A 72,089-nucleotide genomic window follows, 5' to 3' on the forward strand; every position below is an offset into this window, starting at 1 on the left:
CCACCGGCGCGGTGCATACAGAAGAATGACCTGGTAAGCGAGCCTCAGGGATCCGCAACGTCGGCCACCTTCAGGTACCGACGGATGCGCAGCCAGCAGTCGTGGTTCAGTTGGTCGAGCTGCGTGTTGCCGTCCCGCCGAATGTGGCATTGAACGCAATCCTCGACGACACCGATGAGCTTCATAAACTCGCGCATGTCGGTGAGGCACGGAAGCCGCAGGGCGCTTCTGATGATGGCCGCGGCTTCGTTTTCGGTCACGTTTGCCCTACGACGAACATTGTCGACGAGCTTCGGGTGCCACGAGACAAGCTCGACGACGCGCGCACAGTGCGGTTCGTAGTCTCCCATCACGAACCTGGTCGCTCAGTCGACGAGGCTGCAGTTGCGTCGAACGATGTCCTGCGCAGCGGCTATCTCAGCGCTACACTGTGGGCTGATGGGAAGCTCCAGGTGAAGGATGCTGTAGTTTTGCGCCAGGCCCGGATTGAGATGACCGAGGATCGATGCAGAGAAAGCGTCGTCAGCAACCCTGAGCGAGAGTTCGTAAAGCCGACGGTTGGTGAGCACTGCGTCGGCAAGCGCTCGCGCGTGCTCGTCGCCCAAATGCATGGTCCACTCCAGCGTAATCTTCGCGAGGCTTCGCGAGGACGACAATGCGCGTAACAAGTCCAACATGGCCGACCTAGTGACACTCTCGTCTTTTTCTCCACGGAAGCAGTCGACTTCGATGTTCAGATCAATTTCTGTCAAAGTGGTTGCGCCTTTTATGCAAGCAGTCAGTGACGCATAGAGGTCTTCCGTGAACCGATCACAACGCGCAGAAAGCGACGTTACGTGTTTACAAGAAGTCAGGACTTCGAAAGCGCGTCGTAGACAATTCACGTCTTGGAAAAAGTGTCGCGAACTGACCGTGACGGCTGTGAGTTCTTTGGAATCGGAAAGCGTTGGCACGTCATCGGGGCCGACGTGGTGGTCTTCGATGTCAACTCTGTGGCCAACGCCGCCGTCCCGAATGACTCGGCAAACTTCACGCAGACCGCCGTCATCGGGAAGACTACGCAAGATAAGTTTTTGGAGGCAGCTGTTACTCCGAAGCTCTTGCAGTAAGGCACAGCAATCCTCGGTTGAGGACCACGGAATGTCGAGGACTAGTTTCTTTAAAGCGTTGTTTTTCCTCAACGCCGAAAGCCAGGGCCGAACGTCGAACGCCTCGATCCCTCGAGCTCGGTACTGGGGAATTGGTTCGCTGCAACAGCCTGCGAGGCGCAAGCTCAAACTGCGAAGTGACCGGCTGGCGCTGACCACTGTCGAGAATATCGAGCAGTCTCTGCTTCTGGCGTGCCACTGCGCGACGAGGTCTTCCAAAGTCGTCATAGCGGAAATAGATTCGGTCAAGGTCCGCAGCCCGCACGGGTTACTAAAGTAACGCGCTCTCAGAATGAGCTTTCGGAGCGTCGCATTTTCCTTGGCCAGATACTGCGCGAACCATTCCGATGGCATGTTGATGGCGGGCCCGCAGGTGAAGACGCTGGCGCCGACGGCGAGTTCCGTGATGGTGCCGTTCGCGATGAGCGCTTCGATTAGCTTCCAGGCCATGCGCGGATTCATTTCCAAGTCAGCGACGTCAAGCTTTGTAACCCTGGCACTACGCCGTTCCAACAGACGAGTGGGAATCGCCATTTTCGCCTCGCACGGTTCGTAGCCGTCCAGAAACACCAACTCTGAGACTGAGTCCTGTGACCCGATGGCGTTGGCGAGATTCTGTAGGGCTTCCCGTTCGTCGCTCGGGATGCCAAAGATGCTGAGTCTTCTCACGCTCGACGAAGACACCAGGGATTCGAGCAGAGAACTGTTTTTCGCAAAGCAGTAATTCACCTGCACAGAAACAATGCATCGGTGTACAGTCAAGAGACGGTGCATGAGATGCACTGCCTCCTCCTCGTCGTGAAGCGCGGAACGGCAACACGGAAACCCGCGGCAAAGCACTGGCACCATCGCGATGCTGACGTCGCCAAGTTCATCTCGAGCGTCCTCTCGTAGCTGCAGGCCCGCATGCCATAAGATCTTGTTGCACTCTGTCAGGTGTCGCAGCAGTCGACATACGCGAGCCTTCTTATGGGTGCACGTCTTGGAAAGCTCGCTGCCGACGGCGCCTCTCTTCTGGGAAGCCGTCTCGGCTGTCGACGTTGTCGCCATGGGCCAGGACTTGCCCACTGCGGCGACTGTCCTTCTTTCGTACAAGTATTGGCTCTTGTCACTTCGTTGCGTGTAGCCTATTTACATGCGTAGCGCATCGAGCCCTCGCACAGATCAGAAGACGCAGCAATAATTTGTCGACATGTCGCCTCATTGATAAGGGTCACGATATCGGCCACCAAATTGAGAGCCGAAATATCATTGAGCTGTATGTTCACCGTAATCTAGCAGTTCGCTGTAGCCGTGAGAAGCCTAAAAGAAAACGGAACTGCTTCCACTGCGCATGCGATGTGTGACTTTTGCCCTTAAAGAAAATTCGCAATGAAATTGCTTGGAACACTGCATGCGGTTTCAACAGTCGATGAGGCCAACTAGGCCTTTTAGCCTGGCAAGTAGCCAGGCTAAAAGCACTATCTTATAAGTGTAATGAAAAAAAAGAAAAGGCGATAGGATAACAAGTCATGAGCCATTCCACTCTGTGGCGATGGATGAGCAGCGAAGCTGTGTAGCGTACGACAAAGATGTGACACAGAATTTTGAACGAAAGTACAGCGGTCATCGTGCCGTAAGGCGCAGGCGGAAAGTTTTCATTTTTCCGGGAGGGGGGCGGGGCTTCGGACCGACCAGCTTTCCGGAACTCCCCCTCCGCACACGCACGCACGCACACGCACACACACACGCACACAAACACGCACATATTTATTTATTTTATTTTCAATACTGCAACTTTCAGTTGAGAGCATAGCTGGTGGGCATTACAAAGACAGTCATGTTTAAACAGAAAAAAACTGAAAAAAAAGAATTGACAAGGAAATACCGAAGCACATCCGCCAGGGTAGCATTAAAGCAATAAATATAAACTATGCAGTTTTTCAAGCAAAAACATCCATATTACAATAAAGTTTAACAGTGCACAATGAAGCACACTGTAAGAAAATTAAAAAATACAATATTGTGCGAAAAAAGAAGAGAAGAAAGCACGCTTATATACAGAGCATTTAAGGCAAAGATCACCCACAAATTCAAATTACCATTTCAAAAACGTGCATGCTGTGCACACAAAATAATATTCAATATAAAAAACCGAAGCACAACCAGGCACAGGATTGCAATGTGTTACAAAAATGGGAATGGAATAAAAAAGCAAGCAAGTGATAGTACAAGAACAAAATTATGTGCAATGGCATCAGCAATCTCTTACACCAAAGGATATATATACATATATATATATATATATATATATATATATATATATATTTCTCACATTTCGATAAATTTTGTGTGCCCTCGAAGAATCGTTCACTGAGGTGACAGCCATAATGACAATTTGCAAGACCTCATAATAGGACACAGTTCAATTTCACAGCCCGAGTCCTACCGCACGACCAAGAATCTGGCGTCTATCAGTGGTGTAATCTTCCTTCGTGTAATTCTCGTATACTTCGCTATCACTAATACTGCTTCGCCTTTCCGGCGAAACTGCAGCCTCTGTATCTCGCTATTTTTCTTTCTTTTGCTGTGAGTGCGAGTATAAGCGCCGATGCGCATTACTGCTGTTGATTCTGATTTAGAGCGGATGCGGCATGCCCTCATTTCGGTTACTGAGTGAATCATACAGGGTGCCCCAAGTGACATGCGCCAAGACTAAAAAAAGAGCAGTAGCGTTTCTCGAAGAAAACCTAGTGCATGTTATTTCCAATACAGTGCGGTAGGCGCCAGTATTTCTTTCATTAGTGAGATTTAATTCGGTAATTGCAGTTCACAATCTAACTCGAGAAGTACTGTGTCAATTATCAAAGTGTGAATGAGGCATTTGTAGGAACCCCAAATTACATCTCACTGCGGTGTTTTCAGCGACTTAATAATTGCATACAATATTTTCCGAGTAGCAAATAAACCTCATGAAATATGAAAAATGCCACGTGACTCCACCAACAACCCTCATCATAAAGCAGCACCCTTAAATAAACGAACTGAAAGCAACTGCCTGGCCTGCGGCGAACCCGAAGAGATAGCGCATCGCCTTGATTATGGTATCGTAGGAGCACCAACGGCAGGTTTCCCGGCTTTTCAGCTATTCTTTCCTGTGTACGTCACACTTACTATCCGTCACTCAAGGCCGACTGATCCCATGGATAACAAAAGCCCCTTGATAACGCGGTCGAAGCGCCACTCTGACCACCCATGAAAAGCGAAAAGCAATGGAATAGGCATATAATGTTTGAAAGTCCCGCCTGTGCTCGCATTACAAGAAACAGTGTGGGCGCAGCTATATTTCGCGCCAGAAGCTTGCTTCGGAGCACAGCCAAATTAAAGCGACTGTGTTATATTTTTGAGAGCGTATACGTGCTGCAAAAACAGCTTCGTGGCAAAAAACTAAACCGAAATAAACAGACCCGGAAGCGACCCACGTGTACAAAAGAGGCAAAACCGATGCTTTCAAGAAAGTAGATACACCACTTCTAAATGAGCTGAATTAAAAATCAAACACTTCCAAATAAAGATAAGAAAAACATCAGATTTCAGTGTGCCCTTATTATCTATGAATTATTATCTATGAAACGCCATTGAACACCAGCGACTGCCTAGAGGACGTGTTCGAATAGCTCTCCTTCTGCAGCTACACTGTACTTATTCCGCCGACGCTGGAATTCTAGAGCAGACATTCATTTCCCTTGCCTTGAGCTAATCTGACGTCCGTCTCGAACATGTAGGCACGATCTTTAACATAACCCCAGAGAAAGAAGTCGAGTTTAGAGAGGTCACGTGACCTAGCCTGTCAATTTACAGGCCCATGCCTTCCAATCTATTGCGCATGAAAAGTCGCATCGAGTCACTTTCGTGTTCCGCTGCTGCTCTGTTGTGGTGCCTCATCTTGCTGATACCACGGAAGTGGAAGACGTGACAGCGGGACTTCGCTGAGAAATTCATTCACGACTCCTTCAGGAATTTGGTCCACGTAACCCTGTCCAGTCAATGTGTGTCAGCGAAGAAGATGGGGCCGCTTAAGTAAACCGAACTAGTAAATTCCGAACCAGGACCTGTAAACCAGGACCGAGTACATTCCGAACCACACATTGAACCACCACTGGTACTGGTACCGAGTGCGCTTCCCCCAATGTGGATTAGAGTCACTCCAATAGGGTACATAAGGCAAATTTACGTGGCCATTTCTTCATAAATTGGCTTCATCTGTGCCCTTGGTGTTCCTCAAAGAGTCTGGGGACTCATCGGCTTTTGGGAAGACGCGATTCCAGAAATCTCGAAAATTCTGCAAGTCCCTATCTTCCAAGTTCTGCTGCAGGTTAAGGTGGTAAACAACGGAGGAAGCCTAAAAGCAGTGAAGAAGAAACTAGGAATAGGCAGGAATCACATGTATGCCTTAAGAGACAAAGCCGCCAATATCATTACTAATATGGATGAGGTAGTTCAAGTGGCTCAGGAGTTCTATATAGATTTATACAGTACCAGTGGCACCCACGACGATAATGGAAGAGAGAATAGTCTAGAGGAACTTGAAATCCAACAAGTAACGCCGGAAGAAGTAATGGAAGCCTTGGGAGCTATGCAAAGGGGGAAGGCAGCTGGGGAGGATCAGGTAACAGCAGATTTGTTGAAGGATGGTGGGCAGATTGTTCTAAAAAAACTCGCCACCCCGTACACTGTCGGGATGCGCGACTTTCGCGCGTCCCCAGATATCTTGTTTTATCTGCAATCCCGCTTCGCCGCGTGGCCTGCGTGACACCCGCGGCGGTCGATGTGGTTGAAGCGCAGCGCGAGAGATGGCGCGAGTGTCGCGCCGCTGCGAGGTTACTTGGGCGCCGAAAGTAAGGCGCTTGCTCTCTTGGGGGTTCGGGAAGCAAGCGGGACGGACGTGCCGTGCCGCGCGTGCGCCGACCCTTGCTTCTGCGAGACCGTCTCGCGTGGCCGCCTTGGAATGCGCCACCATTCGCGTGACAGTACGCGCGAACGGCCAGGCGCTGGGATCCAGTATGGGGCGAACATATTCGCTCGCTATCAGGTAGCGGTAAGTCGGACCTCTAGATTTGTCGCGCGCCCATCGGCATGTTTTGTGGATAGCAACTCGGCTAGCAGGCATTGATCTATGAAAGGTGCAATAAGTGCCCTCGTGATTGTTTGCACTACTGTGCTGTCGTTCCTTTGTCCCAAGAGCACGGGAGGAGAGATCCCGCATCTGGCTGCCCAACGTGGGACTCTTGGGGCATCGGACGATAGTTTTAACAGTTTTGCTTCGTCCGAGACCTTTGTTTGAACCGAAGCGTAGGCCTAGCGTGAATTTTGATCGCTAGCGTCGGCGGCGTGCTTTCTTGAGCGGGGTGATGGTGGCTGTAGTGTGTTTGAACATGTCAACATGCTAAGCCTTTTCGCAAGTGTTTTTTTAATGACATTCGTCAGTACGAGAGCCACGTGGTCTGCATCCTGGGAGAGCGAGGCTGAGCGCCCGCGGAGCAGTGGCAAGCCTGAAGCGAGTGAGTAAGGAAGCCTCGTGGGTGGTCCGAATTTCTTATGTAAATAGCTTCTTCTATCTCTTTGACTCGGATGAAGTCGCGGCTCTGGGAGCCGGGTGGCCGCGGGCCACGGGTGCCACTACGGGCTGACTGGTATTGCGGCCTGGCACCGGGCGCTCCGACACCGTCTGGGACGGCGGGCGCCGTCAACTCGGATGCTGTGTGCACCGAGCGGAGTAGGACCACCTCACTGAACTGACGTCTCCTCGCGGCTGCCTGTTTTGCGCTCATTTTGGGTGTTGTTTTTGGATGCCGGTTGTTGTCTGGGTAGCGACGCTTTAGGCCTAAGGCTTTACGAAGCTGCCTGTCGCACGTGGAGGGACACAACCTGGTGGACCGTGGCGTTGAGGTGTTGCAATTTGCTTCCCTCATTCTATTTAGCCTCGCACGAATTGAAATTACTCGTTCGACTCAAGGAAGCGAGCTTCGTTCACGTGAACTTAGCATCTGAGTAGCTGCCCGATCTTTGCTAGCCGAATTGAACATCGTACCACGTGGGCGATGCGCATGCAGAATTCCTCTCCCTTGCACTACTTTAGTGTTTGCCGAGTCTGTTGAGTGTACGCAGCGTGATTGGAGTCACCCCTCGCTTGCTGTCACCTGCACATCGTCTGCGCTGCTGCTCCGGACTACGATCGAGCCACTCCGGGCGATGGTGTTGCTGTGGCCAGTTAGGCGCAGCGACTTCGGCGGCCTCCTGTATCCAGCTCACAACCCTCGGCGGCGGACAAAAGAGACGGCGGTCACCGACAGCTACGGCGGCTCTTGCCAGCAGGGCGCGTCGGTGCGAGTGACGCTTGCTTGTACCGACTACTGCGTCGTCGTCTCCGGAGTCCTGGCCTGGGATCGTGCCGTCGAGTCGCAAAGCTGCTGCTGTGACCGGCGGACGCCAGCGGTGTACCCGGGGACAATGTCGGTCCGCATACTATGGACAGCGTGTGGACATTTCTTCGGGGCGGCCTCTGTTGCATGTGCTACCTTGTTCGCGAAGCACGCATTGATGTTAGACCGAGTGACATGTTTCGCCGGAATATGTAGGATTTAAGGTTGGGGGGATGTGGGGATGCGCGACTCTCGCGCGTCCCCAGATATCTTGTTTCCCCCCATCTCCTGCAATCCCGCTTCGCCGCGTGGCCTGCGTGACGCCCGCGGCGGTCGATGTGGTTGAAGCGCAGCGCGAGAGATGGCGCGAGTGTCGCGCCGCTGCGAGGTTACTTGCGCGCCGAATGTAAGGCGCTTGCTCTCTTGGGGGTTCGGGAAGCAAGCGGGACGGACGTGCCGCGCCGCGCGTGCGCCGACCCTTGCTTCTGCGAGACCGTCTCGCGTGGCCGCCTCGGAATGCGCCACCATTCGCGTGACAGTACGCGCGAACGACCAGGCGTTGGGATCCAGCATGGGGCGAACATATTCGCTCGCTATCAGGTCGCGGTAAGTCGGACTTCTAGATTTGTCGCACGCCCATCGGCATGTTTTGTGGATAGCAACTCGGCTAGCAGGCATTGATCTATGAAAGGTGCAATAAATGCCCTTGTGATTGTTTGCACTACTGTGTTGTCGTTCCTTTGTCCCAAGAGCACGGGAGGAGAGATCCCATAAAACGCAATGCCTCATGACATGGAGCGTACGGGAATCTTGGAAGAACACTAACATAATCCTAATCCATAAGAAAGGGGGCGCCAAAGACTTGAAAAGTTATAGACCGATCAGCTTACTGTCCGTTACCTACATAGTATTTACTAAGATAATCGCAAACAGAATCAGGAACACCTTAGACTTCTGTCAACCAAAGGACCAGGCAGCATTGCGTAAAAAGCTACTCAACAATAGACCATATTCACACTACCAATCAGTCGATAGAGAAATGAGCGGAATATAACCAATCTTTATGTATAGCTTTCATTGATTACGAGAAAGCTTTTGATTCAGTTGAAACGGGCATCGCCAGGGGGGTGGGCTCTGCCCCCACACCGGTAAACTTTGGAGAGGCTCGGGTTCCGGAGCCCGCCAGCCCGTTGTTGGCGCCTATGCCAAAAGGTACGCACACACATCTATTTTTATACATCTGCGTTCATTCGTGTTATATATTCGTTATATAGATTCGTGTTTTGATTTCGCTATAAATTGAAGCAAAAAATTTGCGACCGAAATCACCGCACCGACTAGCAGTGGGCCAGTGCCGTCAGTGCCAACGCAGAGGGAGGGACAGTATGGGAACGCTAGTATGAGCGGCAATGGAGCCAGCCAGGGTAGAAGGCGACGGTGAACGCGCGAGTGATGGCACACGGCATTGCTGATGATTATAATTTAAGCTGACGGACATTTGTTGACGGACACGAAAGATGCTCGGAACCCTAGCCATGAACAGCTTAGCTGTAAAAATAAGAATGTCACACCGCGACAGCTTGCTTCAGGAGACGAAAGCGCGAAGTTCAAGAAATCGACGCTAAGCTGTGTGAAGGCTCCGCAGATAATGCTAATGTGCTTGATGTTGATTTGTTAAATGATTGCTCTGTTCCAGCCTCGGCGACCGCCATTTAGATGGAAGGGACATGCAAAAATGCCCATGTTCCGTGCAGCATTGGGGGCGGGGGAAGGGCACGTTAAAGATTCCGTGTAGGTCAGAATTAATCCGGAGTGCCGCACCCCACTCCCGGATATTGCGTGCCTCATAATCAAATCTTGGTTTTGGCATGTAACACTGCAGAATTCAATTCAATTGCAGTATGATGGGACCCTCTTTGCTTGAAAGCACATCGTCTTCTCGTCATCTGACGTCACAAGCTATCGGGAACGAAACGTATCATATCCGCGGTCCAGCATACTGGTGATGTCTGTTTATAAACCGACCTCTGAAGAGTGCGTTATGTGTAAGAAAATAAAATGGCTCAAGTGATTGTGGTCAAATCGCATGTGCTTGCGCGCAACCAAGACTGTGGAATACATTTACGGGGACGTTCAGGACGTCTCCCACTTGGACATCCTTGCAAGGTTCTATCACGTGTCTTGCATTAAAATTGATATCACTGATGCGTGCACGGAGCCTATGCGTATAATCTCGATTATAAGTCTCCAAATATCAATACTCGCGCTCGTAGGCGAGTGTAAGTAGCTTCGTTTACATGTACTAGAGGCGCGTGGGTTGACTCACAAGTATACAGCTCACCTAGGCCGACACGACCGCGTTCGCTGGAGTTTTTACAGCGACGCTGTTAAAGGCTAGTTCCCACAGGATCAGTGTGCAGGCATGATCAGTGTGTAGACAGATCAGTGTGTCGGTGTGTAGACATGAAACTATCATCATCAGGATTGGCTCCAGCATCGTCGTCTCCCACAGCTGGCTCGTTGGCGTCCCTCGGCGCTACCGCGCGAACGCGGTCGTCCTAATGCTCCTGCGTTCATCGTCGTCAATAATTAATTGAAGGACATAAAGACGCAGCCAATTTTACAGCGAACTACAGCGAAGTTGTTAAGGGGGTATAGTAGGGTAAATCGACCAAAAAACTGATTTTTTGATTTCATCAATAAAGATAATGCACACTGTGGGGAGTAAAACAGTGCAGCGGCGAGCGCGTAGGAACGCTCTAAGCCATTTAAAAATGGCGCCAAAAACCTCGCCTCCTGGTATTTAAAAATGACGACGCGAGGGTTTGTTTACATGTTGTTCTCCGTCATTTTTTCAGTGTTGACGTAATTTTTATAATAAATATGGCTAGATCTGTTAAGTATATTCACTGTTTGGCATTTTCTTTAAGTTGCGATTGCAAATTTGTCCACCAGACATGAAGCCTACTGGTTGTTTTTGTTGTGAGCACCTTCCGCGCGTGTTATTTGACATTGTATTGCCGGTTATTTTGCCTCATTATTGTAAGAACGGCTGGGAACTCGACGAGGAACAGGAAGTTTCGCGGCAACCAATTTACAAGGAAAGAAACGAACGAGGAGCCGGCACGTCGAAGTGCTAGTTTTTCAAAAATAGGGGTGAGTGCGCCATGTGACACATTCAGCGTGGAAGAGGCTACCACTTCAGGATTTCCTTTCGTTGACATTGAGATCCTTCGAGACTTTCTACGGGAGTCGGCATTATGCAAGAAATGCGGGAAAGGTGAGCTTCAGCTAAACGAACAAATTGACAAGAGGAGTGGACTGGCGTGCACCATGAATGTCTGTTGCGATGAATGCGGTGCGACAAGCTCATTCAAGACATCTAAGCGATCACAAAGAGTGTTTTTTGAGGTAAATGAACAGTTTGTTTTTGCGCTACGGACATGTGGAAAAGTACTTCTGGCTGGCCGTGTGATATGCGCTGTTATGAACATGCCTCCGCCGCCTACGAAATTTGCGTCGTACACTGCGCGCCTACTTCATGCAACAGCGACAGTTGCTTCACGAAGCAAAAAGAGAAAAGAAAGAGAAACATGAAGAAAGGCTTTGGAGAAGACACCAAAAAAGCCAGAAAGTGTGTGAACTCTGCTGGTGCATTTTGAACTGTTGTAGTGCAGGTGCAAAGATAAAGATGCGTTTTTCTCAAAAGCACCTTTTTTTCAAATTTTTCGGAACTTGATGTACCTTTTCTGGAAAACTATACAGCCGATTACGCTGAAATTTCCCCACATTATACTCACATATCTTGCAAGTAATCTGAACCTAAACATTTAAAGAAAAGGTTACTCAGTTTCAATTTAAAAAAATATTATTAGAAAGACCCTCCACGATACGAGACATGTCAGGGCAATATTTTTTTTTTTTTTTTTTGTGACGTGAATGCGAGAAAGCATTTTTGTAAAGGTTCCAGTTAAACCCACTATTATACGGAATTATTGTACAAAATTTCACGGTCATGCTGTCTTTTTTTCTGAGAAAAGGTACATATTATTTTCGGTCACAGCTTAAAATTTGGTTCTCAACTAAAAAAATAAAAAGGGCTGCAGCGAAAAAATTACGCCAATTAAGGCCAATGCTGTTCTTATTGAGCGTGCATAATTTCACCCTAATATATAGAACAGTTGTTGAGATATAAAGCTAAAACCAAGATGGCTCATGCACCCTACCATACCCCCTTAAGAGCTAGTTCCCTCAGGATTGTGTCCTTGCGCAGGCACAGAACTCCTCATACGTGGGCCGATCCAGAAGAGAGTACAATGCCGGGCCGACCCACGGCGGAGGTGCAGTTCACCAATCAGGGGCCCACATAGACAGTTTTGCTGGCCACTTCTTCACAGAGCGGAAGAGCGCTGATTTTTTTTCAAAGGGGCTGCCAATTAGGCGAGTCCACGCATCCCTTACAGCTACGTCTACTGCGATGCGTTACTTACTACGATTCGTCAGCGTTTAGGCGAATACGACGACCTGTTTCATTTTTCATTTTTGCTTGGTAATCAGACTCGACCCGACTTGAATGAATGAATGAATGTATGTGGTTTAGTGGCGCAAGGGCCAGATATGGCCAAAGAGCGCCAAGACAGTGTTAGTGATTTCGCGGTGGAATGATGAGTTCTGTGACGAAGATGTGACTTGGCTGTAAAGTGGCCTAAAAATAGTCGCTGTAAAGTGCGTAAAATCTATGTGCTATAAAATTATGGCGATGATTAATGACGAGTACTATGAACATTAAAATCCATCGTAGAAGGATGATGCAAAATATAAAATATATAAGATGGTAAAATTTCTTGGAGCACTGCTGCCTCGCCAGAGCCCTTGAACCACAAGGGCCTAGAGGCATGTGCTATTCAATATAATTATCACAGCGCCATCCTCTGAACAGAGGAGACGCTACGAACATGTGGGGCTAAAAACATGAAACACAACATCTTTCAGATAACTTAGGACCGCGTTGGTGTCAAATAGCGGTTCTGGGCCGAGTAACATTACTGGATGAAGGGGGATCTGCTGCCGGTATGCTATGGGAAAATGTTTCTTTCTTTCATATTCGGCTTTCCGACACTCCAGAAGGACGTGGAGGACGGTGAGCCTCTCCCCGCATCTACCGCAGGTTGGAGGCTCGTTTCCAGTGAGTAAAAAGTTATGTGTGCCAAATGTGTGTCCTATTCTTAGACGACAGAATAGGACATCTGTCCGGCGTGATTTTGTTACGGAAGGCCAGAATCCTAACTGTGGCTTTATCACGTGGAGCTTATTATTTGTTTCCGCGTCCCATAGGCGTTGCCAGTGATTTCGTAGTTTCCTCCGCAAGAAGGGCTTCAGATCTGTGACAGGAACTGCAGCGGTGGGATTAGCAGAATGGCATGCAACTGACATGGCCATCTGGTCCGCCACAACATTACCTTCGATGGCCCTATGTCCTGGCACCCAGCATATAATCACATGCTGGTTAGATATATATGCGTTACATAAGATGGAATAGAGTTCAATTATAACAGGATTTTTGTGCTTACAGAACGATATCAAAGCCTTCACAACACTTAGGGAGTCCGTATATATAACTGATCTTTTGAGTTTTGATTTCCTTATATGCTTCACGGTCGATAATATTGCGTAGGCTTCAGCCGTAAAGATACTAGTTTCCGGATGCAGTACGCCGGATTCCGAGAAGGATGGACCGACGGCTGCATAGGACACCCCGTCGTGCGACTTCGATGCGTCTGTGTAGAACTCCGTGCAGGAGTGTTTGTGTTGGAGTTCCCGGAAATGCATTTGGATTTCAATGTCTGAAGCATGCTTTGTAACTTGAACGAAAGATGTGTCGCATTGTATCAGCTGCCACTCCCAAGGAGGTAGCAGCTTGCCTGGATGCATTAGGCGAAGCTCGAGGAGTGGAACATGCATTTCTTCACTAAGCTCCCTCACACGCAGCGAGAAATGCTGTCTTACGGAGGGTCGATTGCGAAAGAGTGTAGCGTATGTCATCTCGTTAACGGTATTATAACAAGGATGTTGAGGATCAGAGTGGACTTTCAAAAAATATGTTTGGCTGATGTATGTTCGCTGGATATGAAGTGACCACTCATTCGATTCTGCATATAAACTTTGTATGGGACTCGTTCTGAAAGCGCTCGTGGCTAACCGGATTCCTAGATGGTGGACCGGATCTAGCATCTTTAGCGCGCTCGGGGCGGCAGACTGATAGATCACGGCACCATAATCTAATCGTGACTGAATCAGGCTCTTATAGAGATTCATTAGGCACGTCCTGTCACTACCCCACGTAGTCTGCGATAGAAGTTTCAACAGTTCATTGTTTTAAGACATTTTTCTTTAAGATGTTTTATGTGTGGGATGAAAGTGAGTCTATTGTCAAGTACAACACCTAGAAATTTGTGTTCTTTGTTTACAGGTATCTGTTGCCCACACAGTTGTAAGCAAGGATCCGGAACCAGGCCTCTCTTTCTTGAATACAGAACACAAGAACTCTTGTGAGGATTGATTTTAAATCCATTTTTCTCTGCCCACTGTGACACCTTGTTCAAACCGTGCTGTACTTGTCTCTCGCAGACTGTGAGGTTGCAGGATTTGAAACCTATTTGTATATCGTCTACGTAGACGGAATAGAAAATAGCTGGTGGTAAAGATGCACGAAGCGTGTTCATCTTTACGACAAAGAGCATGCAGCTGAGTACGCCACCCTGGGGTACCCCAGTTTCCTGTATAAATGTACGCGACAGTGCAGGACCTATTTTCACTCGAAATGTACGGTTCTCTAAGTAGCTCTCTATAGTATTTAGCATATTGCCGCGGATACCTAGCGCGGAAAGATCGCGCAGGATTCCGTACCGCCAGGTTGTGTCGTACGCTTTTTCCATATCCAGAAATACAGATAAGAAAGATTGCTTGTGCACGAAGGCATCGCGAATATTCGCTTCGATGCGCACAAGATGGTCGGTTGTAGATCGCCCTTCCCGAAAACCACATTGAAATGGGTCAAGCATTTTACTGGACTCTAGGAGATGCACGAGACGGCGATTGATCATTTTTTCAAATACCTTACAGAGGCAACTTGTCAGGGCTATCGGGCGGTAACTTGCCACTGAGGAAGGATCTTTGCCTTGTTTCAAAACCGGGATCACAATGGCTTCTTTCCATGTAGTCGGGAAGTATCCCGCAGCCCAAATCGTGTTGAAAATTGTGACTAGTGTAACTTGGGTGTCTTTATGTAAGTTTTTGATCATTTCATACACGATTCTGTCAGATCCCGGTGCAGAGCTCGTGCATGCGCTCAAGGCAGCTCTCAACTCGTCAATGCTAAAGGGACAGTTGTATGGTTCATTCTGTTGACATTTTCTCATGAGTGGCTTACATTCTTCTATTTGTTTATGTTTGAGAAAGGATTGCGAGTAATGGTTGGCACTTGACACGCTCTCACAGTGCTCCCCAAGTGAGTCCGCCTGATCTTGTAGGGTATCGCCTTCTGTGTTTACCAAAGGGAGTGCATGTGCTTGTCGCCCTCTTATCCTATTGACCCTGTTCCAGGCTTTCGCCTCATCTCTGAACGAGTTAATACTCGATAGAAACTTCTGCCAACTTTCTCGTCTGGCCTGTCGGCGGGTTCGCCTGCCTTCGGATTTTACTTTTTTAAAGTTAACTAGATTCTCTGCAGTGGGAGAAGCGCGTAGCAACCCCCACGCCCTGTTCTGTTTTTTACGAGCGATCCTACAATCGTCGTTCCACCATGGGACACGCCGTTTGCAGGCCAAGCCTTTTACTTCTGATATGCATTCAAATGCGACATCTATTATGAATGCTGTAAAAAACTCGACTGCAGCGTCAATTCCTAACGAAGACAGGTCAGCCCATGAGATACTAGTTAGAGATCGAAATTTCTCCCAATCAGCTGTCTCAATCTTCCACCTAGGAGGGTATGGTGGATATTCATTTTCTTTATATGATCTTAGCAGTATAGGGAAGTGGTCGCTACCGTAAGGGTTGTCGGTAACTTCCCATTCAAGTTCAGGCAGTACAGACGGGGAGACTATACTAAGATCTATTGACGAAAAGGATCGGTTTGCAAGAGAGTAATACGTGGGTTCTTTCTTGTTGAGAAGGCACGCTCCGGAAGAAAAAAGGAACTGTTCAATAAGGCGACCTCGCGCATCTATACGAGAGTCGCCCCACAGGGAGCTGTGCGCATTGAAATCGCCAAGAACAGCATAAGGTTCTGGCAATTGATCGATCAAGGAGTGAAATTCATGTTTGTTCAGTTGGTAATGCGGGAGTATGTAAAGGGAGCAAATGGTGATGAGTTTGTTTAGTAGGACAACTCGAACCGCCACTGCTTCAAGGGGCGTTTGTAGCTGTAAAGGTTGACACGCAATACTTCTATGAGTAAGAATCGCAACACCACCCGATGATGCGACGGCATCATCGCTATCTTTGCGAAACGTAACATAAGTACGGAGAAAGTTTGTGTGTTTAGATTTTAAGTGTGTTTCCTGTAAACACAGCACTTTTGGATTATGTTTGTGGATGAGTTCTTGCAAATCATCAAGGTTTCTAAGGAGACCTCTGATGTTCCATTGAATTATTTGTGTATCCATGTTTAAGGTAAGTTGGTGCTGTGTTTACGGAAACGGAGTGGATGCCTTATATTACAGAGCCCTTTCGAGGCCCTGTAATAGGTGTTTTGTTCTTTCTGAAGCGTTCGAGCGATTCTCGACGCTCCTTAGGCGTTTGGTGCGCCTTGGGGACAGGTGTAGTGTCCATTGCCTCGTGTGAGGCGCCGGACAAGCGCTCTTGCGAGCGAGAGGTTTTCAGAGGGAGTCCCGCCTTGGACGGCAAGACCCCTGCGCCCACCAGCCCGGAGGTCGATGGGGCTCCCTGAGGGATTTGGCTGCGCTGGCCGTTGCCAGCGCTGGAAGGGGCCTCGGAGGTTGGGGCAGCCTCGGCTGCACCCACCTTCGGGGTGGATGGTCCCTTCTCCTCGGTTGACGGAGCAGCGCTAGCTGCAACCGCCGCGGGGGCAGATGGCGTAACTGCCGACTCACTGCCTGTGGGTCGGACAGCCGCCGGAGGCCGTTGTGACGCTGCCCCCTTACGCGCCACATCGGCAAAGCTGCTCTTAGACAGGTATGACACCCGCCTACGTGCCTCCTTGAAAGATATATTTTCTTTGACTTTGATTGTGACAATCTCTTTTTCTCTTTTCCAGGACGGGCAGGACCGCGAGTATGCGGCATGCTCGCCCTCACAGTTGACACAATGTGGAGTGTTCTGGCACGTTTCGGAGGAATGTTCTTTGTCACTGCACTTGGCACATGTCAGCCGGCCTCGACAGTTCTGTGAACTGTGGCCGAACCTTTGGCACTTAAAGCATCTGAGAGGACTGGGCACATATGGCATAACACGAAGTTTGATATAACCGGCCTCGACGGACTCGGGGAGGACACTTGAACCGAAAGTGAGTATCAGGTGTTTCGTATTGATCTCTTTACCGTCTCGCCTGATCTTAATTCGCTTTACATTTATGACATTCTGTTCACTGAAACCCTCCAAGAGTTCAGCTTCAGTGAGCTCTAGCATGTCATCGTCCGAGACAACACCGCGTGTGGTGTTCATGGTTCGGTGCGGAGTAACTGTTATTTGGGTCTCCCCAAATGAGACAGGTTTCGGCAGTTTCTCGTACTGATTCTTATCGTGGAGCTCCAAGAGAAGATCACCACTTGTCATTCTCGACGCCTTATATCCTGTTCCAAAAACTTCAGTTAAAGACTTCGAAACAAGGAACGGTGAAATGTTACGCACTAGTTTGTCTGGGTTTTCTGAGTGGATTACATGATATCTAGGAAAGTTCTGGACTTGTCGCCCGAAAAACTGAAAGAGATCTTCGGTGCGCCCTCATTTGTGAGGGCGATCAGGGAGTTTAGGAAAAGCGTTTTCCATGAGTACAGTAGGGTTTTCGGCCGCGATGCCGACCACCCACCATGGAGCCCAACAGGGGGACGTGACAGGAGTTTCTGCTAGAGAAACCCTGCCAACGCCAGCCGTACATCGCTGCTGTAACCAAATACAGCATAACCAAGGCTGGCTAGCTACACAAGGTTAACCCTTGCCGCCGGGAGACTAGGAAGTTAGCAGAAGTGAAGAGACGACAGGAAAGGTGAAAAAGGCGAGAGAGAAAGACGAAGATTGGAGAGGAGGACAGGAAAAGGCGACTGCCGATTTCCCCCGGGTGGGTCAGTCCGGGGGTGCCGTCTATGTGAAGCCGAGGCCGAAGAGGTGTGTTGCCTCCGCCGGGGGGCCTTAAAGGTCCAAACACCCAGCTTCGGCTCAACCCCCAGGATCCCCTTTTCCCCAGACACGGCTAAGCCGCGCACGGCTACACGCGGGAGGGTCCAACCCTCGTGTGCTCGGGTACGTGGTGTCGCAACACACCAAACGCCTGCTGACGCAGACGCCCCTGCGGGGACGACCCGACTTGATTGGGCTGATGTTTGTGTAGGTGATGTATCGGTGATGTGTAGGTGATGAGTGAGGGTGGGGAGCGGTGCAAACAAGGTGTCGAAGATAAAAATAATAATGAAATAAAAAAAATGAGTGAAAACACCGGTTCGTTTCTGGTTCAACATGCACCGGTTTTGTCACGGTTCAGTTCTGGTTCGCAGAAATAAAGCTTCATAGCGGTTCGCGAACCAATTCGCAACACAGAAGCAGTTAGCGAACAGGTTCAACAGTGTAAAGTTTTACCTTGCCCCACAGCGATGCATGTAAAGTGCTATATCTACCTTAACGCACAGTGAAAGTGCAACTTCTGCCAGCAGACGTAAGAAATGGGCCCTCTAGCACATGGGAACCCAGCAATCCATGTTTTTTCAGGAATATCGACGAAGTTTATAGATACAACCATAGAATGTACATAAAAAATTGGAGGACATTTAAGCTTCGCCTCTAAGAGTGGAACGCGATAGCATTCAAAGGTCCCTCACTGCTTGCCACACTTCCCGGTAACCGCAGTTTCTTACGGATGCGCGGCGGCGAGAACTATCTCGATGGTGTTGTTTGAAGCAACCCAGTGGGCCGCGCCACTCTATAAACGGTAGATATGGTGGAAAGCGGTTTGTGTTTGAGTGTCTGCGTAAAAGAATTATGTTTTCCGGTATATTCAAATTACAATTCGATATTATCATGTGTGTAGGTTCTGTCTAGGTCATACCTTGCAATTTTTCTCGTGCACTTTACTTTGAGGAATTCAATTAGTTAAATAACGCCTCTGTGCCACGCAGAGGACCTGCGTGGTTGTGGTTCTGAATGAATTTTGCGCGAAATGTCGTCCGACGCCGACACCCGATTTTGTGCGACCAGGGGCCCCTAACGCTATGGCGGTAATATTGCGTTTATAGAGACGGCCCTTCTAGCCAGTGGTATGGCAAGAATGCGCTGCGCGCGGAGTGGCGTAAATATATATATATATATTGATTGATTGATTAGTGGGGTTTATTGGCGCAAGGGCCAGATGTGGCCAAAGAGCGCCAAGTCGATGATCCGTGTTTCTCAATGATAGATGGGTGTTAATTGCGGGGGTTAGTGAAACACGGCTGTATAGTGGCCTAAAATATTCACTAAAAAGTTCAAAATGTGCATGTGGTGCAATGTGGATGTAAAAGGACCTAAAATTTATTCGTTCTAAATTACGTAAAATACAAGTATCTGCGTATTAAAAAGCACAGTGATTGATCGTTCCTCCGATGACAATAGATATTTCATGAGATAGGGATGATCAGTAAAATATGTTGTATCTGTAGCACTAGTGCCTCAGCAAGGCCTTGAAAGCAAGGGCTGGGAGGCACGTGCTATAGAAAACGGTTTCATTGCAGCTACGACCTCCAGGTGGAGGTCGTGCTACAAGTAGCCTGGCCAAATTACATTTAAGGTGTCAGTTTCAGTTAAAAAGTTTATTACTGTTTGAAAAGTAAAAAGGGGTTCATTGCTCAGAAAGAATGCTGGGTGTAACGGTATGTGTTGCAGATAAGCGGAGGGGAAGTACTTTTTCCTTTCTGCCTCTATTTCAGTGCATTGGATGAGAACATGAATAACTGTAAGCCTGTTGCCACATTTGGTGCATGTCGGAGGTTCGCTTCCCGTCAAAAGGTAGGAGTGAGTGGCGTACGTATGTCCTATTCTTAATCTACACAGAAGCACTTCCTTATGTCTTGCTATTCTTTCAGTTATCCAGTTCCCTAATTTTGGTTTGATAACGTGTAGCTTATTCAATATTGCATTATCCCATTGATCTTGCCAGTACTTCCTCAGTTTATGGCGTAAGAAGGGCTTAAGTTCTGTTGCTGCTATGGGTCTATTCACATCCGTTTCATTAAAGACGACTGACGTTGCACTTTCGTCAGCAGCTACATTGCCTTTTATGCCCCTATGGCCAGGTACCCAACATAGGACGATGTTTTGGTTGTACATTAATGCTAGGCATAGTTGTGTGTACAGTTCATTAAAAACAGGGTTCTTATGTTTTCGAAAACTCATTAAGGCCCTTATTACGCTTAACGAATCTGTGAAAATGATGGCCTTATTCAGATTTGTTTGTCTGATGTGCTTTACAGCTGAGAGTATTGCGTACGCTTCAGCCGTAAAAATACTTGTGTTAGGATTTAGAGTACCGGAGGTGGAAAAAACTGGCCCAAGAGCTGCATATGCGACACCAGCAGATGACTTGGAAGCATCTGTGTAAAACTCGGCGCAGCAGTACTTCGCTTGGAGTTCGAGGAAGTGTGATAGTATGTGTGCCTCAGGTGCATATTTCGTTATTGCAACAAAAGAGATATCGCACTCCATGGTCTGCCATTCCCAAGGCGGTGGAAGGCGAGTGGGAGGCATTAGAATATTTTCTGGGAAGTGTATGTCTGTTTTTTCTGCCATTGCTTCCAAGCGCAGGCTCAAAGGAGTTCTAATAAGTGGGCGGTTACGGTAAAGTCTGGCAGCGGAGAGGTCGCTAACGATGGAATGACATGGATGTTCGGTGTCTGATTTTACCTTAGTGTAGTATGATAAACTTAAGAATGTTCTGCGTAGATGTAAGGACCATTCGTTGGACTCAACATAAAGACTTTCAACAGGGCTCGTTCTAAAGGCGCCTGTTGCCAGTCGTATACCGAGGTTGTGGACTGGGTCAAGAATCTTTAGCGCAGTCTCTGTTGCGGAGTGGTACACCACGGCTCCGTAGTCGAGGCGTGATTGTACGCGACTCTTATACAGGCTAAGCAGACACTTCCTGTCACTGCCCCAAGTTGTTCGAGAGAGCAGCTTGAGGAGGTTCATGGTCTTCAGGCACTTTTCTTTAAGATATTTTAGGTGTGGAATGAAGTTGAGTTTTCTGTCGAGGATAACACCTAAGAATTTGTATTGGAGGCTGACAGTTAGTCTTTCTCCCTTAAGGTTAATATCTGGTTCTGGAAGTACACCTCTCTTGTTTGAGAACAGGACACATGTGCTTTTTTGAGGGTTCAATCTAAAACCATTCTCATCCGCCCACTTTGAGAATCTATTCAAGCCAAGCTGTAGCTGTCTCTCGCAAATGCTAAGGTTACACGACCTGAACCCTATCTGAACATCGCCCACATAGACTGAGTAGAAGAGCGTGCGAGGTAATATGGTGTGTAGGGCGTTCATTTTAACAATAAATAGCGTACAGCTGAGTACTCCACCCTTCGGTACACCTGTCTCCTGTACGAATGGTCGAGATTGCATGTTGCCAACTCTAACACGAAATGTCCTGTCAGAGAGATAGCTTTCAGTTATTCTCAGCAAGTTGCCGCGAATATCCATTGCAGAAAGATCACGAAGGATCCCGAAGCGCCACGTAGTATCATACGCCATCTCCACGTCAAGAAATACTGATAATGCAAGCTGTTTGTGGACAAATGCATCCCTGATGTACATTTCCATGCGCACAAGCTGATCTGTCGTCGATCTGCCTTCTCTGAAACCACATTGATATGGGTCTAATTTCTTGTTTATTTCTAGAAAGTGGACCAGGCGACTGTTTACCATCTTTTCAAAAACTTTGCATAAGCAGCTCGTCAATGCTATAGGCCTATAACTATTTGCCACAGAAGGGTCCTTACCCTGTTTCAAAATAGGAATTATGATGGCCTCTTTCCAAGCAGAGGGAATGTGGCCGGAAGACCATATAGAATTGTAGAGACAAAGAAGGGTTTTTTGTGATTCAGACGGCAGGTGTTTTAGCATTTCATATAGGATGCGGTCAGAACCTGGGGCAGATTTGTTGCAGCTATTTAGTGCTGCCTGAAGTTCCGCCATGGAAAAAGGTCTATTGTATGCCTCGCATTTTGTGCTTTTCCGTTCTAATGGTTGTCTTTCTATTTGCCTTTTGTATCATTGGAATGTTTCAGAGTAGTGCGACGAGCGGGAAATCTGTTCGAAATGTGCGCCAAGAAAGTTCGCCTGATCTTCCATGCTGTCGCCTTGAGTATTTACCAAAGGCAGCGAGTAAGGCTGTCGACCGTTTATTCTCTTCACTCTATTCCAAACCTTTGTTTCATCAGTGTATGAGTTAATGCCCGATATATACTTTCTCCAACTTTCTCTTCTAGCTTGTCGCCGCGTTCTCCGACCCTGGGATTTGACCTGTTTGAAATTGACAAGATTTTCTGCCGTCGGAGAATCCCGAAGTAAAGCCCATGCCTTGTTTTGTTTCTTACGCGCTATTCGACAGTCATCGTTCCACCACGGAAGACGGCGTTTTGTGGATAACCCACTTGTTACAGGGATACATTTGGAGGAGGCGTCAAGGAGAAAAACCGTATAATATTTGACCGCAGCTTCTATGCATAGAGCACACATGTCGTCCCAGGATAAACAAGCAAGCTTTTTGAATTTTTCCCAGTCAGCTGAGTCAGTGCTCCAGCGAGGTAATTGTGGAAGGCATTCATTAGCCATTGGTGTGCTTAGAACTACAGGGAAATGATCACTTCCGTATGGGTTTTTAATAACTTTCCATTTAAAGTAAGGTAGAAGGGTAGGAGATGCAATGCTAAGATCTATTGAGGAGTATGTTTTGTTTGCTATGTTATAATACGTGGGCTCCTTCTCATTCAAAAGACATGCATCTGAAGAAAAAAGGAACTGTTCAATCAAGCGACCTCTCGCGTCACAGCGCGAGTCTCCTCATAGGTTGCTGTGCGCATTTAAATCTCCAAGCACAAGATATGGCTCAGGCAGCTGATCTATTAATGTTTGGAATTCTTGTTTGTGAAGCTGAAAATGCGGCGGTATATACAGGGAACAGATGGTTATCAGTTTACTTAAGAGTACAGCTCGAATGGCCACTGCCTCAAGGGGCGTTTGTAGCTGTAAGTGTTGACAGGCTATAGATTTGTCTGCTATGATGGCTACACCGCCTGATGATGCGAGAGCATCATCGCGATCCTTCCGAAAAATAACATAGTGACAAAGGAAGTGTTTATGTTTAGATTTCAAGTGAGTCTCTTGGACACACAGCACTTTTGGAGTTAGTTCATTAAGGATTTCTTGGATATCATCGAGGTTGCAAAGCAGGCCTCTGATATTCCACTGAATAATTAGTGTATCCATATTAAAATAAATGTTGTGCTATGTGTCGAAGAGAATGTGTACATCGTTTAGGTTACAGAGCCCTTTTGGGGTCCTGTAATTGGAATTTTGTCTTTCCTGGAGCGGTCGAGAAAATCGCGCCGCTCCTTAGGCGTCAGCTGCGCCTTCTGACTGGGTGTTGTGTCCATGGCCTCTTCAGAGGCACTGGACACGTGCTCTTGCGAGCGGTGTGTTTTTCGTGGAGGCCTTGTCTCGGAAGACAAGGCCTTGGAGCCCATCGTGCTGGTAGTTGATGGGCTTGTGTTGACCTCTGAGCTGTGCTGACTGGTGCCAGCACTAGCAGGGGCCTCCGCTTGGGTCAAATTCGGGAAAGGTAGGGCAGCCTTCGCTGCTCCCACCGTGGGGGCGGGTGGCGTTGCCACACGCTCGCTATGCGTCGCGCTGGCGTCCGCCAAGTGCCGTTGTGGTACTGCCCCCCGACGTACCACTTCGGCGAAGGATGTGCTCTGTGCAAATGTTGGTGCAATGCGTTGTCGTGCTTCTCTGAAAGTTATGTTTTCTTTTACCTTTATCGTAATTATTTCTTTTTCTTTTTTAGTTTAGTTTAGTTTTAGTTGGGGATATACGGTCGTACTCTGATTTTGATGTATCCAGTTTCTATTGTCTCTGGTAACGTGCTAGAGCCAAAGGTAACTATGAGGTGTTTAGTTGGCAGCTCCTTATTGTCCCGTCTGATCTTTATTCTTTGTACGTTTATTACATTTTCATCCTTCCATCCTTCCAGGAGTTCTTCGGTCAAATCCATCAAGTCAATGTCAGAAATTACGCCTTTGGCAGTATTCATGGTTCGGTGTGCTGTTACACTGACGGGGATGTCTCCAAGTTGTACAAGGTTCGTTAGCTTGTCGTGTTGTGCTTTGTCTTTCAATTCGAGTAACAAGTCGCCACTGGCCAGCTTGGTGATTTTATAGCCGCCTCCAATGGTCTCTGTGAGATACTTCGCCACAATGAATGGTGGAATCTTTCTTGCCTTCTTGTCAGGTTTTTCACTGTGTACAACGTGAAATTTCGGGAAAGTCTGAGTGGGTTTGAGAGAAAACTGAAATGTAGCATCGGTGCGCCCCCTTTTAGAGGGACGATCGGTTGAAAAAAGGTTGGAAGTTCCCATGAGATATGTTTAGTATTCAGCGACGATGTCAGTCACCCACCACCGAGCCCAACAAGGGGACAAGGCTGGGTATGTGGTGAAACAAGCCCTGCCATGCCAACTGTACGTCGTCGCTATAACCACATATGTTATAACCAAGGTAGGTCATACCACACCAGGTTAACCCTCGCCGCCAGGAGTGTTGGAAGTGATCAGAAGAAAAAGAAGACAGGAAAGATGAAAAAGGCGAGAGAGAAAGACGAAGATTGGAGAGGAGGACAGGAAAAGGCGACTGCCGATTTCCCCCGGGTGGGTCAGTCCGGGGGTGCCGTCTATGTGAAGCCGAGGCCGAAGAGGTGTGTTGCCTCCGCCGGGGGGCCTTAAAGGTCCAAACACCCAGCTTCGGCTCAACCCCCAGGATCCCTTTTTCCCCAGACACGGCTAAGCCGCGCACGGCTACACGCGGGAGGGTCCAACCCTCGTGTGCTCGGGTACGTGGTGTCGCAACACACCAAACGCCTGCTGACGCAGACGCCCCTGCGGGGAGCGAAAAATGATGTCTTCTGCATCAGTAAATTACCGTTCTACAACACCAAAAACACCGCTGTTACAATGATAAGATGTTTGGTAAGCTAGAAAAAGCGCAAGAACGAAATACGGGTGGCGACACCTACTTGAGTTCCCGCACCTGGGGGCTGTGACGTCGTGGATTTTGATGGCATCTTCTAGGGCCTACTAATTATATATAGCGGTACAGATGGACTATATTGAGTTTTAAAGGAACCAAATATTAAACATAGCAAGTTTCAGGAACCTTTATTCAGCCAACGCGGCCCAAATGCGAAAGATACTTTGGAATCCCTGACGTCACGCTAACGTACCGGCGCTGGGGTTTCGGCGCAAAATTCAAATACTGATACTTGGACCTTAGTTAGTTAGTTAATTCGGGTTTTATGGCGCAAAAGCAACTAAGGCCATGCTGCGCCAGCCACAAGATATTAAGGATTCAAATGTTTAACATTGGAAGCAGCGTTATTTTAGAGTCTATGTAAAAAACCGGTTTCTTCTAGAAAGCTGAACAAGTCAGCGAAAGGTACTAGCGGTTCATCTCCGACTATTGAGGCGGGGTCTAAAGGTATGTGTAAGTTATAGAGATTCTGTAAAAGCTTGTGTCTCTGTGTTTCAATATTTGGACATGTCATAATAATGTGCATAACGGTGAGTGGTTCATGGCACTTCTCGCAAGTTGGCGGGTTTTCGTTTTGAAGTAGAAAATTGTGGGTCAGGTGCGTATGCCCCATTCGGAGTCTACATAGGATCACCTCATAGAAGCGTTGCTGGTGACAGCACGACTTCCATTCTCTAAGCACGGGTTTTATCGTGTGTAACTTGTTATTTGTGCATGTGTCCCATTCTAGTTGCCACTTTAATGTCAGGGCCTTATGAATAGCTCGGATACTGTCTTGGTATGGAAGTGTTGTTTGCGTTATACCTTTGTGTGCTGCCATGAACGCGCATCTATCTGCTGCTTCTAATTAATTAATTAGTATTTATGGCGCAAGGGCTACAACGGCCAAAGAGCGCCAGCAACGATGTTTAGTAGTGCAGTAGAATGTTATAAACATGTCAGCAGGTATAGTGGGTTGCAATGCCTGTAATGTACTGCGGTGGCTGCAAAGGCCTACGAATTAAAAACATAAGGCTTGCATTTCTTGGGAGAATTTAGGATGATCATGTAGGATTTCAGGTAGCGTAGAGAAGATGAGTTTAAAAGCGGTAAGATATATTCTTCAAAAAGTTCACATCATTAAGATAACTTAACAGCCGGTCGAGGGGGAACATCGGCTCAGCCGATAGGAAAAATGCAGGGTGCATGGGTAAATTGGTGCGGTAAAGTTCAGGAAAGTATCTTTTTCGCGTAGCTTCCATGCCAGGGCATTCTATAAGAACGTGGATGACTGTGAGTTGATTTCCACATCTAATGCAGACCGGTGGATCAGTACCTGTTAGCAAGTACGAGTGAGTTGCATGTGTGTGTCCTATCCTCAGTCTCGACATCATTACTTCCTCCTTTCTATGCCGGTGTACAGGTGTTTGGGTAATGTAGGGTTGGCTGATGCGAAGTTTGTTATTATTTTCTGTGTCCCAAGCTTCTTGCCATGCGTGACGCAGTATTCCTCGAACGACAGGTTTCATATCTGTATATGGTACATAACTTAAATCTATTTGGGGCCTTAGACCTGCTAAGGCCGCATTTGCGTCTGCCGCTTCATTACCAAGTATACTAGTATGGCCAGGTACCCAGCAGATTATAATATGTAGCCCTCTCTTGTAGGCTAAGGTTAAGCTGCTGATGAGAGTGTTTATCACCGGATTCTTTCTTTGTTTTTCAAGGTGTATTGACCGGACCACACTTAAGGCATCTGTGTATATTATCGATTGATTGATCTGTTTTGTTGTTATTTCTTTAACTGCGAGGAGTATAGCGTGAGCTTCAGCAGTGAAGATACTTGTGTATTTGTTTAATCTTAAATGGGCTACAAAATCTGGACCAATTGCAGCACATGATGTTGTTTCAGCAGTTTTTGAAGCATCAGTGTAAAATTCTGGACACTTGTACTTACTCTGTAGTGATAAGAAATGTTGTTTTACAGCTTCTTGGGGTGTATGCTTTTTGTTTGTTTCTGTGAACGAGAAGTCACAATGTATGGTGACTGATTCCCATGGTGCTACTAACTCGTTAGTGTTATGCAGGTGAACGTCCGACAGCAGTATGTTGTTTTCTTGACATAGCGACTGTGCTTTCAATGGAAATGGCTTTGCTAATGATGGCCGCTTTGCAAAGAGGGTTTGCGTTTCTGTGCTCTTCAACATTTTGTAACACGGGTGTTCTCGGTTGGAACTAATCTTAAGTGCGTACATAAAACTACAGTACTTACGTTGTCGGTCTAGGTTCCACTGATTAGCTTCTACGTGCAAACTTGGAACAGGGCTAGTATGGAATGCACCTAGGGCTAGTCGCATGCCAAGGTTATGTACAGGATCCAGAATTTTTAAAACAGAACGTGAAGCTGATTAGTAGACAATGTTCCCGTAATCGATACGTGTTCTAATCAAACTGTTATACAGCGAGAGCAAGCATTTCTTGTCAGTTCCCCACGACTGGTGCGAAAGAATTTTGAGGATATTCATAGTTTTTAAGCATTTCATTTTTATGTTTTTTATATGTTGCACAAACGAGAGCTTATCATCCAATATAACGCCAAGAAATATCTGCTCCTTTTTTACACTAAGCACATACCCGTTCATCGTAATATGCGGTTCAGGATGTATGCCTCTTTTCCGAGAAAATAACACGCATGTCGTCTTTTCTTCATTAAAGCGAAAGCCATTCTTGTCCGCCCATTTTGAAAGCCTGTTCACTCCCAGCTGAATCTGCCTCTCGCATATGGACAGATTGCATGATTTAAAACTTATCTGTATATCATCTACATATAGTGAGTAGGATATAAATGGTGGGAGTGTTTTTTGTAGTGTGTTCATTTTAACTAAGAATAGTGTGCAGCTGAGCACTCCTCCTTGTTGTACACCGTTTTCTTGCACAAAGACTCTCGACACTGCAGTTCCCACCCTTACTCTGTACTTTCGTTCCGACAGGTAGCTTTTTATTATATTAAACATGTTGCCTGACACGCCATACGACGCGAGGTCTTGCAATACGCCATACCTCCAGTTAGTGTCATAAGCTTTTTCGAGATCAAAAAATACTCATAGACAGTATTGCTTATGAACAAATGCGTCTCGTATATAACTCTCAAGTAGAACTAGGCTATCTATTGTACACCTTCCTGGCCTAAAACCGGCTTGGTGGGGATCCAGAATTCTATTGTATTCCAAAAAGAACATTAATCGGCGGTTTGTCATTTTTTCAAACACCTTACATACACAGCTCGTTAGAGCGATAGGTCTGTAGCTCTGTACACAGGAGGGGTCTTTTCCATGCTTTAATATTGGCACTACTATAGCTTCCTTCCAGCAGGACGGCAATCGACCACTGCAGAAAATTTTATTGAACAGGTATAAGAGGCATTCAAGTGTTTCCTCGGGTAGGTGCTTGACCATCTCATAATTAATACTGTCTAATCCTGGCGCAGAGTTTTTGCAGTTGTGCAAAGCTATTTTTAATTCTTGCATCGTGAATGGGCAATTGTACCCATCGCTATGGGATTTTCGGAAGGAGAAGGGTATTGACTCAGCTAATTTTTTATATGTTAGGAATGCTTTTGTGTAATTCGCGCAACTCGATATGTGCTCAAAGTGTTCGCCCAAAGCATCTGCTTGCCCTTCTAATGTAGACACAGTGTCATTTACCACGGGCAAGGGTAGTGTGGTATTCCCCTTCAGCCTTCGAACCCTACTGTAGACTTTCTGGCTATCTTTGTATGAGTTTATTGAGCCGATATAATTTCTCCAACTATCTCTCTTGGCTTCCCAACGAATGCGTCTTCCGTTTGCTTTTGCACGTTTGAAATTTATAAGGTTTTCTTCTGTTGGATATTTGGAAAACGTACGCCAGGCTTTGTTTTGTTCTTTTCGTGCTTGCTTGCACTCTTCATTCCACCAGGGCTTAGGATTCACTATTTTACCAGAGGTTTGTGGTATCGATTGTTTCGCGGCATGAATAATGTGTTCAGTTATATAGGCGGTCATTTCTTCAATGTCAAGCTGCCTTATGGATTCAAGGGATATACATGCGAGCTCTTTGAATTCTGCCCAGTTTGCAGCGTTTAGTTTCCATTTTTTTGGATTCACAGGTGGGTCATACGTATGTATTGCCTCTAAGAGAACTGGAAAATGGTCACTTCCAAAGGAGTCTGTGAGAGCTCTCCATTCAAACAATGGCAGAAGTGTTGCAGAGCCAACCGCCAGATCTATTGAGGAGTAGGTGTTATGTGTAATGCTATAATAAGTCGGGAACTTTTTGTTAAACAGGGATGCTGCGGAGGATAGAAGGAATTTTTCAATTACGCGGCCTCTTGCATCACAACGTGAGTCCCCCCAGAGTCCACTATGAGCATTAAAATCACCAACCATAATATACGGCTCAGGAAGCTGGTCTATTAGTTTTTCAAACTCAGTAATGTCGAGCCTCTTGTCTGGTGGGATGTACAAAGAGCATACAGTAACAAGCCTATTAAGCAAAATAGCTCGTACGGCTACTGCTTCATAAGGCGTGTTAAGTTGGAGATTTTGGCATGCAACAGTCTTTGATATTATTATTGCCACGCCACCTGATGCAGCATGTCCATCATCACGGTCTTTACGAAAAATTCCAAACTGAGTTAGGAAGTTCGAGTCACTTGATTTTAAGTGCGTCTCCTGAACACAAAACACTCTAGGCTTATACGTAGATAACAATTCTTTGACGTCATCTAGGTTATGCAAAAGGCCTCTGGCATTCCATTGCAATATCTGTACACCCATTATGACAAAGGTGTTTTTGGGAGTGTTCTGTGTAGAGTGATAATCTTATTTAGGCTTTGGTGGAATTACTCGAGGGTTTTTTTCTTTTTTACGTCCCTCAAGCAAGCTGCGCTTGTCTTTTGGTGCCACTGGCACCGATGTACTTGCGTCAACCTCCATCTCCTTCTGAGAGGCGGTGGAGGCGGGGTCGCGAGGCTCTGAGAGTGGTGTCTCGGGCCTCGATTTTTGCACAGTAATGCAGCCCTGCGAGAGCAAGGTCTGCGTGTTGTTGGATTCGGCAGCACTGGGTGCTGCCTGTGTGGGGGCAGAAGAAGTCCCCCGTGGTTCACTGCGTGTGACCAGGGCTGGCTCTTTAGGCCGTTGTGAGTATCTGCTGCTTCATTCCCTGGAATAGTTAGTTAGTTAAATGGGGTTTAATGGCGCAAAAGCAGCTAAGGCTATGCTGCGCCAAACACGAGGTGTTTTAAAATCCAGTTTGTCAAGGAAAAGGCTGGGTTAGTAATCTATATTTTATGTAAAAATCCAGTGTCGTGTAGAAGTTTACGGACGTCACACAATGGGACTAGCGGATCATCCCCTAAAATCAGAGCAGGGTGTAAAGGTATGTGTAGTTGATATAATTTGTGCAAAAGTGTTCGTCTGTGTGTTTCCGTCTGCGTACATGTGAGTAATATGTGTATAACTGTTAGTGGTTGTTGACATTTGTCGCATGTTGGTGTGTCTTCTTTCGTAAGTAAGTAATTGTGTGTGAGGTGTGTGTGCCCAATGCGTAGTCGGCATAAAACTACTTCGATGAACCGCTCCTGATGATAGCATGACTTCCACTCGCCAACTATGGGTTTCGTGAGATGTAGCTTGTTGTCGGCACAAAGGTCCCATTCGCGTTGCCATTTTACCGTTAAGGCTTTTCTAATTGCACGGATGCTATCTTTGTATGGGAGTGTTGTGTTTGTAATGTCTTTGTGCGCTGCCATCAATGCATATCTACCAGCTTCTTCGTTACCCGGTATCCCAACATGGCTTGGGACCCAGCAGAAACGAATTGACCTCTTGTATTCGTTAAGCACCACCATGTTTAAAATGTCTCCAATCAAGGGTTCACACTCAGATTTAAAATTTAGAGCCTTTAGTGTGCTTAAAGAATTTGTGTATATGACTGCATTTTTGTGTTTATCAGCGATAATCTTTTTTTACAACAAGCCAGATAGCGAAAACTTCGGCCGTGAAGACAGAGGCGTGTTGTGGCAATCGAATACTTGTTCCCCAATTTTCCGTTACGGCCCCCACTCCCACGTGATCTTTTGTTTTAGAGCCATCAGTGTAATATTGCATGTTATTTTGATATTTGTCCTGAAGTGCACGGAATTCTTGTATAATGTGTTCGTGTGGGATGTCTCTTTTCTTTAGATGTGTTAAAGTCCAATCACAAAGGTATGTGAAATCGTAACACGGGGGCAAACGCTGTGGCTTTCTGGCAACCTGTAGGACTTCGCAAGAAATGTTATAATGCCGAACATATTAGTTAGTTAGTTAAATGGGGGTTTAATGGCGCAAAAGCGGCTAAGGCTATGCTGCGCCAAACACGAGGTGTTCTAAAATACAGTTTATAAAGTGAAAGACTATGTTAAGAACCTATATTTTATGTAAAAATCCAGTGTCTTCTAGAAATTTACGGACGTCACATAATGGGACTAGCGGATCATCACCTAAAATTAGAGCAGGGTGTAACGGTATGTGTAGTTTATATAATTTGTGCAAAAGTGTTCGTCTATGTGTTTCAATCTGCGTGCATGTGAGTAATATGTGTATAACTGTTAGTGGCTGTTGACATTTCTCGCATGTTGGTGTATCTTCTTTCCTAAGTAGGTAATTGTGTGTGAGGTGTGTGTGCCCAATGCGTAGTCGGCATAAAACTACTTCGATGAACCGCTCCTGATGGTAGCATGACTTCCACTCCCCAACTACGGGTTTCGTGAGATGTAGCTTGTTGTCGGTACAACGGTCCCATTCGCGTTGCCATTTTACCGTTAAGGCTTTTCTAATTGCGCGGATGCTATCTCTATATGGGAGTGTTGTGTTTGTAATGTCTTTGTGTGCTGCCTTCAATGCATATTGATCAGCTGCTTCATTACCCGGTATCCCAACATGGCTTGGGACCCAGCAGAAACGAATTGACCTCCCGTATTCGTTAAAAGCCACCATGTTTAAAATGTCTCCAATCAGGTGTTCACGCTCAGATTTCAGATGTAGTGCCTTCATTGTGCTTAAAGAATCTGTATATATGACTGCATTTATGTGTTTATCAGCGATAATTTTTTTAACAACAACCCATATAGCGAAAACTTCGGCCGTGAAAACAGAGGCGTGTTGTGGCAATCGAATACTTTTTTCCCAATTTTCCGTTATGACCCCCACACCCACGTGTTCTTTCGTTTTGGAGCCATCAGTGTAATATTGCACGTTATTTTGATATTTGTTCTGAAGTTCACGGAATTCTTGTGTAATATGTTCGCGTGGGGTGTCTTTCTTCTTTAAATGTGTTAATGTCCAGTCACACAGCGGTTCAAAGTCGTGCCATGGGGGCAAACGCTTTGGCTTTGTGGCAACCTGGAGCAGTTCACGTGGAATGTCGTAATCCCGGACATAGTCCTCATATCGCAGGACAAGCGGCTTAATCATGTTTGGTTTATTTGTATAGTGTAGGCGTGAGTTGCATTGTGTGACGGTGTTGTAGCAAATGTGTTGCGGTGATGACTGAATTCTTAGTACGTAGGAAAAAGTGAGTAATGCTCTGCGCTGCTGTAATGAGGGTTCATTACACTCAACATATAAACTTTGGACAGGTGACGTTCTGTAGGCGCCACTTGCCAGTCGCAGTCCAAGGTTATGTACTGGATCAAGTCGTTGGATGTAGGATTGTCTGGCTGAGCCGTAAACAATGGAGCCGTAGTCTAAAAGGCTACGAACAAGAGACCGGTAAATACATAAAAGACACGTTCGGTCGGAACCCCAGTGCTTATGAGATAACACTTTGAGGATATTCAATGCTTTATTTGCCTTAACCTTCAGTGCTCTAATGTGGGCAAGGAAGTTTAGTTTTTTGTCGAAGATTACTCCCAAGAATTTATATTCCTGTTTTACCTGCAGCGCAACATCATTCAACTTTAAATCCGGGTCTAAGTACAGCCCTCTTTTTTGCGAAAATAGCACTGCAACAGTTTTCTGAGTAGAGAAGCGGAAGCCATTTTTCTCAGCCCACTCCATTAGTTTATTTATTGTTATCTGGAGCTGCCTTTCACATGTTGGTAAGTTTGAAGCGCGGCAGGCTATTTGCAAGTCATCGACGTATATGGAGTACATAACAGAAGTGGGAATGACTTTGTTGATAGAGTTCATTTTTACAATAAAGAGTGTTGTGCTAAGTACGCAACCCTGTGGCACGCCGTTTTCTTGGATAAACGTGCGGGAGAGCGCAGTGCCTAGACGGATTTGGAATGTTCTGTTGGATATAAAATCTGCGATACAGTTTAGCATTTTGCCACGGATTCCTAGCGCGGCGAGGTCACGTAAGATTCCAAACCTCCACGTGGTGTCATACGCTTTTTCTAAATCGAAGAACACTGCCAGGCAGTGCTGTTTGTGTACGAATGCCTCACGTATTTCGTGTTCAAGTCGGACGAGGTGGTCTGTCGTTGAACACCCTTTTTTATAGCCGCACTGATGAGAATCAATGGAGTTCCGTATATGAAGCGTGAAAGTTAATCTGGCATTTACGATACTTTCATATGTTTTCGCCAAACAACTTGTCAGGGCAATGGGTCGAAAGCTGCTTGGGGATGTGGGGGATTTACCTGGTTTTAAAAATGGCACAACTATTGCGTTTTTCCAACTTTTTGGCATGCTTCCAGATTCAAATATTTTGTTAAAAAATTTAAGGAGAACATCTACGGATGCTTGGGACAGGTGTGCGAGCATAGAATAATGGATCCGGTCCGGACCTACTGCAGTTTTCTTGCCAGTACAGAGAACCCTGTTAAGCTCTTGTAATGTAAATGGAGCGTTGTATTCGTCCCTTGACATACAAGTAGTTGGGAGTTTCTCTTTTTCTGCCGACAGTTTGTATTTTAAGAACCTGTTTGTATAATTAGCCGAGCTAGAGACGTTATAGAAATGTTCCCCAAGTATATTCGCTTGTTCTTGTAGTGTTGTCTGAGTGCCTGAAGGTGTGAGTATGGGTATCGTGTATGATGAGTAGTCCCCCTTAAACTTCCTGACCTGGTCCCACATCCTTTTGGATGTGACGGTGCTATTAATTGTAGATACATATTTTCGCCAAGACAATTTTTCCGCCTGTCTCCGAATAAATCGGGCTTTCGCTCTGGCTTGTTTGAAATTGAGAAAATTGTTTTGTGTTGGGTATCTGCGTAAAATTCCCCAAGCCTTGTTCTGCTGCTTTTTTGCTACGGTGCATTCACGTGTCCACCAAGGATTCAGGTTTTTCCGAACCACGCCAGAAGACTGCGGAATGGCCTTTTCAGCTGCAGAAATTATGCAATTGGTAAACTTTTCATTAATTTCCTCAATGCTTAGGTCTGTTAAATTAAGTTCCTCCAGCCTGGCACTTTCTGTAAAAACAGTCCAGTCGGCCATTTGTAACTTCCAGCGGCGTGGTTTATGAGCTATAATGGGTAGCGTTGATGGAAGGTGGATTAAAGCAGGTATATGATCACTGCCATATGGATTCTCCAGTACGTCCCATTTAAGATCGCTAAATATATCCGGAGAGCAAAACGCTAAATCAATGCACCTAAAATTATGTGAGCTCGTTGAGAAATGAGTTGGCGCACCTGAATTTAAAAGACAGATGTTATTAGTCAAAATAAAATCTTCTATAAGTTGTCCTCTTTGGTCATTCTTATCGCTACCCCAAAGAGTACAGTGAGCATTGAAATCTCCAACTAAAACAAAAGGCTCCGGCAGCTGGTCAATTAAATTTTCTAAATCTCGAGTCGTGAAATGGGTATGGGGAGGGATGTATAACGAACAGATGGTGACAGTCTTAAAAGTTAAAACGGTGGCAGCTACTGCCTCAAAGGCAGTATTTAGTGAAACGTTCCGTGTAGGAATGCCGCCTTGAACGACAATAGCGACACCTCCTGATAGACGACTGGAGTGCTCGCGGTCCTTTCTTATGATTGTAAAGCCTTTAAGAAAATTTGTGTGCTTTGGTCCTAGGTTCGTTTCTTGAAGGCAGAATGCCACTGGTGATAACTTATTTAAAATGTTCTTGATGTCACCTAGATTGTGAATTAGGCCTCTGCAATTCCAATGAATGATGAAAGCCATGTTATTGGGATTGAAAAAAAGAAACTTGTTTGTGTGAGCTTACGAGTTGTAGGTGACATGTATTTAAAAGCTGATTACTCTTACGAAAGGCGGTAACCGTTCAGGTTACCTTTCCTTTTCTTAGCGAAGGTATAATATGCTTATCCTTCTGTAAGCGCTCCAAGGAACGCGGGTCTTTTGGCGTCAATGACGCAGGGGTTTTCGGATCGACATCCATCGCCTTTCCCGAGGCGCTGGACGATCGAGAGCCAGGCGCCGAGACACGCGCCTCGGGCCGTGGAGTGCGGTTCAACTTAGGGCCCTGCGGCACTGTGGTCTGCTGGGTCGTCTTCGTTGCTGATGGAGCAGCAATGGCTGCAGCCACCAAGGGGGCGGTTGGGGTCTCTACAGGGGTACCGGACGTGGACCCTGTAGATTCCTGAGGCCGGTGTGTCGCTGCCCCCTGCCGCGTCACACTGGCATAGCTTGTTTGAGGTAAGTTTCCTAGTCTTTTCCTCGCTTCGTAGAATGAAATCTTTTCCTTTACTGTGAGTGCAATTATTTCTTTTTCTCTTTTCCAGCAAGGGCAGCTCCGCGAGTAAGCAGGATGATCGCCCTTGCAATTGACACATTGTGCGGGAGCATTACAGTTGTCAGATGGATGGTCGTTGGCACTACACTTCGCGCATGTTTCCTTTCCTCTGCATGATTGAGATGCATGCCCGAACCTCTGGCACTTGAAACACCGCCTTGGGTTGGGTATGTACGGTCTGACGTTGATTTTCAGATATCCAGCGTCGAGTGAACTAGGGACAGTGCTACTACCAAATGTCAAAATCACATGTTTCGTCGGGATCTGTTGGTCATTTCGTCGTAGTGTTATTCTCTGAACCTTAATTACGTTTTGCTCTTGAAATCCTTCGAGTAGCTCTTCGTCGCTGAGGTTCAAGAAGTCTTCTTCAGATATAACTCCCCTGCTAGTGTTGAGTGAGCGGTGTGGAGAGATTGTTACTTTGATGTCACCGATATTGGTGAGTTCGGCGAGCTTTTCTAGTTGACTTTTCTTGGTCAGTTCAAGGAGGAGGTCTCCGCTAGCCATCTTTGAGGCCTTGTAACCCGATCCAATTGTGTTTGCTAGGCATTTCGATACTGTGAATGGTGACAGTTTTCTAACGGTGGTGTTGCCTTCACTATGAAGAACGTGGTATTTCGGAAATGTGTCTTCGCTTGGTTTTAAAAAGAACTGGAATGCTGCTTCGGTGCGACCTCTTTTCGGAGGCCGATCTGAAAGTCGCGGGAACGCTTCTGCCATTGGATGGTTTCAAAACTCGGCGGCGGTGGTAGCCACCCACCACGGAGCCCAACAAGGGGACGCTACAGGTTCCAAGAAACCTGCAGACGCCAGCTATACAGCGCCACTATAACCTAATGTATATACCCAAGGTTGAATATATCACACACGGTTAACCCTTGCCGCCAGGAAATACGGAAGTGATAAGAAGTGAAGAGAAGACAGGAAAGATGGGAAAGTGGGAGAGAAAGACGAAGATTGCAGAGGAGGACAGGAAAAGGCGACTGCCGATTTCCTCCAGGTGGGTCAGTCTGGAGGTGCCGTCTATGTGAAGCAGAGGCCAAAGAGGTGTGTTGCCTCCGCCGGGGGGCCTGAAAGGTCCAAACACCCAGCTTCGGCTCAACCTCCAGGATCCCCCTTTCCCCAGACACGGCTAAGCCGCGCACGGCTACACGCGGGAGGGTCCAACCCTCGTGTGCTCGGGTACGTGGTGTCGCAACGCACCAAACGCCTGCTTACGCAGACGCCCCTGCGGGGCCGAACATATTCCTCATATCGCAGGACAAGCGGTTTAATCGTGTTTGGTTTATTTGTATAGTGTAGGCGTGAGTTGCATTGTGTGAGTATATTGTAGCGTATGTGTTGTGGTGATGACTGAATTCTTAGTACCTAGGAAAAAGTGAGTAAGGCTCTGCGCTGATGTAATGAGGGTTCATTACACTCAACATATAAACTTTGGACAGGTGACGTTCTGTAGGCGCCACTTGCCAGTCGCAGTCCAAGGTTATGTACTGGATCAAGTCGCTTGATGTATGACTGTCTGGCTGAGCCGTAAACCACGGAGCCGTAGTCTAAAAGGCTACGCACAAGAGACCGGTAAACTCGTAAAAGGCACCTTCGGTCGGAACCCCTGTGCTTATGGGACAAAACTTTAAGGATATTTAGAGCTTTATTTGCTTTAATCTTTAGTGCTTTTATGTGAGTTAGGAAATTAAGTTTGCTGTCAAAGGTTACTCCTAAAAACTTATAATCTTGGTTCACCGGCAATATGGTGTCGTTCAATTTTAGGACTGGATCGCTGTTTAGTCCTCGTTTCTGAGAGAACAAAACAGTAACTGTTTTCTGTGTGGAGAAACGGAAACCATTTTTGTTAGCCCATTGTGTAAGTTTATTTATTGTCATTTGAAGCTGTCTTTCACAGGTTGGCAAACTTGAGGCGCGGCAAGCTACTTGGAGATCGTCTACGTAAACAGAGTGCATAAGAGATGACGGTATAATCTTATTAATTGAATTCATCTTTACTATAAACAGCGTCGTGCTGAGAACACAGCCTTGCGGAACGCCATTTTCCTGTGTAAATGTATTAGAATGAACTGAACCCAGACGTACCTGAAATGTTCTGTTAGACATAAAATCAGCTAGGCAATTCAGCATTTTACCACGGATGCCGAGGTCAGCCAGGTCTCTTAAAATTCCATATCTCCATGTGGTATCATAGGCTTTTTCTAAATCGAAGAAAACTGCAAGACAGTGTTGTTTGTGTAAAAATGCATGTCGAATTTCATGTTCAAGACGGACAAGATGGTCGGTGGTTGAACAACCCTTTTTATATCCACACTGATGGGGGTCTATGAGGTTCCTTGATTCTAAAATAAATGAGAGTCTTATATTGATAATGCTTTCATATGATTTTGCCAAACAGCTTGTGAGGGCAATGGGTCTGTAGCTGCTTGCGGATGTTGGGGATACCGGCTTTTAGAAATGGGACTACTATTGCTTTTTTCCACTCTTCGGGCATTATACCAGATTCCAAGATTATGTTGAAAAATTTGAGGAGAGCCTGTACAGATGCCTGAGATAGATGGGACAGCATGGCGTAGTGAATGCGATCGTGACCTGGCGCTGTTGTTTTCCCTGTAGAGAGGACTCTGGTTATTTCTTGTTGTGTCAGGGGGGAATTATACGGTTCATTTGACGCGCCAGTAGTGGGCAGCTACTGTTTTTCAGCGCACTGTTTGTATTGCAAAAATTCCTCTGTATAATTCCCTGAACTGGATACATCACGGAAATGTTCGCCAAGTATATCTGCCTGTTCTTGTATTGTTGTTTGTGTGCCTGGACATGTGAGTAGTGGAATTGTGTACGATGAGTACTCTCCTCTAAATTTTCTGACCTGCTCCCACATTCGTTTTGATGTTACTGTACTGTTGATTGAAGATATGTATTTTTGCCATGAAGATTTTTCAGCCTGTCTTCTAATGAATCGTGCTTTGGCTTTGGCTCGTTTGAAGTTTAAGAGGTTGCAATAGGTGGGGTACCTCCGTAGGATTCCCCAGGCCTTATTTTGTTCCTTTTTAGCGTTGGTACACTCCTTCGTCCACCAGGGGTTTAGCCTTTTGCTCACAATTCCGGATGACTGGGGTATCGCCTTTTCTGCCGCTGAGATTATTACCTCAGTGAATTTTTTGTTAAGTTCATGAACGCTTAGATCTGGCGAAAAGACACCTTCCAGTTTCGAATTTTCCGTAAAGAGCGGCCAATTAGCCAGCTTTAGTTTCCATCGGCGTGGCCTAGTGGTTAAGGTTGATGGTGATGATAGGAGTTTAATGACTGCTGGTAAGTGATCACTACCATATGGCGTGTCGAGGGCCTCCCACCTAAGATCATTAAAAAGAGATGGTGAGCAAAAAGCTAAATCTAAACAGCTAAAACTGCGGGCAGTTGGTGAAAAGTACGTTGGGGCACCTGAATTTAAAAGGCAGATATCATTGGATAGGATAAAATCTTCAACCAGCTGTCCTCTTTGGTCAGTTTTGGCGCTGCCCCAAAGAGTACAATGAGCATTAAAATCCCCTACTAAAACAAATGGTTCCGGTAATTGATCTGTTAAATTTTCTAATTGTTTAGTAGTGAAGTGGGTGTGGGGTGGTATATACAGTGAGCAAATGGTGATGGTTTTGTAAGATAGGATGGTGACAGCTACGGCTTCTAAAGATGTATTCAATTGGACGTTTCGGGTAGGAGTGCCGCCCTGCACGACTATAGCCACTCCGCCTGACAAACGGGTGGAACAATCGCGGTCCCTTCGGACAACGATGAAACCTTTGAGAATTTGAGTATTTTTTGGACCGAGATTTGTTTCCTGAAGACATACGGCAACTGGTGAAAAGATGTTGATGATGTCTTTGATGTCACCTAGATTGTGCATGAGACCTCTACAATTCCAATGAATAATAAAAGCCATTTTAAAATTGAAAGGTAAGAATTGGCACTATGGAATGAATAAGAGGTGAGATGTTAGGTGACATGGAATTTAAAAGGCTTATACAAATGAGCGATAACCTTTAGGTTATCGCTTTCTTATTCTGAGTGGTTATTGGGATCTTGTCCCTCTTACCGCACTCAAGAGAGCGCTTGTCCTTTGGTGTCAATGACACCGGGGTTTTTGCGTCGACCTCCATCGCTCTCTCTGAGGCGCTGGAGGATCGAGAGTTAGGCGCCGAGACACGTGTCTCGGGTCTTGGGGTTCGCTTGATCTTAGGGCCCTGCGGGACTGGTGTTTGCTGGGCCGTCGAAGAGGGTGGAGCAGTACTGACTGCTTCCACCACGGGGGCGGGAGGAGTCACTGCGGCACCACTGCGCGTGGGCTCGGAGGACTCCGGAGGCCTCTGTGACGCTGCCCCCGCCTGCGTCACTTCGGCATAACTTCTTCGTGGAAGATACGATAGCCGCTTTCGGGCTTCAAAGAACGAAATTTTTTCTTTTACAGTTAGAGCAATGACTTCTTTTTCTTTTTTCCAGCAAGGGCAGGACCGTGAATAAGCTGGGTGATCTCCCTTGCAGTTAACACAATGTGGGGAAGAGGTGCAATTCTCAGATTGGTGTTCGTTGGAGCTGCATTTAGCACAAGTTGTTTGTCCTCGGCATGCATGTGAAGCGTGTCCAAACCTTTGGCACTTGAAACATCGTCTGGGGTTTAAAATATATGGTCTTACATTGACTTTAACATAACCTGCATCGAGCGAGGTAGGCATTACGCTTGTTCCGAAGGGGAGTATAACGTGTTTGGTGGGGATTTCTTGATCGTTTCTGCGGATTACTATTCTCTGTACTTTGGTAACATTTTGTTCCTGGAAACCTTCCAGCAGTTCCTCGTCGCTTAATCCAATAAAATCTTCTTCAGATATTACTCCCCTACTTGTATTGAGTGTTCTGTGGGCTGAAACAGTCACTGTCGCCTCGCCAATACTGGTGAGTTCAGACAGCTTATCTGCTTGGTTTTTACTATTCAATTCAAGGAGGAGGTCCCCGCTAGACATTTTGGAGGCTTTGTATGTCTGTCCGATTTTATCTTTCAGGCATTTGGCGACCAGGAATGGAGAAAGCTTTCTAATAGGCGTGTTACTTTCACTGTGCACTACGTAGTATTTGGGGAAAGATGGAGCGTTGCTTCGAAAGGAGAACTGGAATGGTACTTCGGTGCGGCATCTTTTGAGACGCCGATCGTGGACAACAGAGATTTGAGCTGCCATAGGAAAGTGTGTGTTTTCGGCAACAGCGCCGACCGCCCACCACGGAGCCCAACGAGGGGACGCGGCAGGGCTTGTGTCCAAGCCTGCACGACGCCAGCCGTACGCCGTCACTATAACCAAATATGGTGTACCCAAGGTACGATATCCACACAAGGTTAATCCTTGCCGCCGTGGAGAAAGGAAGTAAATCGAAGAGAGAAGAAGACAGGAAAGGTAAAAAAGTGAGAGATAAAGACGAAGGTTTGAGGAGAGAGAGACAGGAAGAGGCGACTACCGATTTCCCCGGGTGGGTCACTCCGGGGGTGCCGTCTATGTGAAGCAGAGGCCAAAGAGGTGTGTTGCCTCCGCCGGGGGGCCTTAAAGGTCCGATCACCCAGCATCGGCTCAACCTCCAGGATCCCCCTTTCCCCGGACACGGCTAAGCCGCGCACGACTACACGCGGGAGGGTCCAACCCTCGTGTGCTCGGGTCCGTGGTGTCGCAACACACCAAACGCCTGCTGACGCAGACGCCCCTGCGGGGTTCATTCCCTGGAATCCCGACATGGCTTGGGACCCAGCATAATCGTATTGTTCTTCCATATTCGTTATAAGCCAACATGTTTAGGATGTCACCAAGTAGGGGTTCGGACGCGGAGTTAAGGTTTAGAGCTCTGAGTGCGCTTAACGAATCGGTATATATGATAGCATTCGTCTGCTTGTCACTGGTAATTTTTTTACTGCAGTCCATATTGCGAAAACTTCGGCGGTAAACACTGAAGAAAAGTTATTTATCCGAATGCTATTTTGCCAATTTTTCGTAATTATTCCGACACCTACGTATTCTTGTGTTTTGGAGCCGTCGGTGTAAAATTCCGTGTAATGTTTATATCTTTCTTGTATAGCTCGAAACTCTTGTATTATGTGTTCTTGTGGGATTTCTTTTTTCTTTATATGTGTTAGTGTCCAGTCACATAGCTGTGAAAAGTTGTACCATGCTGGCAATCTTGGTGGCCTTTCAGCAACCTGCAGGGCCTCGTGAGGAACATCATAAGCCTGACAGTATTCTTCGTATCGTAAGATTAGTGGCCGAATCATGTTCGGTTTGCTTGTGTAGTGTATCCTTGATATGCACTGTGTAACGATGTTGTAGCATATATGTTGTGGTGATGATCGAACTCGTAGTACATAGGAAAGTGTAAGCAGTGCTCTGCGTTGCTCTAAGGACGGTGCATTGCAGTCAACATATAAACTTTGGACAGGCGATGTTCTGTAGGCACCGCTTGTCAGTCGTAGGCCGAGATTATGAACTGGATTGAGTCGCTTGATGTATGACTGCCTAGCTGCACCATAAACTACAATACCGTAGTCGAGGATGCTACGTACGAGGGACCGGTATATACGTAGTAGACAAGTTCGGTCAGATCCCCAGTGCTTGTGCGATAGCACCTTGAGGATATTTAATGCTTTATTTGCTTTAATTTTAGTTGTGTTAATGTGGGCCAGGAAGTTCAGCTTTGTGTCAAACGATGATGTGTGGTGTTTTGTGGCGCAAGGGCCAGGCTTGGCCAAAGAGCGCCATGACAAGTGGTGACGTTGACGATGTATTGTGGAAGATGTGATTTGGCTGTAAAGTGGCCTAAAAATAGTCGCTGTAGAGTGCGTAAAATCTACTTGCTATAAAATTATGGCGATGACAAATGACGAATACTATGAACATTAAAATCCATCGTAAAAGAATGATGCAGAATAGAAAATATATGAGATAGTAAAAATGCCTGGAGCACTGTTGCCTCGCCAGAGCCCTTGAGACACAAGGGCCTAGAGGCACGTGCTATACGAAAGAACTATCACAGCGCCATCCTCTGAAGAGAGGAGACGCTACGAACATGTGGGGCTAACAACATGCAACACAACATCTTTCAGATAACTTAGGACTGCGTTAGTGTCGAAGAGCGGTTCTGGGCCGAGTAACATTACAGGATGAAGGGGAATATGCTGCCGGTATGCTAACGCAAAATGTTTCTTTCTATCAGATTCGGCTTTCCAACACTCCAGGAGGACGTGGAGGACGGTCAGCCTCTCCCCGCATCTACCACAGGTTGGAGGATCATTTTCAGTGAGTAAGAAGTTGTGTGTGCCAAATGTGTGTCCTATTCTGAGGCGACAGAATAGGACATCTGTTCGCCGTGATTTTGTTACGGAGGGCCAAGAACCTAACTGTGGCTTTACCACGTGCAGTTTGTTATTTACTTCTGCGTCCCACTTACGTTGCCAGTGGTTTCGCAGTTTCCTTCTTAAAAAAGGCTTCAGATCCGTGACAGGGACCGAAGCAGTAGGACTGACTGTATGCAATGAAATTGATGTGGCCATCTGGTCTGCTAGAACGTTACCCTCGATGCCCCTATGTCCAGGCACCCAGCATATAATGACACGCTGGTTAGACATATACGCTCTACAGAGGACGGAATAGAGCTCAGTAATTACGGAGTTTCTGTGTTTACAGTGTGACTTCAAGGCTTTTACGACGCTTAAGGAGTCTGTAAATAAAATTGTTTTTTGAATATTTGATTTTCTGATATGTTTCACAGCCGACAATAGTGCATGGGCCTCAGCCGTAAATATGCTTGTTTCAGGGTGCAGTACACCGGATTCCGAGAAGGATGGCCCAATGGCTGCGTAGGACACCCCGGCATGCGACTTAGAAGCGTCTGTATAAAACTCTGTGCACGAGTACTTGTACTGGAGCTCCAAGAAGTGCATTTTGATATGTGTCTCTGACGCATGTTTAGTGACCTGTACAAAGGATGTGTCACACTCTATCAGCTGTCACTCCCAGGGTGGTACTATCTTAGCTGGAGGCATTAGGCGTTGGTCGAGAACTGGGACATCCATTTCCGTGCTAAGTTCTCTTGCACGCAGTGAGAAAGGAAGTATCATAGAGGGTCTGTTATGAAAAAGTGTTTCACATGTCAAGTCGTTAACGGTTGTGAAACACGGATGTTCCTTATTATAGCGCACTTTGAGAAAATAGTTGAAGCTGATGTAAGTTCTCCGAAAATGGAGTGACCACTCATCGGACTCAACATACAAACTTTCAACAGGGCTTGTTCTAAATGCGCCAGTGGCCAGACGGATTCCCAGATGGTGAACGGGGTCTAACATCTTAAGTGCGCTCGGTGCGGCAGAGTGATATACTGCGGCTCCATAGTCTATTCGCGACCGAACTAGGCTCCTGTAAAGATTTAACAGGCACTTCCTGTCGCTACCCCATGTTGTGTGGGATAGGATTTTAAGTAGGTTCATTGTTTTTAGACATTTTTCTTTAAGATGTTTTATGTGAGGAATGAATGTGAGCCCAGAGTCAAGAATAACACCAAGGAATTTGTGTTCTTTGCTGACAGGAATTTGGTGTCCGCCCAGTTCTACACAAGGATCTGGGACCAGGCCTCTCTTTCTTGTGAAAAGAACACAAGAACTTTTGTGGGGGTTGACCTTAAATCCGTTTTCGTCTGCCCACTTGGAAACCTTGTTCAAGCCCTGCTGTACCTGTCTTTCGCATACTGTGAGGTTGCAGGATTTGAAGCCTATTTGTATATCATCTACGTATACGGAATAAAAAATGGCAGGTGGTAGTGAAGCACGTAGCGTGTTCATCTTGACGATAAAGAGAGTGCAGCTGAGCACGCCTCCCTGGGGTACACCACTTTCCTGCGTAAAGGGACGTGAGAGTTCATTGCCGACTTTTACTCGGAAGGTACGATTTGACAAATAGCTTTCAATTGTGTTCAGCATATTTCCACGGATGCCAATTTCCGACAGGTCTCGCAAGATCCCGTAACGCCATGCCGTGTCATATGCCTTCTCCATATCGAGGAATATCGATAGAAAAAACTGTTTATGTATAAAGGCATCGCGGATATTTCCTTCCATGCGCACAAGGTAATCGGTTGTGGACCGCCCTTCTCGGAATCCACACTGATAAGGATCGAGTATATTGTTGAGCTCAAGGAAATGTATAAGTCTGCGATTTATCATTTTTTCAAAAAGCTTACACAGACAATTAGTTAGAGCTATCGGACGGTAACTAGCCGCCAAGGAAGGGTCTTTTCCCTGCTTTAGGACAGGAACCACAATCCCTTCTTTCCATGTGGATGGGAGGTATCCCGAAGCCCAAATAGTATTGTATAGTGTAAGAAGTGAAACTTGTGCGTCAGTATGTAGGTGTCTGATCATGTCATACATGACTCTGTCTGGTCCCGGTGCAGTGCTTTTACATGTGTTCAAGGCAGCTCTCAACTCGGCAATACCGAAAGGCCGGTTATACGGTTCATTCTGCCTGGATTTTCGTGTGATTGGCTTACGTTCTATTATTTCTTTATGTTTAAGAAAGGACTGGGAATAATTAATTGAGCTTGACACACCCTCAAAGTGCTCCCCGAGTGAATCTGCCTGGTCTTGCAGGGTTTCGCCTTGTGTGTTTACTAAAGGGAGGGAGTATGTTTGTCGCCCTCTTATTCTACTAACCCTGTTCCAGACCTTGGCCTCATCTGTATACGAGTTGATACCTGTTAAAAAGTTCTGCCAGCTCTCTCTTCTGGCCTGTCGGCGGGTTCGCCTGCCTTAGGATTTTGCTTTTTTAAAATTGATAAGATTCTCCGCAGTGGGGGAGGCGCGTAGCAACCCCCACGCTTTATTTTGTTTCTTACGAGCGATCCTACAATCGTCGTTCCACCAGGGGACACGCCGTTTGCCTGCCAATCCATTTACTTGTGATATACATTTAGTTGCGGCATCTATGATGAAGGCTGTAAAGTACGCCACAGCTCCATCGATTTCTAAAGAAGACATCAGCCAGCGAGATGTTAGTAAGAGTTCGAAATTTCTCCCAGTCAGCTGTATGTATCTTCCACCTAGGAGCTTGTGGAGGAAATTCATTTTCTTTAGATGTTCTTAGCAGTACGGTGAAGTGATCGCTCCCGTAAGGATTGCTCGTAACTTCCCATTCGAGTTCGGGCAGTATAGACGCGGAGACTATACTAAGATCTATTGACGAAATGGTTCTGTTTGCAAGAGAGTAATATGTGGGTTCTTTCTTATTCAGAAGGCACGCTCCAGAAGAAAAAAGGAACTGCTCAACGAGACGACCTCGCGCATCAATACGAGAGTCTCCCCACAAGCTGCTGTGTGCATTGAAATCGCCAAGAACAAGATGTGGTTCTGGCAATTGATCTATCAAGGACTGAAATTCATGTTTGTTTAGTTGGTAATGCGGGGGTACGTAAATCGAACAAATAGTGATGAGTTTGTTCAGTAGGACAACTCGAACCGCTACTGCTTCGAGGGCCGTTCGTAGCTGTAAACATTGACACGCTATGCTTTTTTGAATTACAATGGCAACACCGCCAGATGATGCCATAGCATCATCGCGATCTTTGCGGAAAGTTATGTGCTGTCGAAGAAAATTTGTGTGTTTTGGTTTTAAGTGTGTTTCCTGTAGACACAGCACTTTTGGATTGTGTTTTTGAATGAGCTCTTGCACGTCATCAAGGTTCCTAAGCAGACCTCTGACGTTCCATTGAATAATTTGTGTATCCATATTGAAAGTAAATATGTGCTGTGTGTATGGAAATGGAGGTGATGCTTTAGGTTACAGGGCTCTTTCGAGGCCCTGTAACGGGAGTTCTGCCCTTTCTGGAGCGTTCGAGGGAGCCTCGCCGCTCCTTAGGCGCTTGGCGCGCCGTGGGGATAGGTGTAGTGTCCATTGCCTCTTGTGAGGCGCCGGACACGTGCTCTTGTGAGCGAGAAGTTACCAGGGAAGGTCCCGCCTTGGGGGGCAAGACCCCTGTGCCCACCAGCCCGGAGGTCGATGGGGCTCCCTGAGGGATTTGGCTGCGCCGGCTGTTGCTAGCGCTGGAAGAGGCCGGGGAGGTTGGGGCAGCCTCGGCTGCGCCCACCTTCGGGGTTGATGGTCCCTTCTGCTCGGGTGGTGGGGCAGCGCTAGCTGCGACCACCATGGGGGCAGATGGCGTAACTGCCGACTCACTGCTTGTGGGTCGGACAGCCGCCGGAGGCCGTTGTGGCGCTGCCCCCTGACGCGCCACATCGGCAAAGCTTTTCCTTGGCGGGTTTGCTACCCGCCTTCGTGCCTCTTTGAACGATATATTCTCTTTTACTTTTATGGTTACAATTTCTTTTTCCTTCTTCCAGGAGGGGCACGACCGCGAGTACGCGGCGTGATCCCCGTCACAGTTCACACAGTGGAGAGAGTTCTTACAAGCTTCAGTGGCGTGTTCAAGGGCACTGCATTTCGCACATGTTTGGCGGCCCCGGCAGCTCTGCGAACTGTGGCCGAAACGCTGGCATTTGAAACATCTTAGGGGATTCGGTACATATGGTCTGACACGGAGCTTGATGTACCCGGCCTCTACAGAGTCGGGCAAAATACTTGAACCGAATGTGAGTATTAGGTGCTTGGTCGCAATTTCTTTGCCATCCCGCCTCAGCTTAATTCTCTTGACATTGACAACATTCTGTTCACTGAAGCCGTCCAGGAGCTCAGCCTCTGTCAGCTGGAGCAGATCATCATCCGAGACAACGCCGCGGGTGGTGTTCAGAGTACGGTGTTGAATTACTGTCACGGGAACATCCCCAAATGACACTAAACTGGGCAATTTTTCATATTGTTTCTGATTATGAAGTTCTAAAAGGAGATCACCACTTGCCATCCTTGTCGCCTTGTAACCTGGTCCAAGGGCCTCAGTTAAAGACTTTGATACTAGAAATGGGGAGATTGCACGCACTTGTGTTTCTGACTTTTCCGAGTGAATCACATGGAATCGTGGGAAGTTGGGTCTTTCACGACCAAAGAACTTGAATACATCGTCGGTGCGCCCTCTTTTGTGAGGGCGATCAAGAAGGGAAGGGAAGGAACTAGCCATAGAATAATGTAATTTTCGGCGATAACGCCAACCACCCACCGTGGAACCCTACAAGGGGACGTTACAAGGACTGTAAAAAACAGGTCCTGCAAACGCCAGCTGTACGTTATCACTAAAACCGAATATGAGATAACCTAGGTTGGTTATTCACACAAGGTTAACCCTTGCTGCCTGGAATAATTGGAAGTAAACGGAAGCTAGGAGAAGACAGGAAAGGTGGAAAGCGAGAGAAAGACGAAGGTTGGAGGGAGAGAGAGACAGGAAGAGGCGACTACCGATTTCCCCCGGGTGGGTCAGTCCGGGGGTGCCGTCTACGTGCAGCAGAGGCCAAAGAGGTGTGTTGCCTCCGCCGGGGGGCCTTAAAGGTCCGAACACCCGGCATTGGTTCAACCGCCAGGATCCCCCTTTCCCCGGACACGGCTAAGCCGCGCACGGCTACACGCGGGAGGGTCCAACCCTCGTGTGCTCGGGTACGTGGTGTCGCAACACACCAAACGCCTGCTGACGCAGACGCCCCTGCGGGGGCTTTGTGTCAAACGTTACGCCTAGAAATTTATAGTGTTCTTTGACCGGCAAGGTTGTACCATGCAATGTGAGAACTGGGTTCAAGTGTAATCCTCATTCCTGGGAGAAGAGAACTGCAACAGTTTTGTCTGTTGAAAAACGGAATCCATTTTTGTCAGCACATTGTGTAAGGTTATTTATGGTTATTTGTAGTTGTCTTTCGCAAGTGGATAGATTTGAGGCGCGGCAAGCAACTTGCAGATCGTCGACATATATGGAGTGCATAACAGAGGATGGTATGATCTTATTAACAGAGTTCATTTTGATTATCAAGAGTGTCGTGCTCAGAATAGAACCCTGTGGAACGCCATTTTCCTGTGTAAATGTGCGTGAAAGTATTGCGCCGAGACGCACCTGAAATGTTCTATTTGCCATAAAATCAGATAGACAGTTTAGCCTTCTGCCACGCACTCCCAATTGAGCCAGGTCTCTTAAAATTCCATACCGCCAAGTGGTATCATACGCTTTCTCTAGATCGAAAAATACTGTGAGACAGTGTTGTTTGTGTAGAAACGCGTTACGTATTTCATGTTCTAGTCGTACGAGGTGGTCAATTGTTCAGCAGCCCTTTCTGTATCCGCACTGGTGCACGTCTATTAGATTCCGTGATTCAAGGATGAATGTGAGCCTTATGTTTATGATACTCTCGTAGGTTTTGGCTAGACAGCTTGTTAAGGCAATGGGTCTGTAGCTGCTTGGGGACGTTGTGGATTTACCTGATTTCAAAAAAGGCACTATTACTGCATTTTTCCAGTCTGTGGGCATTATTCCAGATTCCCAGATCTTGTTGAAAAATTTAAAAAGTGTTTCTGTTGATGCTTGAGAGAGGTGTGCCAACATTGTGTAGTGGACACGGTCAAGGCCTGTTGCTGTTTTTCTACCGGCAGAGAGAACCCTGTTCAATTCTTGCATTGTGAGGGCGTTATTATAAGGTTCATTTGAAGCCCCAGTAGTGGGCAGTCTCTGTTTCTCCGCCGACATTTTATATTTTAAGAAGTCACTTGAGTAGTTTGCTGAGCTTGAGACCTTGTAAAAATGTTCGCCTAATAAGTTCGCCTGGTCCTGCAGTGTTGTTTGTGTGCCTGGACATGTGAGTAGTGGAATTGTGTATGATGTGTACTCTCCTCTAAACTTTCTTACCTGGTCCCACATTCGTTTTGACGTGACCGTATTACTAATTGAGGATACATATTTTTGCCATGACGATTTCTCTGCCTGCCTTCGAATAAATCGTGCTTTGGCTTTGGCCTGTTTGAAATTTAAAAGGTTGCTATAAGTGGGGTACCTACGTAGGATTCCCCAGGCCTTATTTTGTTTCTTTTTGGCTTCGGTACACTCGTTCGTCCACCAGAGATTTAACCTTTTGTGTACAATACCGGATGACTGGGGTATTGCCTTTTCTGCTGCAGAGATTATTACTTCAGTGATTTTTTTCTTAAGTTCATCAATGCTTAGTTCTTGTGAAAAGACAACTTCCAGTCTCGCGTTTTCCGTAAAAAGCGGCCAGTCAGCGAGCTGTAATTTCCACTGGCGTGGCCTTGTGATTAAGGTTGGTGCTAATGATAAAAATTTGATGATTGCGGGCAAGTGATCACTGCCATAAGACTTGTCGACGGTTTCCCATTTAAAATCATTAAAAAGAGATGGTGAGCAAAAAGCTAAATCTAAACAACTAAAAGTACGGGAAGTTGGTGAAAAATATGTCGGTGCACCTAAAATTTAAAAGGCAGATATCATTGGATAGAATAAAACCCTCAACCATTTGCCCTCTTTGGTCAGTTTTGATACTGCCCCAAAGAGTAGCGTGAGCATTAAAATCCCCCACTAAAACAAATGGCTCCGGTAATTGACCTGTTATATTTTCTAAATGTTTAGTGGTAAAATGGGTGTGGGGTGGGATATACAGCGAGCAAATGGTGATGGTTTTGTGAGTTATAACAGTGACAACAACGGCTTCTATGTGACTGGTAATCGGAACTTCTCTAACTGCAATACCGCCCTGCACAATAATGGCTACACCACCCGAAAGCAGGTTCATCTGAGTACGGTCGCGCCGTACAACAGTGAAACCTTTTAAGATATGTTTGTGTTTTTCACCTAGGTTTGTTTCCTGTAAGCATAAGGCCACAGGAGAGAAGTTAAATAACAGGTCTTTAATGTCACTTAAGTTATAAAAAAGACCTCTACAGTTCCAGTGAATAATAAAAGCCATTATGGAATTGAAGGGTAAAAAATAGCTTTAACATTTGAATAGGAGGTAGGTAAGATATTAGGTGACGTTGATCTCAGGAAGGGTGATACAAAGGAGCGATAACCTTCAGGTTATCGCTTTCTTATTTTGGGTGGTTATTGGGATCTTGTCCCTCTTACCGCGCTCAAGAGAGCGCTTGTCCTTCGGTGTCAATGACACCGGGTTTTTTGTGTCGACCTCCATCGCTCTCTCTGAGGCGCTGGAGGACCCAGAGTTAGGCGCCGAGACACGTGCCTCGGGCCTTGGGGTTCGTTTGATTTTAGGGCCCTGCGGGGCTGGTGTCTGCAGGGCCGTCGAAGACGGTGGAGCAGTACTGACTGCTTCCACCACGGGGGCGGGAGGAGTCACTGCGGCACCACTGCGCGTGGGCTCGGAGGACTCCGGAGGCCTCTGTGACGCTGCCCCCGCCTGCGTCACTTCGGCATAACTTCTTCGGGGAAGGTACGACAGTCTTTTCCTGGCTTCGAAGAACGAGATTTTTTCTTTGACAGTTAGTGCAATGACTTCTTTTTCTTTTTTCCAGCAAGGGCAGGACCGCGAATAAGCTGGGTGGTCTCCCTTGCAGTTAACACAATGTGGCGAAGAAGTGCAATTCTCTGATTGGTGGTCGTTGGAGCTGCATTTAGCACAAGTTGTTTGTCCTCGGCATGCATGTGAAGCATGTCCAAATCTTTGGCACTTGAAACATCGTCTAGGATTCGGAATATACGGTCTCACATTGACTTTGACATAACCTGCATCGAGTGAAGTAGGCATTACGCTTGTTCCGAAGGTGAGTATAACATGTTTGGTGGGGACTTCTTGATCGTTTCTGCGGATTACTATTCTCTGTACTTTGGTAACATTTTGTTCCTGGAAACCTTCCAGCAGTTCGTCGTCGCTTAATCCAATAAAATCTTCTTCGGATATTACTCCCCTGCTTGTGTTGAGTGCTCTGTGGGCTGAAACAGTCACTGTCGCCTCGCCAATACTGGTAAGTTCAGACAGCTTATCTGCTTGATCTTTACTATTCAATTCTAGGAGGAGGTCCCCGCTAGACATTTTGGAGGCTTTGTATGTCTGTCCGATTTTATCTTTCAGGCATTTGGCGACCAGGAATGGAGACAGCTTTCTAATAGGCGTGTTACTTTCACTGTGGACTACGTAGTATTAGGGGAAAGATGGAGCGTTGCTTCGAAAGGAGAACTGGAATGGTACTTCGGTGCGGCATCTTTTGAGACGCCGATCATGGACAACAGAGATTTGAGCTGCCATAGGAAAGCGTGTGTTCGGCAACAGCGCCGACCGCCCACCACGGAGCCCAACGAGGGGACGCGGCAGGGCTTGTGTCCAAGCCTGCACGACGCCAGCCGTACGCCGTCACTATAACCAAATATGGTGTACCCAAGGTAGGATATCCACACAAGGTTAACCCTTGCCGCCGTGGAGAAAGGAAGTAAATAGAAGAGAGAAGACAGGAAAGATAAAAAAGTGAGAGATAAAGACGAAGGTTTGAGGGGAGAGAGATAGGAAGAGGCGACTACCGATTTCCCCCGGGTGGGTCAGTCCGGGGGTGCCGTCTACGTGAAGCAGAGGCCAAAGAGGTGTGTTGCCTCCGCCGGGGGGCCTTAAAGGTCCGAACACCCAGCATCGGCTCAACCTCCAGGATCCCCCTTTCCCCGGACACAGCTAAGCCGCGCACGGTTACACGCGGGAGGGTCCGACCCTCGTGTGCTCGGGTCCGTGGTGTCGCAACACACCAAACGCCTGCTCACGCAGACGCCCCTGCGGGGTTAAGGTCTGTGTAGGGTACAGGTATATTGAAGTTTGCGTCACAAAAAGCTACAGATGTAGCCCTTTCGTCAGCAGCTACGTTGCCCTCTATGCCTCTATGGCCAGGCACCCAACAAAGAACAATTATTTGGTTCGACATGTATGCTAAGCATAGAAGGTTGTAGACTTCGTTAAGGATAGGGTTTTTGTGTTTTCGCAGACTTGATATGCCATTACCAACGCTTAATGAATCTGTGAATATGACAGCCTTTGTTATACCTGTTTGTTTTATATGTTTCACAGCAGAGAGGATCGCGTATGCCTCCGCTGTGAAAATGCTGCTGTTTGGATTTAATGCACCGGAGGTTGAGAATGACGGTCCGAGAGCTGCATAAGCGACACCATAAGTTGACTTTGAAGCGTCTGTATAAAACTCCGCGCAGGAGTACTTAGCCTGGAGTTCAAGGAAGTGTGAATGTATGTGTACCTCAGGCGCATGTTTTGTTAATGCGGCGAAAGACATATCACACTGGATATTCTGCCATTCCCAAGGTGGTCCAATGTTAGTGGGAGGCATTAGGACTGTTTCTCGATGTTGAATACCAGTTTCATGAGCCAGTTGTTCTAAGCGCACAGACAGAGGAGCTCGAACAGATGGGCGGTTATGGTGAAGTCTTGCAGAAGACAAGTTAAGTACAGTTGAGTAACACGGATGTTCGTTATTCGATTTACATTTTAAAAAGTAGGAGAAGCTTAGATACGTTCTGCGCAGATGTAACGAGCATTCGTTCGCCTCCACATACGGACTTTCCACAGGGCTTGTCCTAAATGCGCCTGTTGCCAGCCGTATGCCTAGATTGTGGACTGGGTCAAGGATTCTGAGAGCACTATCCGATGCGGATTGGTACACCACGGCACTATAGTCGAGGCGTGATCGTACAAGGCTCCTATATAGGCTAAGCAAACACCTCCTGTCACTGCCCCAGTTTGTTCGAGAAAGTAGCTTCAGCAGGTTCATTGTCTTCAGGCACTTCGCTTTGAGATATTTCAAATGTGGAATAAAATTAAGCTTTGAGTCCAAGATAATACCTAAAAATTTGTGTTCAAGGCTGACCGACAGTCGTTCACCATTAAGGTGAATAGTGGGTCCTGGTGATATGCCTCTCTTGTTTGAGAAGAGAACACATGTGCTTTTTTGAGGGTTAAATTTAAAACCATTTTCTTCTGACCACTTTGAGAGTTTGTTTAGGCCGAGATGTAGCTGTCTCTCGCAGATGCTAAGATAGCACGATCTAAAAGCTATCTGTACATCGTCCACATAAACAGAGTAAAAGAGTGTGCGAGGTATGACGGTATGCAACGAGTTCATTTTCACAATAAAGAGTGTACAGCTCAGCACTCCACCCTGCGGTACACCTGTCTCCTGTACGAATGATCGTGACTGCACATTGCCAACTCTAACAACAAACGTTCTGTCAGACAGGTAGCTTTCAATAATGGTCAGCAGGCTGCCACGTATACCCATTCCAGAAAGATCCCGAAGGATCCCAAAGCGCCACGTGGTGTCATACGCCTTTTCCATATCAAGGAACACAGAAACGGCAAGCTGTTTGTGGACAAAGGCTTCACGGATGTACATTTCCATGCGGACAAGCTGGTCTGTCGTCGACCTACCTTCCCTGAAACCGCATTGGTATGGGTCTAATATTTTGTTGGTTTCAAGATAGTGGAGCAAGCGTTTATTCACCATCTTTTCAAAGAGTTTGCATAGGCAGCTTGTCAACGCTATCGGTCTATAACTGTTTGCCAAGGAAGGGTCCTTACCCTGTTTCAAAATGGGAATTACAATGGTCTCTTTCCAGACAGAGGGAATCTGGCCAGAAGACCATATACCATTGTAAAAAAAAAGAAGGGTTTTCAGTGTTTCAGATGGCAAGTGTTTTAACATTTCATATATTATGCGGTCAGAGCCTGAGGCAAATTTGTTGCAGCCGTTTAGTGCTGCTTGAAGTTCTGCTATGCCAAATGGTCTATTATGTACCTCACATTTTGTAGCTTTTTGTACTAATGGCTGCCGTTCTATTCGTGTTTTATGTCTTTGAAATGTGTCCGAATAGTGCGAGGAACTGGATATGCGTTCAAAGTGTGCGCCTAGAAAGTTCGCCTGGCCTTCCATACTATCTCCCTGTGTATTTACTAAGGGTAGCGAGTAAGGTTGTCGACCTTTTATTCTGTGCACTCTATTCCAGACCTTTGTTTCATCCGTGTAAGAGTTAATTCCTGATCTATAATTTTGCCAACTCTCTCTTCTAGCTTGTCGGCGCGTTCTCCTTCCTTGAGATTTGACATGCTTGAAGTTAACAAGGTTTTCTGCAGTCGGAGAATCGCGGAGCAACCCCCATGCTTTGTTCTCCTTTTTACGCGCGTTACGACACTCCTCGTTCCACCACGGAACACGGCGCTTGTTAGATGATCCCTTTGTTTCTGGGATACATTTGGTTGCGGCATCAATCAGAAAAAAGGTGAAGTATTCAACCGCAGCTTCTAGGCTTAGAGCTGTGATGTCAGTCCACGATAGGAGAGTAATTTTTGAGAACTGTTCCCAGTCGGCTGAATCAGTTTTCCACCGAGGAAACTGTGGGGGACATTCATTCATCTTCGGTGCAGACAGAACTATCGGGAAATGGTCGCTACCGTACGGATTTTTAATAACATTCCATTTAAGATCCGGTAAAAGGGTGGGAGATGCAATACTGAGGTCTATAGAGGAATAGGTTTTATGTGCAGTATTGTAATATGTAGGTGCCTTACTATTCAAAAGGCATGCGCCAGATGAAAAGAGAAAGTGTTCAATCAGTCGACCTCGCACATCGCAATGAGAGTCGCCCCATAGGTTGCTGTGTGCATTTAAATCTCCTAGAACCAAATAGGGTTGGGGTAATTGATCTATTAATTTATGGAATTCATGTTTATGGAGCTGATAATGCGGAGGTATATACAGAGAGCAGACGGTAATAAGTTTGTTTAGAAGTATGGCTCGAACGGCCACTGCCTCTAGGGGCGTTTGTAGTTGTAGATGTTGGCACGCTATACCTTTGTCGAGTATAATGGCTACAACGCCAGATGATGCGATGGCATCATCACGATCTTTTCGAAAGATAACATAATGACGAAGAAAGTTAGTGTGTTTAGATTTAAGATGGGTTTCCTGTACACACAGCACTTTTGGAGTGAGTTCGTAGAGAAGTTCTTGAACATCATCAAGGTTCCTGAGGAGACCTCTGACGTTCCACTGCATAATTAGCGTGTCCATAATGAAGTTAATTTGGTGTTGTGTGTACGGAAATAGAAGTTATGCCTTAGATTACAGAGCTCTTTCGAGGCCCTGTAACCGGGGTTTTGCTTTTTCTGAAGCGCTCGAGGGAGCCTCGCCGCTCCTTAGGCGCTTGTTGCGACTTGAGGGTAGGTATGGTGTCCATTGCCTCTAGTGAGGCGCCGGACACGTGCTCTTGCGAGCGAGAAGTTACCAGCGAGGGTCCCACCTTGGAGGGCAAGACCCCTGCGCCCACCTGCCCGGAGGCCGATGGGGCTCCCTGAGGGATTTGGCTGCGCCGGCTGTTGCCAGCGCTGGAAGGGGCCGGGGGTATTGGGGCAGCCTCGGCTGCGCCCACCTTCGAGGTCGATGGCCCCGTCTGCTGTGTTGGCGTAGCAGCGTCAGCTGCAGCCGCCGGGGGGGGGGGCGGATGGCGTCACTGCCGCCTCACTGGGTGTGGGTCGGACAGCCGCCGGAGACCGTTGTGGCGCTGCCCCCTGACGCGCCACTTCGGCAAAACTGGCCTTAGGAAGGTATGCAACCCGCCTGCGTGCCTCTTTGAATGATATGTTTTCTTTTACTTTGATAGTGACTATTTCTTTTTCTTTCTTCCATGACGGGCATGACCGCGAGTATGCGGCATGCTCGCCATCACAGTTCACACAGTGTGGAGCGTTTTCGCACGTTTCAGAGGCATAGTCACGGGAACTACATTTTGCACATATCTGGCGGCCTCAGCAGTTCTGTGAGCTGTGGCCGAATCGCTGGCACTTAAAGCATCGTAGGGGATTTGGAATGTACGGTCTCACTCGGATTTTCACATACCCTGTCTCGATAGTGTCGGGTAGGTTGCTTGCGCCAAATTTACGTAAGTATGAGATGATGATGTATGGGGTTTCATCGCGCAAGGGCCAGGAATGGCCAAAGAGCGCCATGTCTGTGGTAGTGGGTGTGCAGTGTAACTATGATTACTATGAATTGGTGTGTCGTGGCTGTAAAGGGGCCTTAAAATATACGCTCTAAAATGCGTAAAATCTGTGTAATAAAATTATGGCGATGACGTATGACTTGTACTATGAACATTTAGATGCATATAAAAAGAATGATATAAATGTAAGTATGAGGTGCATCGTATTCATTTCTTTTCCGTCACGTCTTATTTTAATTCTCTTAACATTGATCACGTTCTGATCATTCCAACCCTCTAGAAGTTCAGTTTCAGACAATTCAAGCAGATCAGCATCCGATACAACGCCACGGGTAGTATTCATGGTACGGTGTGGGGTCACTGTGACTGGAACACCCCCAAACGATACAAGTTTGGACAGTTTTTCAAATTGTTTCTGATCGCGGAGCTCTAGGAGAAGATCACCGCTAGCCATTTTCGATGCTTTGTATCCGGGACCAAGAACTTCTGTCAGAGATTTCGAGACAACGAAAGGTGAGATCATTCTTAGTCTTCTCAGGCTTATCGGAGTGGATGACATGAAAGCGGGGAAAGTTCTGTGTACGATTGCCAAAAAACTTAGACATCTTCGGTGCGCCCTCGTTTCTGAGGGCGATCAGGAAGTTTGGGGAAACCAGTTTCCATGAAGATATATAAAAATTCGGCAACAGCGCCGACCGCCCACCACAGAGCCCAACGCGGAGACGCGGCAGAGCTTGCATACAAGTCTGCACGACGCCAGTCGTACGCCGCCACTATAACCAAATATGGTGTACCCAAGGTTGGATAGCCACACAGGGTTAACCCTTGCCACCAAGAAGAAGGAAGTAAATAGAAGAGAGAAGGAGACAGGAAAGTACTAAAAGTGGAAGGGAAAGACGAAGGTTTCAGGAGAGAGAGACAGGAAAAGGCGACTGCCGATTTCCCCCGGGTGGGTCAGTCCGGGGGTGCCGTCTACGTGAAGCAGAGGCCAAAGAGGTGTGTTGCCTCCGCCGGGGGGCCTTAAAGGTCCGAATACCCGGCATCGGCTCAACCTCCAGGATCCCCCTTTCCCCGGACACGGCTAAGCCGCGCACGGCTACACGCGGGAGGGTCCAACCCTCGTGTGCTCGGGTACGTGGTGTCGCAACACACCAAACGCCTGCTGACGCAGACGCCCCTGCGGGGGATTATGGTGTATGAATGAGGGTTAAGGAAAAATTAACGTTAAGGGGGACGAAGGAGGATTAACGGCGATAACTAACGATTAAAACGATCTCAACACTAGTCTGGACAATATACATGAGTGGTGTATAAAATGGGGAATGACCCTTAACACGAGCAAATGTGTCTCCCTTCCAGTAACTCGCCAAAAAAAATCCGCTGTCATATACCTACATATAAGGGTCTTCACCATTACAAGAAGTAACTTTCTATATATATCTCGGTGTAACACTCACTTCAAGCTTGTCTTGGAATCTTCATATTGATAATGTTTGTTCATCCACCTTCCGCAAGCTTTGCGTTCTTAAACATAAACTTAAAACTGCTCCCACTAATATTAAGCTGCTCTGCTATACTGCTCTTGTACGGAGCGCATAACCAAAATTTGCTATGGTACCCGGTGAGGGGCCCTTCAAGAATGGGAATTGTGCGACACGTGGGTGGATACACAAATGGGTGAATGGATCATACTTTCCTACATGGAGGAATGATGGATAAGTGGATGAATGCAATCAGCGTCAACATTGGAAGGGGGTGGTGCGTTGTGCCGCTAAACTACTGTATTGCCTAATGTCCTACCTATGTTTAAAAATAAAAGGAAGAAAAATCCGTGATGAATTAGCGCAACCAAAGTTTCTGAGCCCCTATTGTGAACTTTGTGTTTGTCATAAAGCTAAAGAAGGAAAACACAGGCAAGCGCCCTCGTGTGTAGCAGATGAACGAAAGCCTCCAAATAAACGTGGGCTTTATTCTCGATGTAAATATATTGCTACAAACGACATTTATACGCTCCTTGCACTGAAAATATTTTACTGGTTTTCTACAAAAAATCTCTGGATGAATGCATGAATATGGATACAAAACACTACTAATACTACCTGTGCTGTCTGTGAATGTTATAGGCATCGGCGAATTTTCTTCATTTTGAGCCTGTTATACTACATTCTAATATGCCCCCTGTATTTTAAGTAATCGTAACTTTCGATTCAGCGCACGGGCGTTTGGCGTATTGACTACGTTAGGAAGTGACATGCTTTATTAAACAAAACAGATCACATGATCTCCAATTTTGTTCGCAGCTGTAGTTTCTTACACGTGCCATACACTCTTAGCACGGTAACGTTTATAAAAGGGGTATATTCTCACAGATTTGTGCACCTTTAATCTATAAGTTAAACATCAACCCTTACACATTTAACTTCTATTAAATGTAAGTAGGCGTGCACCTAAACTACAGGTTACAACACTTCAACCTCTAGTATTAGCTGCGAGAATTTGGAGTCGCGCCCTCTCGCGAGTGACGTCACGGCCAGGACGCCGCTCGCTGCGGCTCGCTCGACTGCCGCGCGCGCTTGTTCCCTTCGTGTATGCTTGGTGGCCGGAGCCGTGGTTGTTGAAGGATATATCGGCCTCTCTGCTGCCAGGCCTGAACCAAAGTTCTTTCTCCTAAAGCGCGAGAGTGGATAAAATTTGCGGCTTGGATATCGCAAGCTACGTAGCTGTAAAAGGGTCTACTGGTTTTACAATGCATATGTGCGTCGTGTCTGTCCATAAATTTTGCGTAAAAAGAATTTCCGCAAATTCAACACGCGAAGTTGTGTATGATGCTTCGCTAAACATTTAACATTCCGTTAGTATTTAGCTATGAGAGACATTGCATTGTACATGGAAGAAAAATCTTGGTAATCGGCGTCAGCAGGTTATTCCGTGTTAGAAAGACACTGCCCAGCGAAACTGTCATCATGATTCTTATTACTCTGGTGAGTTCTAGAGAAATATGGCCATTTATTAATGCGTAAAAGAAAGAGTTAGGCGTGCATTTCTTATGAAAAAGTTTGCTGCTATTTTCACCGCTCTCTGAAACAGGCCTCCAAAAAACTAATTGCTCGTGACTGCTAACACTACGGCGTGTCATGTAGAGTATTTACATAGTTGATTCACGAATACCATAGTAGCCATCACCTGAGAGAAAAGTTTCGTGGTTAAGATCGAGAGTCAATCAATTGCAAGCGAAGAAATGTTTCATGGTGGACCTCAGTAGCCTTTATCGACAATATATGGCACACCCCTCACGCAACGGTAGTAACCGACTGTCGATATGGCGAGGCAAGCGTTCTTCGCGAAACCCATCAGTTCACTACAACTTCGAATTGAAACCATAAAACATTTTTACAGCGCCAATTGGAAGGCTTAAAGTATTCTCGAGGTACTACAGCGCAGCTTAGGGTGCCTAGAAAAGTAAAATTCAAGCACGTTCTGCCTCACCATGTCTCGATGCAGCGTTGTTTAGTTATACAAACGGAGAACTATTCGCTTCGTCATACATAAAAGAGAAACTCGCAAACCTTCATAAAGACAACACCACAAGCCTTACATGTTTCACTGGATTTTTACCCTCCACCGAGGAATTATGATATCTGCAATATGTCCCATACTACTAATGACTGACGCTTCGACTTCTTTCTGGCTGTAGCCATACGGTCGAAAAGGCACATTTCACTAAAAAATTTGGGCCGAGCAGCCTGTGTCAGTTCGCCAAACATGTATATTCGCCGTCATGTATATTCTGCAAACAACAAGCACTAGTAAATTTCTCAAGTGAGTTAAACATGTAGCACGGAAAAGGAAATATATATTGGTACATTCCTTTTCGTATTCTGCAAATAGCCGTAAGCCTTCATTAGCTTTAACTTCAAATTACCGCCACTTAACATAGACACGTGAAGAACCGCCTAATTTTGAAAAGCAGGTAAAGAAGCAAGTGGTGCTTGTGGAATCTAAACTGCAGTGTTAACGAAGTCCTCGTGTTACTGCCGAGCGTTTCTGTGAAGAGATGCAAAAATTCTATATGATACCCCGAATCACTCGTCGTGAGCAAACCTGTTTTAGCAGATTAAAATCAAGGTAACTGTTATAAAGGTCATATATAGCCAGCGTTTGTGACATACTTGTTGCATCGTGGCATGTATGGTATCATAACTGGATTTTTATTAAATGCTATGTCTTTGCGGTCGTCGATCCACTCATGAAAAAGCCGCAATGGGCTGGTCTGCGCTCCTTCGGCTGGCACTGTAGTATTGCCTTAGAGAGCTGCATTGTCGTCTAAGAAATAACCTCTTTCAATCAATTTTCGCGAATGAAGACGTCGTAAAAATATATTTGATATTACCGCCATAAGTATACAAGCAGAGAGAACGAAGGCGAACAAACGAAAACACCGCAGAAAGCGCCCGGACTGTAGCAGACGACAGGCGCGAGTCCGTGCCCTGACATCACCCGAGCGTCAAAACCCCTCAATTTTTAAAAAGTAGTGTCATTCTTAGATCTTTCCGCCACCCCGCTCACCCTGGCGCGTCATCCTCCACGCCTAGTGTCGCCCCACCCTCCTCTGCTCCCCCATTGGCCAATCTGTGTTACGTGGAAGCAGGCGGCGCGCTTTTGTACATTTTTTCTTTCCAGCGCGGAGCAGGCGCCGCGCTTCTTTATATTTTTTTTTCTTTCCAGCGCGCGCCGACCTCCATTGTTGGGCCTGCGCGACGAAAGTACGGCAGGCGGACAGACGGAGTGCGTTAGCGTAATAGAACGTGTAGGGCCGAGAACTTATTGCGATGCCATGCTGCTGCGCCTTCGGTTGCCGCAACAGACACAGCGAGGGCAAAAAGCTTTTTGCTTTGCCGTCCGGCGAGCGCAACGCAAAAAGAAGTCTGGATTCGCAGGATCGGGCGGGCTGACTTCGAGGTAGTGGCAAAGAACACACGGCTTAGTGAAGTAAGGGCCACGGCTACGCACAACCTCTTATTTCGAGCCTAGTTCACGCCTTCCGCTTCGAAAAAGTGTGTTCATGCTCTGCGTGGTTTTTAGCGCGTTGTTTGGCTTTTTTTCGAATGTGCTCTCTTTATTTCATGTAGTTTCGTCTTGCGGTGAAATGCATGCATCTGCAGCTGGCCTGTGACATAAAAGCGACTTTATTCAGGGTGTATTTAAGCTCCACCAGAAGTTAGCACATTCTCAACGCTTTTGCAAAGATCAATATGACTTACGACGCAGTCTTTTAGCTTCGAATGTACGCCCGCATGTATTGATTTGGTTTGTGGTGATTAACGTTTTTAACGTTCCGAAGCGACTAAAGCTAGGATGCAGGTCGCAGTGGATGGCTCCGGATAACCTTGTCTAGCTCGCCTAGGGATGTTGATGATGATGATGATATGTGGTGTTTTGTGGCGCAAGGGCCAGGTTTGGCCAAAGAGCGCCATGACACGTGGTAATGTTGAAGATGTATTATGGAAGATGTGACTTGGCTGTAAAGTGGCCTAAAAATATTCGCTGTAAAGTGCGTAAAATCTACGTGCTATAAAATTATGGCGATGACTTATGACGAATACTATGAAGATTAAAATCCATCGTAGAAGAATGATGCAAATTATAAAATATATAAGATCGTAAAATTACTTGCAGCACTGCTGCCTCGACAGAGCACTTGAAAGACAAGGGCCTAGAGGCATGTGCTATACTAAAGAGATATCGCAGCGGCATCCTCTGAAGAGAGGACCCGCTACGAACATGTGGGGCTAAAAACATGCAAGACAACATCTTTCAGAAAACTTAGGACGGCGTTGGTGTCAAATAAAGGTTCTGGGCCGAATAGCATTGCGGGATGAAGGGGGATGTGATGCCGGTATGCTAAAGGAAAATGTTTCTTTCTTTCATATTCCGCTTCCCGACACTCCAGGAGGACGTGGAGGATGGTCAGCCTCTCCCCGCATCTACCGCAGGTTGGAGGATCATTTTCAGTGAGTAAATAGTTATGCGTGCCAAATGTGTGTCCTATTCTGAGACGACAGAATAGGACATCTGTTCGGCGTGATTTTGTTACAGAGGGCCACAATCCTAACTGTGGCTTTATCACGTGGAGCTTATTATTTGTTTCCGCGTCCCATAGGCGTTGCCAGTGATTTCGTAGTTTCCTCCGCAAGAAGGGCTTCAGATCTGTGACAGGAACTGCAGCGGTGATATTAGCAAAATGCCATGCAACTGACGTGGCCATTTGGTCCGCCGGAACATTACCTTCGATGGCCCTATGTCCTGGCACCCAGCATATAATCACATGCTGGTTAGATATATATGCGCTGCATAAGATGGAATAGAGTTCAATTATAACAGGATTTTTGTGTTTACAGAACGATATCAAAGCCTTCACAACACTTAGGGAGTCCGTATATGTAACTGATCTTTTGAGTTTTGATTTCCTTATATGCTTCACGGTCGATAATATTGCGTAGGCTTCAGCCGTAAAGATACTAGTTTCCGGATGCAGTACGCCGGATTCCGAGAAGGATGTACCGACGGCTGCATAGGACACCCCGTTGTGCGACTTCGATGCGTCTGTGTAGAACTCCGTGCAGGAGTGTTTGTGTAGGAGTTCCCGGAAATGCATTTGGATTTCAATGTCTGAAGCGTGCTTTGTAACTTGAACGAAAGATGTGTCGCATTGTATCAGCTGCCACTCCCAAGGAGGTAGCAGCTTGGCTGGATGCATTAGGCGAAGCTCGAGGAGTGGAACATGCATTTCTTCACTAAGCTCCCTCACACGCAGCGAGAAAGGCTGTCTTACGGAGGGACGATTGCTAAAGAGTGTAGCGTATGTCATCTCGTTAACGGTATTATAACACGGATGTTGAGGATTAGAGTGGACTTTCAAAAAATATGTTTGGCTGATGTATGTTCTCTGGATATGAAGTGACCACTCATTCGATTCTGCATATAAACTTTGTATGGGACTCGTTCTGAAAGCGCCCGTGGCTAAGCGGATTCCTAGATGGTGGACCGGATCTAGCATCTTTAGCGCGCTCGGGGCGGCAGAATGATAGATCACGGCACCATAATATAATCGTGACCGAATCAGGCTCTTAAAGAGATTCATTAGGCACGTCCTGTCACTACCCCACGTAGTCTGCGATAGAAGTTCCAATAGGTTCATTGTTTTCAGACATTTTTCTTTAAGATGTTTTATGTGTGGGATGAAAGTGAGTCTATTGTCAAGTACAACACCTAGAAATTTGTGTTCTTTGTTTACAGGTATCTGTTGCCCACACATTTCCAAGCAAGGATCCGGAACCAGGCCTCTCTTCCTTGTAAACAGCACGCAAGAACTCTTTTGAGGATTGATTATAAATCCATTTTTCTCTGCCCACTGTGACACCTTGTTCAAACCATGCTGTACCTGTCTCTCGCAGACTGTGAGGTTGCAGGATTTAAAACCTATTTGTATATCGTCTACGTAGACAGAATAGAAAATAGCTGGTGGTAAAGATGCACGAAGCCTGTTCATCTTTACGACAAAGAGCATGCAGCTGAGTACGCCACCCTGGGGTACCCCAGTTTCCTGTATAAATGTACGCGACAGTGCAGGACCTATTTTCACTCGAAATGTACGCTTCTCTAGGTAGCTCTCTATAGTATTTAGCATATTGCCGCGGATACCTAGCGCGGAAAGATCGCGCAGGATTCCGTACCGCCAGGTTGTGTCGTACGCTTTTTCCATATCCAGGAATACAGATAAGAAAGATTCCTTGTGCACGAAGGCATCGCGAATGCTCGCTTCGATGCGCACAAGATGGTCAGTTGTAGATCGCCCTTTCCTAAAACCACATTGAAATGGGTCAAGCATTTTACTGGACTCTAGGAGATCCACGAGACGGCGATTGATCATTTTTTCAAATACCTTACAAAGGCAACTTGTCAGGGCTATCGGGCGGTAACTTGCCACTGAGGAAGGATCTTTGCCTTGTTTCAAAACCGGGATCACAATGGCTTCTTTCCATGTAGTCGGGAAGTATCCCGCAGCCCAAATTGTGTTGAAAATTGTGACTAGTGTAACTTGGGTGTCATTATGTAAGTTTTTGATCATTTCATACATGATTCTGTCAGATCCCGGTGCAGAGCTCTTGCATGCGCTCAAGGCAGCTCTCAACTCGGCAATGCTAAAAGGACAGTTGTATGGTTCATTCTGTTGACATTTTCTCATGAGTGGCTTACATTCTTCTATTTGTTTATTTTTCAGAAAGGATTGCGAGTGATGGTTGGCACTTGACACGCTCTCAAAGTGCTCCCCAAGTGAGTCCGCCTGATCTTGTAGGGTATCGCCTTCTGTGTTTACCAAAGGGAGTGCATGTGCTTGTCGCCCTCTTATCCTATTGACCCTGTTCCACGCTTTCGCCTCATCTCTGAACGAGTTAATACTCGATAGAAACTTCCGCCAACTTTCTCGTCTGGCCTGTCGGCGGGTTCGCCTGCCTTCGGATTTTACTTTTTTAAAGTTGACTAGATTCTCTGCAGTGGGAGAAGCGCGTAGAAACCCCCACGCCCTGTTCTGTTTTTTACGAGCGATCCTACAATTGTCGTTCCACCATGGGACACGCCGTTTGCAGGCCAAGCCTTTTACTTCTGATATGCATTTAAATGCGACATCTATTATGAATGCTGTAAAAAACTCGACTGCAGCGTCAATTCCTAACGAAGACAGGTCAGCCCATGAGATACTAGTTAGAGATCGAAATTTCTCCCAATCAGCTGTCTCAATCTTCCACCTAGGAGCGTGTGGTGGATATTCGTTTTCTTTATATGATCTTAGCAGTATAGGGAAGTGGTCGCTACCGTAAGGGTTGTCGGTAACTTCCCATTCAAGTTCAGGCAGTACAGACGGGGAGACTATACTAAGATCTATTGACGAAAAGGATCGGTTTGCAAGAGAGTAATATGTGGGTTCTTTATTATTGAGAAGGCACGCTCCAGAAGAAAAAAGGAACTGTTCAACAAGGCGACCTCGCGCATCTATACGAGAGTCGCCCCACAGGGAGCTGTGCGCATTGAAATCGCCAAGAACAGCATAAGGTTCTGGCAATTGATCGATCAAGGAGTGAAATTCATGTTTGTTCAGTTGGTAATGCGGGGGTATGTAAAGGGAGCAAATGGTGATGAGTTTGTTTAGTAGGACAACTCGAACCGCCACTGCTTCAAAGGGCGTTTGTAGCTGTAAAGGTTGACACGCAATACTTCTATGAGTAAGAATCGCAACACCACCCGATGATGCGACGGCATCATCGCGATCTTTGCGAAACGTGACATATGTACGGAGAAAGTTTGTATGTTTAGATTTTAAGTTTGTTTCCTGTAAACACAGCACTTTTGGATTATGTTTGTGGATGAGTTCTTGCAAATCAACAAGGTTTCTAAGGAGACCTCTGATGTTCCATTGAATGATTTGTGTATCCATGTTTAAGGTAAATTGGTGCTGTGTTTACGGAAACGGAGCGGATGCCTTATATTACAGAGCCCTTTCGAGGCCCTGTAATAGGTGTTTTGTTCTTTCTGGAGCGTTCGAGCGATTCTCGACGCTCCTTAGGCGTTTGGTGCGCCTTGGGCACAGGTGTAGTGTCCATTGCCTCGTGTGAGGCGCCGGACAAGCGCTCTTGCGAGCGAGAGGTTTTCTGAGGGAGTCCCGCCTTGGAGGGCAAGACCCCTGCGCCCACCAGCCCGGAGGTCGATGGGGCTCCCTGAGGGATTTGGCTGCGCTGGCCGTTGACAGCGCTGGAAGGGGCCTCGGAGGTTGGGGCAGCCTCGGCTGCACCCACCTTCGGGGTGGATGGTCCCTTCTCCTCGGTTGACGGAGCAGCGCTAGCTGCAACCGCCGCGGGGGCAGATGGCGTAACTGCCGACTCACTGCCTGTGGGTCGGACAGCCGCCGGAGGCCGTTGTGACGCTGCCCCCTTACGCGCCACATCGGCAAAGCTGCTCTTAGACAGGTATGACACCCGCCTACGTGCCTCCTTGAAAGATATATTTTCTTTGACTTTGATTGTCACGATCTCTTTTTCTCTTTTCCAGGACGGGCAGGCGCGCGAGTATGCGGCGTGCTCGCCATCACAGTTGACACAATGTGGAGTCTTCTGGCATGTTTCGGAGGAATGTTCAGTGTCACTACACTTGGCACATGTCAGCCGGCCTCGACAGTTCTGTGAACTGTGGCCGAACCTTTGGCACTTAAAGCATCTGAGAGGATTGGGCACGTATGGCCTAACACGAAGTTTGATATAACCGGCCTCCATGGACTCGGGGAGGACACTTGAACCGAAAGTGAGTATCAGGTGTTTCGTATTGATCTCTTTACCGTCTCGCCTGATCTTAATTCGCTTAACATTTATGACATGCTGTTCACTGAAGCCCTCCAAGAGTTCAGCTTCAGTGAGCTCTAGCATGTCCTCGTCCGAGACAACGCCGCGGGTGGTGTTCATGGTACGGTGCGGAGTTACTGTTATTTGGGTCTCGCCAAATGAGACAAGTTTCGGCAGTTTCTCGAACTGCTTCTTATCGTGGAGCTCCAAGAGAAGATCACCACTTGTCATTCTCGACGCCTTATATCCTGTTCCAAATACTTCAGTTAAAGACTTCGAAACAAGGAACGGTGAAATGTTACGCACTAGTTTGTCTGGATTTTCTGAGAGGAAAGTTCTGGACTTGTCGTCCGAAAAACTGAAAGAGATCTTCGGTGCGCCCTCGTTTGTGAGGGCGATCAGGGAGTTTAGGAAAAGCGTTTTCCATGAGTACAGTAGGGTTTTCGGCCGCGATGCCGACCACCCACCTTGGAGCCCAACAGGGGGACGTGACAGGAGTTCCTGCTAGGGAAACCCTGCCAACGCCAGTCGTACATCACTGCTATAACCAAATACAGCATAACCAAGGCTGGCTAGCTACACAAGGTTAACCCTTGCCGCCGGGAGACTAGGAAGTTAGCAGAAGTGAAGAGAAGACAGGAAAGATGAGAAAGGCGAGAGAGAAAGACGAAGATTGGAGAGGAGGACAGGAAAAGGCGACTGCCGATTTCCCCCGGGTGGGTCAGTCCGGGGGTGCCGTCTATGTGAAGCCGAGGCCGAAGAGGTGTGTTGCCTCCGCCGGGGGGCCTTAAAGGTCCAAACACCCAGCATCGGCTGAACCCCCAGGATCCCCTTTTCCCCAGACACGGCTAAGCCGCGCACGGCTACACGCGGGAGGGTCCAACCCTCGTGTGCTCGGGTACCTGGTGTCGCAACACACCAAACGCCTGCTTACGCAGACGCCCCTGCGGGGGCCTAGGGATGTTTAACGTGCACTTTGATCGTAGAGTCGTACGTGGGCCGGTAAATTCCTCGTTGGCGTTTCATAATACTCACGCGGGCGCGCTAGCGCTGCTTTAGAAGTTGGCGCTTCGGCGCGATTGTATTTCTTCGATAAATTTTATTTTCTAGTTGTAACACCTTGTCATTGTTTCGTAATATTGACGGCGCCTCCAGGGCACCAAAGCGGCAACGGGAACACCAAAGCTAGAAACAGGGCTGGATGGGGCTCGCCGAAGCCTGTGCATGTCAAGGGGGTATAAGATCGCGGACAGCCAATTTTGTATGCGAACACTCCCTGCGACGCCTGCATTATTGTAATGTCACCTGCTCTTCAGAGGCCTCCGTTAGCCATTACATGTGCCCTCGCACCACCTTAAAAAAAACAATATATCGTCACAATTACCAAAGCACCCCGCAATGAAAAAAACGGCCCCTCAGGGCCGTTTTTTTTCACTGCGGGGTGCTTTGATAATTGCTTGTGCTTTGTTAAGATTGTGACCGCACACAGCCATTCCGACTGTGTGCGGTCAGCAATTTCTCACGCGCCGGCAGAACAAAAGTATCCTGCAGGTACGTAAATGAACCTACGAAACCACGTACACATACTTTCACGCTGTCTACACCTGAAACTTTGGTAATTACGCGCGTGTTTGAGTACACCGCGTGCTTGCGTCGTGTTTCAGCAACACGAACTCTCAACGTCGCGCGCTTTACGCCTTAAATACGCCTTGAATAATGGTCCTTTTCTCTATTTCTTCCGCAATTCCAACACGAAATTCTTAAGGCCAGTTACTGACTGACGAAGAAAGACCTCGATTGAAAAAACTGCTCCGCAGGGCTCGAACGAACTTTTCTGCGGATTTCCTCCCGTAGCGTGTTAGCCGTCGTCTGCTACGGCATGCCCACCACCGCCGGCGCCACCGTCGAGGCCGCGCCAAGCGGAGGAGGAGGGAAGTGAATGGCGCTAATTTGGGAGATTGAGGGGTTATACCCGAGCGGCGCTCGCAGCGCCCCTGTAGTTCGTTCTCGGGGCTAATAAGCATATAGTACTGAGCGCCTTTGTCTAAATATAGAGGTTACTTCCCACACTATACCGGTTGAACCATTAAAATGCTTACATAAAGAGGCTTGCTGGAGGTCCCAGATGGACACCGCGCTGCGCATGCTCCGTAACGCTGTCGCCTAGCAACGGGACGTGGCTCTTCTTTCCTTTGGCCTTCTTTCTGCTTGCGCCTCTTTTTTCTGACGCAGTTCTTTCTGCGGCCGTATTAGGCAGCCTACAACCATGCGCGGAGAAATGTGCGCTCTCGCGGAGGACGCCCCTCACCCAGTCCTCTTCGGAGGCTGCCTTTACAGGCGCTTGCGTTTCGAAGTAGTTCACGTGTCCACCTCGTGCGGTTTCCAGGGCAAAGTGTGTTCCTGTGTCCCTCTCAGCCTAAGAAAAAAAAAGAAACATTGCGTTTCGCAGGCAACTTAGACCTTACACGTACCGCAACATCTCCTGTTTGACCTCCAGGATATGAAGACAAAATAATGGCACCTACTCCCCAAAAAAGCGCAACAAAGGTGAGCGCGGGAGCCACAGAAATTTCTTAACTTTCGAATAATATGTTGTAAATGACAGACTCATATTCTTTTGGGTTACAATTATGTAGCTGCTAACCAATACATCATGCAAACTTTCGCTTTGCCAACGTCAAGTGTTCGACCATTGGCTCGCGCTGTTACTGTTTTTCTTCTCCTGCACATGCATTTGTGTTTACTCCGTGGATTGCTCCTAAGGTATCTTTAGCATGCGAAAATGAAAAAAAAACAAGAATTTCAGCTGATTGATCTTCCTTTTTTAAATTTTTGCATGCTGAATGATACCTTTGGAACAATCCACACAATAAACGTAAATGCATACGCAAGATGAGAAAAACAGCAACAGCACGGGTCAAAGGTCTGAACGCTTGACGTTGTTCACGGGCAAAGCAAAAATTTCCTTTATTAATTGCTTAACAGCTACGCAATTGTACCCAAAAATAGTATGCGTATGTCACTTACTATGGCATTCGTAAGGAAAGACCTGTTCTCCCGCACTAACATTTGTTGTGCTTTTTGAGGGGTAGAGAGCATTCTTTCACTACATATCCTTCCGGCTGAAGAGGAGAGCTAAGGCTTGTGTAAATTCTAAGTTCCCAGAAAAACGCAGTTTTTTTTTTTTGCTTAGGCTGAGAGACATAGGGAGAACCTTTGCTGTGGAAACCACACGAGGTTGACAGGTGTACAATTTCGAAACAGTTGAACAAATAAACTTAGAGCTGCCAAAGATGCTTATTTTTTAGGAATATTTAGTGACCCTGATAACCAACGAAGTGATGTACTTTGGCGCAAATTGAATACATTGTTACATCCTAACTCTTACTCGGATATTCCTGATATATTGGAACATGATGGGCAGCACATTTCTGGAGATGCAGTACCAAATGCATTTAATGAATTCTTTACTTTAGCACCGCAACAGGACGTAGAACATAGAATCACTAACTACAGTGAGTTTCTTCCAATAAACAGGAATGGAGCATCGCTTTTTCTTGCTCTAACTACTTCTTCTGAAGTTTTTTCGTGTATCAGAGCTACAAGCAACAGCAAGTCACTAGACGCCGACGGTATCCAGATTCGCCCTGTAGAGTATGTGCTCGATATTATCAGCCCTATTCTAGCCCATGTTTATAACATAATATTATCAACAGGTGCCTTTCCTAAGAGAATGCAAATTATCCGCGTTGTTCACGTCTTCAAGCGCGGTGATAAAACAGCATTAAATATTTATCGGCCTATATCAATAATTCCAGTATTTTATAAGGGCATTGAGAAAATAATGCATGTGCGATTACTCTCATTCTTTAACCGTCACCATTTGATTGCAGACTTTTAACAAGGTTTTAGAAAGCACCTTTCTACGGAAACAGCCCTCCTGAGCCAAAAAGAAATAATTTTAGATGCATTTGATGATGTGTGGAGTTTTATGGCGCAAGGGCCAGGTGTGGCCAAAGAGCGCCATGTCTGTGGTAATGAGTTTGCGGTGTAATTATGATTGCTATGAAGTTGGTGTGAGGTGGCTGTAAAGAGGCCTTAAAATATACGCTCTAAAGTGCGTAAAATCTGTATGATAAAATTATGGCGATGACGTATGACTTGTACTATGAAAATTTAGATGCATATAAAAAGACTGATACGATAGGTAAAATATATCACGATTATAAGAAATGCCAGAGCACTACTGCCTCCTTAGAGCCCTTGAAGCACAAGGGCCTGGAGGCATGTGCTACGCAAAACAATTATCGTAGTGGCATCCTCTCGAGAGAGGAGGCGCTACGAATTCATGGGACTAATAACATGTAAGACGACATCTCTGAGGAAACCTAGGACACTGTTTGTATTAAAAAGCGGTTCTGGACCGAGAAACATTAGAGGATGAAGAGGAATGTGTTGGCGGTATGCTAAGGAAAAATGTCTCCTTCTCTCAGATTCGGCTTCGCGACACTCCAGGAGGACGTGGAGTACGGTCAGCCTCTCCCCGCATCTACCACAGTTTGGAGGCTCACTTCCGGTCAGTAGAAAGTTATGGGTGCCATATGTGTGTCCTATTCTTAAACGACAGAATAGGACATCTGTTCGGCGCGATTTTGTTGTAGAGGGCCAGAGTCCTAACTGTGGCTTTATTAGGTGGAGCTTATTATCTTTTTCCGCGTCCCACATGCGTTGCCAGTGGGCCCGCAGCCGCCTTCGCAAGAAAGGCCTCAGATCTGTGACAGGCACCTCGGCGGTAGGGTTAACGGCTTGCGATGCTATAGACGTGGCCATCTCGTCCGCCAGAACGTTGCCCTCGATGTTTCTATGGCCAGGCACCCAGCATATAATGATATGCTGGTTAGATATGTACGCTTTGCACAAGACGGAATATAGTTCATTAAGTACTGGATTTTTGTGTCTATAGGGTGACATCAAGGC

Source organism: Dermacentor variabilis, chromosome 4 (genome assembly GCF_050947875.1).
Source record: "Dermacentor variabilis isolate Ectoservices chromosome 4, ASM5094787v1, whole genome shotgun sequence".
NCBI classification, from domain to species: Eukaryota; Metazoa; Arthropoda; class Arachnida; order Ixodida; family Ixodidae; genus Dermacentor; species Dermacentor variabilis.